Source organism: Pinus tabuliformis, chromosome 2_2, assembly GCF_031772625.1.
Source record: "Pinus tabuliformis cultivar Carrire ecotype Pingquan chromosome 2_2, CPIR1, whole genome shotgun sequence".
Lineage (NCBI taxonomy): Eukaryota > Viridiplantae > Streptophyta > Pinopsida > Pinales > Pinaceae > Pinus > Pinus tabuliformis.
Genome location: NC_142300.1, coordinates 71,791,882 through 71,863,970, shown reverse-complemented (window position 1 = coordinate 71,863,970; position 72,089 = coordinate 71,791,882). Strand labels below are relative to the sequence as shown.

At 37.0% G+C, this 72,089-nt stretch overlaps 1 protein-coding gene across 1 annotated transcript; it reads right to left on the bottom strand.

Annotated features, from left to right (window-relative positions):
- Positions 1-25,797: 25,797 nt before the first annotated feature.
- Positions 25,798-35,246, bottom strand: LOC149191502 (ubiquitin-ribosomal protein eS31 fusion protein-like). Its single transcript, XM_089404301.1, has 2 exons — positions 35,081-35,246; positions 25,798-26,491 (listed from the first exon to the last, which is right to left on the bottom strand). The coding sequence occupies exons 1-2, from the start codon at positions 35,100-35,102 to the stop codon at positions 26,043-26,045; spliced, it is 471 nt and encodes a 156-aa protein (XP_089260427.1). The 5' UTR covers positions 35,103-35,246; the 3' UTR covers positions 25,798-26,042.
- Between the last annotated feature and the right edge of the window lie 36,843 nt (positions 35,247-72,089).

Sequence of the window (72,089 nt, the reverse complement as noted above, 5' to 3'; positions counted from 1 at the left end):
GCATCGGCTTCTTCCCCTTATCTTCTTTGTTCTTCATACAGACTTTTGTCTGTGTTTTCTTCCTCGGGGATGTTCTAAGTTTCGCCACAAAGACCTTAGCTGGTCTCTTCTCCTACTTCTTTTGTGGTTGTGGTTATGTGGGTACCTTCTTTCTCGATGACCTCTGGCATCTTGGGGACATGGGTACCTTCGCTCCTTGTGCCTCCATAATACCCGCTAATCCTTTCTTTGAAAATATTCCAACAAGTTCTTCAAAACTCCTCTCAGACATATAGTAGCTCTCTTCTATGCAATTTCTCAATTTCTCCAGACATCAAAGTGTCAAATGTGGCATGGGATGTGGTTTTTATAACAAATTTGAATTCCATCCTCATGATTGCTTCAAGATTTTCTCATTTAATGCAGGTATGGGGCTAGATACAGCTAGTTGTGCTTCATAAATGCTCTTTTCCCGCGTCCCTTAACAGAAATTTCCTTTTAACGGTAGCTTTTTCCTTCCAATGGTCATATTTCCAGCCAACTTCGACGAACCCTTCTTCATGTCACAGTCACCTTTTCTTTGTCGCAGCTCCTTCAAACATCGTCATATTCCTGATTATCACACAGTAATCTTCCTGTGAAGTTCCTTTCTACAAAGTAATTTATAGTCCCATCCCCACTTTCCACTTAAGTTTTTCTTCCTTTCAATTTTCAGTGTGAATCTCCAGGGTCAGAGTCATCCCTATATATCCTCAATCTACTACCATTCACTTGTTCCAGAATCAACTGGTCATTCAACTTCGTGAGCTGAACGGCACCAACATTAGAGATGTTCTTGATGATATATGGTCCTAGCCAATGTGTTTTAATTTTTCCTGGGAACTCGTGAATTTTTTGTCATATAATAATACCAGATCTCCTTTCTTGAATATCTTTTTCTTGATATCTCTGTCATGCTAGGATTTCTCCCTTGCTTTTTGTACTTGCTAATGGAACCTTGCTACGAACCTGTCTTCTTCTAGAGCTAGTATCTGCGACATTATTTCCTTCATAGTGTCATGGTATGCCATATCTGTGACAGTTGCAATTCTCAATCTTGGCACAATGTATTCCATAGGCATAACTATCTCTTGTCCATATACCAACCTAAACTATTTTTGCCTTGTTAATTTCTTGCATGTTGTTCTATATACCCACAACACCATTGGAATTCTCAAGTCCCAGTCATCTATGTTCACATTGCAGACTTGGTCAATGAATTCTCCATAATATTATTGAAATCTTTCACTGTTCCATTTGTCTGAGGATGATAAGGAGTGTTCCTCTGGTGATAAACCTGGAATTCTTCAATTAGTGCTTCAATAGTCTTATTCAAGAAATGTGTGCCTTGGTCACTCATCAAGATCTTCGGATAGCCAAACCTGGATAGTATATATTCAAAGATGAAATTCGCAGAAGTTTTTGCGCTGCAATCCTTCAATGGTTTTTCCTTGGCCCATCTTGTCAAATAATAAATTGCAGTGATTATATACCTCACACCAGTCTTCTTTCCTGGCGGACTGATATGTCCAACAAAGTCAATCGCCCATTTGTCAAAATCTTGTAGAGTTACCTTATGGCACTAGTGGTGTTTCGTCTCTTCTAGATGGTTTTCTTGTTCTTTGACATACATCCCATGCTTGACATAATTCTTTTGCGTCCTTATGTATTATGGGCCACCATAATCCAACTCTCAAGATTTTTTGCAGTGGCTTTTCCTGCATAGTGCCCTCCTACGACTCCTCCATGAGCTTCTGTCAGAATATTTTGTCATTCATGTTCAGGGGCATATTTGTGCAGTACTTCATCCGTTCCATTTTGTACAAGTGTCCAGCAATTAATGAGAAATCAACTGCTTGAACGACCAACTCCTCCTTTTTCTTCGTAGTGTACTCCACAAGCGCCATTCTTGTGGTCAAAAACTAAATAATATCCGCAAAGTGATCATCTGCGACTCTAATTACGAATAGTTGTGCATCAAGAAGGTTATCTTCGATATTTGTGGGTTCTTCTCTTGTCTCTATTCTTGATAGATGATCAGGTCCAACATTCAATTTCCCTAGCTTTACTATAACTTCGAAGTCATACTCCTAGAATAATAACAACCATCGACAGATATTTCCTCCTAAAACAGGCTTATTCACCAAATATTTCAGCACGGAGTGATTAGTGAACATTTTGAAATGCGCCCCCAACAAGTAGTGCCTAAACTTTTGTAATGCATACACCATAGCTAATCCCTCTCTTTCTGTCGTGCTATAGTTATTTTTTGCATTGGACAGTTTCCTGCTTGCAAATGTTATGGGATGATCAATTTCCCCTGCTCCTGGTTGTGCTAGCACTACACCCAATGTTATGCAAGATGCATCAACATGTACATGGAACTCCTTCTTCCAGTCCGGGAAAACTAGAATAGGCGCAATTACCATCTTCTCTTTCAGTACATCCAAGCTCTTCTGGCACTCTTCGCTCCATTGAAAAGTCACGTCTTTCTTCAGCAATTTCTTCATCAGCGCAGTTATCAGCACATACCTCTTTAGAAATGTCCTATAGTAGCCAGTATGTCCCAATTTCATGCGCAGTTGTCCTACTGTTTTTTGTGCTAGCAGGTTCACAATAACTGGTATCTTTGCGGGATCCACCATTAATCCCTATTTACAAACTACATGTCCCAACAGTATACCAAATGGTGCACAAAAGATGCACTTCTTCAAGTCTAATGAGATCTGGTGTTGCCTACATGTATCCAGCATCAAGCTTAAGCTTTCCACATGCTTCTTTAAGAGACCAAATATTGTCCAATCGTCGAAGTATACTTCCATAAACTTGTGTATATATTCCTTGAAGGCCACAATTACAACTCTAGAAAATATAGCAGGTGCATTCTTTAGTCCAAAAGGCATCATCATGTATTGATAAGAGCCTCATTATGTCACAAAAGTCATTTTATGTCTATCCTCTGGCGCAATTCTGATCTGATAGTACCCTGAAAAGCCATCTGTGAAAGAATACACCTCCTATCCTCCTACATTGTCCAATACTTTATCTATAAATGGTGTAGAGAAGGGCTCATGTAGGAATGCATCATTCAATTTCCTTAAGTCAACATAGATTCTGATTTCACCTTTTGTCTTATTTTCCTAAACCACCATGGGACTTACCCACTCAGACTCTTCGAAGGTTCAATTATCCCAGTTGTTAACATTTTATCTAATTCTTCTTTCACCTTCTCCTTATATTTTGGATTCATTCTATAAGGTCTCTGCTTGATAGGCTTCGCATCCAGCTTCAGAGAAATCCTCATGACTCTGAAATCTCCTAATATGCCATTCATATCTGAAAACTTAGTAGGGAAAACTCCTTATATTTATGCAAGAGATATGTTATCTTGATGATTGTGTCTTCATCCCAGTAATCTCCTATTGTTGCATACTGACACAGGAAAACCCTGCTTTTACCGACAGTATGCATATTGAAATGCATAAACCATTTTGCCCCAGGAATTAATATGACCTACCAGGTCAAATCTTCATTAGATAATGGTTAAGGCCCCTTTTATTAAACCTCTGCGGAAACAATTCTATAAACTAACCATGGTTAAACCCTTAATCAATCCTTTCATCATAGGGACTTAATGACTCTTATAATCCTTTAAGGTCTTTATGCTAGCACATGTTGACCAACCCCACTCTACAACTATGGTTATATACAGACTTAAACCACAAACCTTCTATCGGCGCTATTTCTATTATAATTCCTTTATAATAGAAATCCACATAACACATATATAAACCATACCTTTTTCCGCGTTTCTTCAGCCTAGCACATTTATCAAAGCATGCCTTTGGTGCTATCGCAATCTTGCTAACATGCCTCCTAAGACTCCTTTCACATCCGGAATATGATAATGCAACATGACTTCAATATAATATAAACCGCATTCATACCTTATCGGGTCCGCTCTATATCGCATATCGTAAATCCTCTCGCCCGATTAGTACCGCTCATCACAATGTCGCATATGACAAGGGTTAAGGTTCATGGCACATCTACTATGGAATACTTGCGATGCGATCAAATCTCTGATCGCATCGGAAATCACAATCGCCCATGGAATTTCGCATGTTGCAAGACTTGAGGCCCAAGGTTAAGTCCTTCCTTTGGAATATTGCAATGTGAGATTTACCAACGATTCTCCACCATTGATCTGAACGTCCAATCCAACGGTTAACAATAAGATCGCATTTCGCAATCGCAACTCGCTTGCGGCCGGGGTTTACCCAATGCTATAATATGTTTCAATGCGACACAACTTCCTCACTTCACTACCACTTAATCCTGGCCATAGATCTTCCAAATCCGACGGCTCCTATACACTAACACTTCATTTCTTCATTCATCTCTTTATTTGGGTTATACGCCATTCTTCAATGGTTCACTGTGGTTTCGGTTATTACAATGGTTCCCATCCTTCCTTTGTTCCACTACGCAACTCCTCTTGAGCTTAACTCTATGTGTTTCTTTGATCAAGATCGCTCCAAACCATTACTTGGGTTCTTCGAATGGATTCAACGGTCCATTATGTTCCTCTGCGTTATTCTTCTCTTCTATGTATTCACCTGAACTCTGCCTGCATACATATACTGTGCAGAACTCTGATTCTCACATAACTTATCATTAATACGCAAACACACACTTACATAGTTTGGAATTTAAATCTCTGTATATGTATATACAAACCAATGGTTACATAATAAGACTCTTTGTCTATCTTTGGCCTGATCTTCTAATTACAACGGCCTCTAATTTACACGTTGCCCGTAGGTTTACAATCACACTCTAACTGGCTAACCTATCCAACCTCTCTCTGTCTATGCCTTTTTTGGCTTACATTTATACAAAAGGATTCTAAAACAAATTCCTGGTTTAGATCCATAAGCTTCTCAACAAAATCCTAAAATCTCTTCCTTATCCCTAAGGATTCTCTCAAATCCACAAAATCATGAACAAACTCCTAATCTGAATTTTACAATCAATTCTCAAATCCCTGAGTTCTCTTAACTATCCTAAATCTCTCATATTCTCCTACATTCGAGAATATTTACAAATATGCCTCACTATATTCAATTAAATCCTATTTTAGTTTCTCTCATTAAAATCACTCAAAACTCTTAATAGTTACATTAATTCAATACTTAGGAAACCAACTTCCTTGAAACACAAGACCCCCTATGTCTACTAAAATACAATGATAATGTAGAGTTGAATGCTCTTGCATCAAACTCCCCATGTAAAAAAAATTATGACCACCTGGTCATAAGTTTGGATAATTGATTCCTCCTGGATCCTAGACTTTATTTTGTAGTCTATCTTTGCTTGTCAATTGTTCTATTGCTATTGTTGTCTGTTGTTGTTCTCCAGGTCTCCATACCTTATGATGTAATGCTCCACTTTCCATGCTTTCATAGTCTACTGTTGTCTTCCTCTTGTTGCCACTCCTCTCCTTTCTTGTTGTTATCTTCTTCTAAGACACTTTCATCATTAACTTTCTTATCAACTCAATTATTTCTCTAGTATATCCTCTGTCTGTTGATTGTCTTCAAATCTTAATCGTTGAACTCTCATTCTTGCTTCCGCCCTTACATCATTACCCTCTTGTTCACTATTGCCTTGCACCTTTTCAGCTGATGCCATATTGTCTTTTAGCACAATTTTTTGCTTTTGTTTTCTGTACCTGTCAACTTCTTCTTGCCTTTCATTTATGACAACTTTTTTGTCATCCTTTATCAACAATTTATCCTGAACATTTATTCTCTGCTCTTCCAACTTTCTTCTTTGAAAGTCTAATTCTCTATATAACTCAATGATTTTACTTGGAGTAAACTTTGGAAATTTTACACAATCTCCCATTTCTTCATTTTCTATTGGCCCATCATCACATGGTCCTTTTTCCTCTGCTAAATCTTTCTTAACATCCTTAAATAGATGTTCTTCCTCTTCTTCTTTCTTTGGGTTGTCCACCTGTGCCAAATATGTTCTATTTTTTGCAACAAAATATACACTCATAAGACAATTATCAAAATCAAAAATATAAGACCTTTGTACCTCTTCTTCTTCTTCCAGCAACCTTTCAATATGTTGCTCTAATCTCTCCTTTAACTCCTCTATCAGCGCATCAATATGCTAATTCAAACTTAAAGAACTCATGAGACTGTCAGTAAGTCTTGCTCCAACACCATCTATTTTAATGATGCCTCTTTGCACTTGTTTACTGTAGTGAACTGTTTCTTTTCCAGTCTCCTTGTCATATTCTGCTTCAAAACTTTCATTTTCTGGAAGGTATTCTTTCATGTTTTTGACAGCTTTAAAAGACTGCCTATTTTCTTCCAAACCTGCAACCATACACAAATTATTATTTGTAAAATCACAATTCCTTACGGTCTCATTTGATGCTTCAGTCATCAAGTCTTTTGGCTGCTCTGAATCATTCATATGATCCAACTCCGCTGGCTCTTTATCACTTTCAAAAATTAATGGTCCACGTTCTGGTTCACATATCAAAACTTCAACATCTACTTCAACATCTCCCTTTGCTGTAGCTCAACTCTTTCGAACTTCTCTGTCTCCAATTTGGAATCTAAAATATGTTTAAGTTCCCTCAACTCCTTTATTAATTTCATATTCACCTGTTGATTCCTCTTCTCTTGTAGCCTCTGCCACTTCACTTTCTTTCTCATGACATAACCATATTTCTAGTCTGTTTCATTTCCCTACAACATCTACATTAATACTTCAAGTTGAACTGCTATCTCAGCCATTTCTCTATCATATTCTTCATCACTCGTTCTCATGCCATTTTCCTTGGCATCCTTCTCCTTTTGTCTTTTGCTATGATTTCTTTCAGGACCTCTATTATGACTGTCACTAGTCATCATCCTCTCCATTTCTATGAGTTCCTCACTCACTTCACTATGAATTGCACTAAAGCCTCTACAACAGCAAGTCCTCCCTACTACCACTTACCTCACCAAGCTCTCCTCTGTACTTGGTCTTTTGGCAAGAACCTAGTTCTATATCTCTGGAACCTCCTTTGAGCACTTCTCTTTGCTCCTTCTAGGCTTCAACCCATCTGCACCTTCTAAGAACACAATTGTCCTCTTTATCCAATCCCTGTTGGAATTTCTCAAGGTTCTGCCACATTTTGCTTTCACTTAGAAACTCTCACCAACTTCTTTCATCTCTTCGCAGTTCTACCCACATCCTCTATGGAATTGCCTTTGGGAGTTACAACAATACTTTTGCATCAATACAAAGACCAAAACTTTCCAATCTTCAAATCAAATTAAAATAAAAACATTTCATCTCACCTTCAATATCTCTGTCTAATCTTCTCTCCCCATTCACCTGCACTTTGAATGGACTATTCTTTTCACTAGCCTTCAGTTGTATCTTCAAACTCTGTTACTTCAAGAACTTGCAAACATCCCTCTTACAGTTTAACTACTGTAATCTTGCTCTAAAATTTCACTCATTCAATATCTGCTAATCATTAGACAAATTTGCATACCTTCACCTATCTTCAGGATCTCACCATTTCTGCAAATCTGTTTCAACAGATCTTCATGCTTCCACTGCGCAAACTTTCAACATTCAGCTATTGTCAATCAGATTTAGAATCTGGTTCTTTCTTTCAATCTTTCGACTTTATCTTGGCAAAGCTTAACTGTCGATAACAATTTCTCCTTCGTTGAGTTTTCTTCCACTCAAAAATCCTTACCAGTTTCCTTCATTACTGCTTCTTAAGGCTTGATCTTCTTTTGTTAAGATACTTCATTAGTTGCAACTATCAATCTTCAATCTATTTCTTTATCCAGTGAAACTCAAATCAGAGTTAAATAAAACAATACCTGCATGATTTCACAAGTAGTCTCCATCCACTTTTCACATTCGAGTGAATCTCCATTCTTCAAAACATCGTTGTGGATTCTTTATGTTTCTGCAATCTCTTCGTTATTCTTACTCACCTGCCTCTAAGAACTTAATTTTTCTTCTCCAATTTCAATATCAAACATTTCACAATTCCAATTATACAGATTCATTGGCCATAAATCACTTGCTCTACTTTTCTCAAAATCTGAACATTCTATCAAAATGCAGAAATTACAAGATTAGTATTCCTCTTACCAATCTCCAAGTGTTACCTTGGTCGAAATCACCAACTATCAGCAATACTCTGTCCCTTCTTTTTCACGCAGAATCTTCTTCTGCTCTGATACCACTTAAAGCAGGAAAACCCTGCTTTTACCCACAGTATGCATATTGAAATGCATAAACCATTTTGCCCCGGGAATTAATATGACCTACTGGGTCAAATTTTCATTCGATAATGGTTAAGGCCCCTTGTATTAAACCTCTACAGAAACAATTCCATAAACTAACCATGGTTCAACCCTTAATCAATACTTTCATCGTCGGGACTTAATGACTCTTATAATCCTTTAAGGTCTTTATGCCCGCACATGTTGACCAACCCCACTCTAAAACTATGGTTATATACATACTTAAACCACAAACCTTCTATCGGCGTTATTTCTATTATAATTCCTTTATAATAGAAATCCACATAACACATTTATAAACCATACCTTTTTTCCGCGTTTCTTCAGCCTAGCACATTTATCACAGCATGCCTTTGGCGCTATCGCAATCTCGCTAACATGCCTCCTAAGACTCCTTTCGCATCCGAAATATGATAAGACAACCAGACTTCAATATAATATAAACCGAATTCATACCTTATCGGGTCCAATCTATATCGCATATCGCAAATCCTCTCGCCCGATCATTACCGCTCATCGCAATGTCGCATATCACAAGGGTTAAGGTTCATGGCCAATCTACTATGGAATATTTGCGATGCGATCAAATCTTTGATCGCATTGGGAATCACAATCGCCCATCGCATTTCACATGTTGCAAGACTTGAGGCCCAAGGTCAAGTCCTTCCTTTGGAATATTGCGATGTGAGATTTAACAATGATTCTCCACCGTTGATCTGAACGTTCGATCCAACAGTTAACAATAAGATCACATTTCGCAATCGCAACTCGCTTCCGGTCGGGGTTTACCCAATGCTATAATATGTTGTGATGCAACACAACTTCCTCACTTCACTGCAACTTAACCTTGGCCATAGCTCTTCCAGATTCGACAGCCCCTGTACACTAACACTTCATTTCTTCATTCATCTATTTATTTGGGTTATACGCCATTCTTCAATGGTTCACTGTGGTTTCGGTTATTACAATGGTTCTCGTCCTTCCTCTGTGCCACTGCGCGACTCCTCTTGAGCTTAACTCTATGTGTTTCTTTGATCAATATTTCTCCAAACCATTACTTGGGTTCTTCGAATGGATTCAACAACCCATTACGTTCCTTTGTGTTATTCTTTTCTTCTGTGTATTCGCCTGGACTCTACCTGCATACATATACTGTGCAGAACTCTGATTCTCACATAACTTATCATTAACACGCAAACACACACTTAGTTTGGAATTTAAATATTTGTATATGTATATACAAACCAATGGTTACATAATAAGGCTCTCTGCCTATCTTTGGCCTGATCTTCTAATTACAGCAGCCTCTGATTTACAAGCTGCCTGTAGGCTTACAATCACACTCTAACTGGCTAACCTATCCAACCTCTCTCTATCTATGCCTTTTTTGGCTTGCATTTATACAAAAGGATTCTAAAACCAATTCCTGGTTTAGATCCATAAGCTTCTCAACAAAATCCTAAAATCTCTTCCTTATCCTAAGGATTCTCTCAAATCCACAAAATCATGAACTAACTCCTAATCTGAATTTTACAATCAATTCTCAAATCCCTGAGTTCTCTCAACTATCCTAAATCTCTCATATTCTCCTACATTCGAGAATATTTACAAATATGCCTCACTATATTCAATTAAATCCTATTCTAGCTTCTCTCATTAAAATCACTCAAAACTCTTAATAATTACATTAATTCAATACTTAGGAAACCAACTTCCTTGAAACACAAGACCCCCTATGTCTACTAAAATACAATGATAATGTTGAGCTGAATGCTCCTGCATCACGTACTTCAGTTCAGTCTCTGATCCTCTATTCACCTTCCTCGTCTTTAATGGCTTCATTATATCAGTCATCTCTATCTCATGTCCATTTACTTCACGATGACCTTCTGAATATTTAATGTCAATGTTGTGAGGATCTTCATCCTCTTCGGTAGTGAGATTATAGCATTCCATTACATTGTGTATCTGCGCAACCCAATAAAGTTGCCAGATAACTGGAACTTTGTTTTCAAAAAAGAATCTTAACTATATTCAAGGATGCATCTATATCTGGACAGTCATCTTCAAATTTGAATTTCATTATGAATCCATCAACCATCTCTACCCAGCTAGCAGCACCATGTCGAAGCTCGGTTTCTAGATACCAATTCTGAGGAATTGTCTCCAAGGTATGGATGAATCCATGCACCCATTCTTCTCGCGGAATTTCTCCCCAAGCTGCCATACAGAGTTGTATGTGGTCTCTAGGATCATTTTGGCCATCATACTTGTCTACGAGCTCTGTTTCTACTTGACCAAATCTTACCCACATCAACCTTCTACATTTTTGCCAATCTCCTATATTCTTCTTATGAGTACCCCACCATCTAGCAGGAGTAGCCCTCAGTGCTTGATCCAGAGCTAACAGTCTCTAACATTCGGGTACTCATCTTTCATAATCTCTAAAGAAAGTATTTACATCACCTAAACCATCATATAAAGGTAAGTCATGTACCTCATCTATTATACAGCTCACTACTTTAGTGATCTTTACATATCGCCTTGTAGACACTTCATGCAACCTGTTCTACAAGTTTTCCAATTCCTCTTCTGAATCTGAAGTGCAGGAACTATCTTGATCCCAAGTCATTTTTCCATCCACAGTAGGGTTAATCCATTCTTCTTCTTTTGTTGTTATCTGGTAAATGTTATCTATGCCATCCGCGTTGTATTCTTCTCTGACGGGTTCAGTATATCTCGCTCCCTCCGATGGATCTAATGGAACAATAACTCTCATATTATTGCTTTCAAATATCATTTTCCTTTTCTTCAAGTTAATTTTAGTCATGTTATCAAACACCCAATCCAATCGAAGAAACTCAGGGTAGGGATTACTATCATCCAAAATCTCAATCACTTTGAAGTCAAAGGTAGTGCGCACTCCATCAAATTCTACTGTGATACCTGAAAATCTTCCTAGAGAGACGATCTTCTGTTGATTCGCCATCTTCCACTGGATAGTTGACCATTGCAACTTCATCTTACCCATCAATTCTCAAGTTTTCTTCGGCAAGACATTGGCATTAGATCCTAGATCCAAGATAACCTGATCCATGTTGTATTCCTCAATATGCATTGTAAGCCTCATTTCCTTCTCAGTTTGCTTCTTGTGTCTATGCAGATTATTCACTGCGCGCATCTCACTCTGCGGTACTTCTTTAGGAGCACAAGAGTCTATCAATTCCTGTAATCCCTATATGGCCTTCTGATTTCTCAACAACTTCATGCAAGTCTATAGAAAAGACTTTAAAATATTCGGATCCACATCTTGTGTCGCAATTGGTACTATCTCGCAGTTATCCTTTTGAGTCGGTTGCGCAGTAGAGGTCGAGGCTCCATCATCCATAAAGCTTTGCCTCGCCTCCATGAATACTTGCTTTTCCTTTGAGATACCAAATGCAGGAGTTTTTTTAGTATTTTTTCTTACCCATGTGGCTTCAGCTTCCTTTTTCCCATTGGTCTTATCATTTCCAATCACAACTCCACTTCTCATTACAATGTCGATGCGCAATTGATATTCCCTTGGCTCAGTTGAATATTTGTTGCAGGTTGTTGGTTTCTTTTCTCCTGCATCTTCGCAATAAGGACGAGGAATTTTTCTATCACGTGATCAAAAGACTTATAGTAACTGCAAGTTGTCATAGGGTTCTGACAGTCTCTTGCGAAGTGTCCATCTTGTCCACAGTTGTAACAGATAATCTGGTCGTGTCCTCGACCAGCTCCTCCTCCTCCTCCTCCTCCTTGAAATCCTCCTCGACCAATGTGTTGGCCTTTCTCTTTGTGTGCATGTCCTTCATCTTGCAGTCTATAACTATCAGCAGTGCGCTCCATCATTAAGTCATAACTTCGGCAATTTTTCTCATCATGGTCTACTGACCTACAGAAGTTACAAAACAGCTACTTCGAGGTCTGTACATAATTTTGCAACAAGTAGCAGTCTTCAGAGCGATGTTGGTCTCTTGTTCTACAAATCTCGCACCACAGACCTGGGTTTACTAGATTAGGCGCTCCACTTGTAATATAATCTCTGAACACGGGGCATTGATCCTTATAATGACCCTCTGCTTTGCATTTTGTACACCATACTTCTGATCTTGTCTCTTTACCTTTCTTGAGGTCCTGCAATTCCAAGGTCAAATTGGCTAGCTGAATCTGTATTTGATGTACTCCTACATGAGTATCCTCAATCAGCGAATCTTCCAGCGTCATCGCAATCTCCAATGCTTCAACCTGAGTCGTGATCTTCTATTGTGTCAAAGGTAACCTAATATGTGGCAGTAGCGCAGCTATGAACCATTCTTTATGTTGCTTTTGGGGTATATCAAATCTTTCTTGACCCATCAACACATGGAATCGTTGATCCAACTCCCACAAAGATTCAGTCATTGTCTGTTTGATTTCTTTTAGCTTCGTGATGCACTACAATTCTGATTTCGGGTTCTTGAATTTTGATACCAATGCTTTCTTAATTTCATCCAAAGAAGCGATCGGGTTAGTCACAGAGTATTTCATATACCAGGTCAGTGCTCTTTCTCGCAACAATGTGATGAGTTGTGCCTTCTTTACACCATCATTAGTGATTTGTCTTGTTGTCCATACGACATCAACTACAAACCAGGATTGATCAGGACCCTTTGATCCCAATCCTTTAAAATTAGGCAACTTAATGTCGTCGGCCATTCTCCTTCTCTGGGGGAAATCCTTTAAAACCCAATACCCGTTACAAAATAAGGGGCTTTGACCCACCCTAAAGCCCCTAAAACATTGCACAATGAATATAACTTCATCGGCTTTGCGTGCTCTGCTCCTCAAAATGCGAAGTCTTTGACCCAAAACTTGAACCAACTTGGGTTGCCCGCAACACTTCACTCAAAAGGAGCATTGACCATGACCTCTAATCAAGAAATGATGGAAAGCAAGAAGGAAATATAAAACCCATAAAGGAAGCTGAAAACAAGAGTAAAGACATCAAGACCAAGGAGGACCTAGAACACAAAGAAAATGAAGAATATCTCAAGGAAAAACATGTAGCTACCCTAGAAGAGATATGTAGTTTGAAAAGGGAAAATGAAGAGCTCAAGAAGCAAGCACAAGATGGTGACCATGACCTTGACAAAACAAGGAAGGAAGTTGACATTGTTAAGTTTCAAATACAAGAAAGAGATGAGGAGCTCATCAACCTAAAGGAGGAATTGCATCAAAACAAGAAAAGGCATCATGAAGAAGTCATATCCATGACAAATCAATTAGATAAAGTAAAGAAAAGGGAAGAAACTTTGTCAACCCTCTTGAACAAAGACATGAAGACTTGAACAAACATGAAGCGAAAATTGCTCAATACAAGGAAGAGGTCTGCTCCCTTAAATCTCAACTAGAAGAAGCAAAGAAACAAGCATAGGGAGCAGAAAAGGTGATGGAAGCTTTGGCACTCCTAGAAGGACAAGTCGATGAAGCAAAAAACGAAAGAAATGCCATGACATGCCAACTTGAAGAAAAGGATGAAGAGATCTCCAAATTAAAATCAGAAATCGCCTCACTTAAGGCACAATCATGTGAAGCAACAAGAATGAAGGAAGAAATGGAGAACCATCTAGCAAAGAAGGATGAAGAATGCAAGATAATGAAAGAAGAAATTAATCTCCTAAGAAAATAAGTTGATCATATGAACAATAGTCTAAAGAGCTCTCAAACCCTAGATGACATCCTAAGTCATCAAAGATCTCCTCTTGATAAATCAGGTCTTGGTTATGCAGGTGAACCCTCAAACAGAAATGATGCAAACACTAATGCTTCAAACAAGAAGGATGTGGAGAAGCTTTGAAGAAATATTGATGCCCCTAGCACCAGCAAAAGCAAGGAGAAGAGACAATATGACATTGGAAGAAACCTTATTCCAAGAAGATATGCAGATGGTGTCAAGAATGCAAGAGGCAATAAATTTGATCAAAGGATCACAAGACATAATGACTTTAGAAGTACATCAAGGAAATCTCCATCCTCCAGGTACCAAAGTATATTTTTTGGTTATTTCTATTTTTGTACAAATTTTGGGCATATGGCAAAGGATTGTAGGGCATACCACAAGGGCATATATAATGGTCCTCGCCAGTCTCCTAGAAGTAACCTTGCAAGAAGAATTCATGCTTCCTCATTGATGAACAAGATGTAATGCTTCAAACGTCATAACATTGGACATATGGCTTGTGATTGTAACTTGACTTGGGTTCCTAAACAAGCTAAAACCATGACTACCAAGCCAGAAAAGAAAGTTACACAAGTATGGAGAAGGAAGCAAACTGGATCAAAAAACCTCTTGAACACTCAAGTTTTTTATCTAATGAGTACATCTTTGGTAGATATGATATTCCAAGTTTTGATGAAATTCTTCCTAAAAGGAGACCATGCATAGTGTTAGGGGGAGCTTGTGATTCTTTACTAGTCTTGTTGAAGCTATCCATGAAGAGCCCTATGAAACCCTTGATAATTCACACATGGACAATCATCTCTTAATATTTCATCTCTCGGGAGTAATTCCATTGAAGAATTTCATTATATTATGTCTTCACTACACATCCATTGTTGAAAATGTCTTCCATTTGATCACAAGGCAACGATCTTTCTTATCTTGAGCAAAAAGAAGAGTTAAAGTAGTTTATGCAGGCAGAGGGATTTGGTTGATCATCTACCTCATCCATTTCCATGAAGGCATGCAAAGGCTTAAGGGGAGCAAGTCCATTAAATAAAGGCACAATGACAGAGGGAGTTGCAAATAGCAACATAACAAGAAGGAGCACCATGACAGGGGGAGAAACATGTCAAGAAGTAGCTTGATAGGGGGAGTACTTGGGCACCCCATTTTCCATTGATGTCAAATGGGTAGAGAATGTTGAAAGGGGGAGAGTATTGCCATCAATGAAAAAGGGGGAGATTGTTGAATAAAGTTGTCATTGATGGAATCATAGTTGAATTGTTGAAGCAAACCCTAAACTTAGATATTGTGAAAACCCTAGGAGACTTCAACCCTAATTACTTGACTTGACCCTAGGTGCATGTGTATATTAATGAAATTCTAGATGCACTTGCCATAACGAAGCCCTAGCAATATTTTCTTTATGAAATCAAGTTTGCATTGTTGAATCTAGCCATGTTGGTCATCTATGATGGCAAGCCAATAACTAGCCCTTATATGCATTGCCCAATCTTTGTTGGAGATGCCCTAAGAAAGAAGTTACCTTGAATGCCAAAAACATAAAGATAAAATCCTAAAGGCTGCCATGGATGAAATAATGATGACAGTTTCACAAATAATTATATTGATGGTAAAAAGACCCTATTTTAAGATGGAATTGGCATAAGCTCGTAGAAGACAATGAGCTCTTTCCAACAAGCCCTTACTCGCCTGCTGACTCCTCTTATATTGAGAGAATTATTTTTCCAGTTAAAATATAATAATTTTTTTAATGTTGGTCAACATGAGCCTACATGCACAAGTCAGCTCCATGGCCAAGGGACATCTCTTCGTCAAAAAAAGTCAAAACATGTATTAATATAAGACTCGGACTCCTCATTCCAATCATCAATTCAGTGAAGAATTCAGAGAAGGAGCATTGAAGTAGAAAGGAGGTCGAGGAAGATTAAAGTTTGGGAACAATTCTTGTGTTAAGTGTCTTTCAAGCTCAGATCTAAAGTTGTGGAGAGATTACAGTTCGACTTTTTAACATCTGGAAGCCTCAGATAAGTGAGCCTCGGATAAGTGAATAGAGGATTTAGATCTATGGATTAAAAGCTCATATTTGCAAAGGGCCTGAAGGATGAACCTATGATAGCTTGAATAATTGGGCAGTAACAATTGTGAAGGCTCGGAATCATAACTCTCTGATAACTTCTGGAGTTCGGACTTCACATCAGATCAGACCATTGTGAAGAGTCACTCGTAGAGGTGAAATCTGTTACTAATGCAAGAAGCATCGAACCTGTGGTAAACAGTGTAACAAAACACTTGTAAAATCTCGAATTAACAGTAACAATCACCTCTATCTTCGGATCTGTGAGCTTGGATCTATGATTAGAGCCTCAGTACCTCAGACCTGAGGTAGTCTCCTGTAGGAGCTCGAAACTACAGTGACATAGAAGGCTTGACCTGTATATTACAGCTCGGGACAATCATATGTAAGGGCTCGAGGTTGGATTATGTCTCTACCTGTTGAAGAATTATAACACAAGCCTGTGGAGATTACCCAAGGCACCCTTGAAAATCATGATGCACTGTTGAAGGCCCTCATGATGTGACATTGGAGAAATTGTTCGGGTAAAATGAAGAGTTGTGGAGACACCTTCTGAAAAGGGATTGTTGAAGAAGATATTGGGAGCCTTGAGGAACCATTGAATCCATATTGAAGAAATGAAGTTGTGGGTTGGAGCCTTAGAGGATAAGAGTCCTCAAGAAGACCAGGGTGGAGCATGTACCAGTGAGAGGGTTGGTGCCTCATAAAGACAAGGTTGGAGCCTTGGGAAGATAGGGTTGAAGCCCTAGAGGTTGGAGCCTCGTGAAGTCCAAGTCAGTGCTTGGCAAAGTATAGGTTGGAGCCTAGTGGATTGGAGATTGGAGTCTTCATCTAAGGTTGGAGCCCTAAGTAATATTGTACTTAATTTATCGTAAAGAATAGGAATGAAGTCCTTGTTATTTATGATTAAAAAAAACCATTTATTCTAGTGTTGATTTTGTGTTCTGGTTATATGTGATCTAAAAACTGGTAAAATAACAATTGTAAAAGAAATATTGATTCACCCCCCGTCTCAGTGTTCCCAACAATTGGTATCAGAGCGTAGGTCACGAGTTCGATACACGCTTGTCTCGCGTTGTGGGGAAGATTTTTGGACATTGGATAAACCAATGTTCCCCGTGTGTTTCGTGACATAGACTAACCGCCTCTCATGGATACTTATCTCTGGCGATGAGATCGTTGACTAACACCTGGGCGTTTTGGTCTAACGACAATCATGATTCCCAACAATATGTATTCTCTTCTTTCTAATATAAAGTGCCTCTCTTGCTTACCAAAAAAAATATATATATTTAAATTTAATTAATAAGCACATAAAAACTTAATACAACTTACTATATGATAAGATTCTTAACCATGGATATTCACCCGCACTTTACCATGGATAGTATTAACTTCTATATAAGTTTTGTTACAATATCATGGCTTATCAATACCACATGCCCAAAAACCATAACTCATTTCACAATCAAAATAATTCATAAATATTTTAATTTAGTTTAATTTTATAATGTTTTTTTAATTGAATTTAAAAGCGAAAGAGTTATAATTGCTTTTGAGAGATCTAAATAATATTATTAAGAACCAATATAGATGCATCTTAATTATGGATCTACCAATTGATGAGAAGAATCAAATCTCTCGAGGTACAAACCGTTTCATAACTTTCTCACTCAAAAAGAAATTTGCATTGAGTCATTTTATCCTTCTCGACACTTAGTAAATGCACATTTACAGATGGATCTACATTAGTTTATATTTAATAATTCAAATTTAACATCAAAATATCCATCATATCTACCTATCTACCTTTCAAACTTAAATACGGGATTACCCATCACATTTTAGAAATTGTATCTATCTATTTCTAAAGTTGTCATCTCATCGTCAACCACAAAGTTCCATACTAAAAAACATATCATAATTGGTTCTAGCATTAAATTAAATTTCTATCTGTAAGAGTTGTTCACCCAATCCACTATTATTAATGTGGATTCTCCAAGCTTGCTTTTCTACAATCTTTCCAAACAAAATTAAAAACGGATTATGATGAGATTATTAAAAAGTTACAATGTTGATCTCAAATCACACAGTTATTTGTGCCTTACCCAGTGACTAACTTTTGCGAATAATGATCAGATTGATAAAGCTACAACACCAACCCCAAATCTAATTAAATTAACCTGAGCTTCGTCTCATATTCTAGGAAATTTATTTTGTCCCCACACACACCCCTATCTGAGTTCATCTCCTACCGCCAAGGGATTAGCTCAAAGTGATCAAATTCCTATCATCCTTCACATGCACACCTAATTTTGAATAGGCTTAATTGGGGTCATCTTTTGCCCAATGGATTAAGCTTAAATGATTGAATTCTATGCATTGCAAATCAGTTACAAATCTTTTGAGTACTATAGGAGGGTTTTCTTTATATAATTTTAACACCTTTCACATACAGCTCTCATTTTATGATTAACTTACACTGTGTCCAATATTTTGAGTACTATAGGAAGGTTTTCTTTATATAATTTTAACACCTTTCACATACACCTCTCATTTTATGATTATCTTACATTGTGTCTAACTAATTGGAATGGATTAGCTCAAATAGTTAAATTCAAATTGTAATATAAATTAGTTTAAGTCACAATACTATCCACAACATAAATCCATGAAATAATTTTTATACATAATTATAAAATATTATAATAATAATAATAAAATAATCACTCACATTATAACTTTCAATTGCTTCCTCATAATTGATCCATAAATGAGGTAAACAATATCCTTAAATTTAAACGCAGTGATCAATTGATTCAAAGCACATGCAGATAAATGCTTTTGCTAATTTAGATAACATGTCCTCACTTGAAGTAAACGCTGAGACTGCATATCAATGTTTTTGCTAATTTTTATGTTAGCCTATTTCTCTATCCACTCAAAATAACAACCCTGATTAACGTTAAAAATTGTTGGGATTATAAAATATAGAATACTTATATTGTATAATTTTGTTGCATTAGAGGTCTTTTATAATAAATTTAAATATAATTTCATTCACAAGTTTCATATTAAGTGTCTATGTTTCGAGTTACAAACTAAACCCATCGTCAAGACAAGCTTGTCGAGAAAAGAAAAGGAATAATAAGTTAACAGATCTTCTCTCAATTTTAGTCTTGGTCCTTTCAAGTAACTGAAAGTCTTTCCAAGTATCCATTTTGTTGTCTGGAGACTTCTATGGTTGAGTTTTATCCACCCGCTGGTGTCATATTTAAAAGTCTATGGACTCATCATTAAGACGGGCTTGTCAAGAGAAGAAAAGACAGAAGAATATTGTGAATTTGAAAAATAATAAATCAACAAGTCTTCTCTCAATTTTAATCTAGGTCCTTTCGAGTAAACTAAATTGTTTCCATGTATCCCTTCCGTGCATGGTTACTATTGCTGGTTGGAGACTCGTGGTTATTGCTGGTTGGAGACTCATGTGGTTGATTTCTGAAGAGTGATGTTCCGGAAATAAATCCGCATGTGCTATATTTAAAAGTTTATGTTTGAGTCACAAACTGGATTCATTATCAAGACATGCTTGTGTAGAGAAGAAAAAGGAAAAAAAATAATGTGAATTTGAGAAATAATAAGTCAATAGAGTCTCTCAATTTTAATTTTGGTCCTTTAGAGTAAACAAAACTCTTTCTAGGCATCCCCTTCTATGGTTGATTTCTAAAGAGTGATGTTTCGAAAATGAATCCACATGTGCTATATTTAAAAGTCTATGTTTCAAGTCACAAACTGGACTAATCATCCGGACAAACTTGTCGAGAGAAGAAAGGACGAAAGAATAATGTGAATTTGAGAAATAACAAGTCAGCAGATCTTCTCTCAATTTTAATCTTGGTCCTTTCAAGTAATTGAAATTGTTTCCAGGTTTCCATGCAGGGTTACTATTGTTGTTTGGAGAATTTTGTGGGTGAACTCTGAAGAGTGATGTTCTGGAAATGGATCCACAAGTGTCATATTTAAAAGTCTACGTTTCGAGTCACACACTGGACTAATCATCAAGACAGGCTTGTCGAGAGAAGAAAAGGATGGAAGAATAATGTGAATTCGGGAAATAATAAGTCAACATAGCTTCTCTCAATTTTAATCTTGGTCCTTTCGAGTAAACAAAACTCTTTCTAGGCATCCCTTCCATGCAAGGTTACTATTGTTGTTTGGGGACTTTTGTGGTTGAGTTCTAAAGGGTGATGTTCCGAAAATGAATCCACAAGTGACATATTTAAAAGTCGACATTTCAAGTCACAAATTGGACTTATCATTAAGACGGGCTTGTCAAGAGAAGAAATGGACAGAAGAATAATGTGAATTTGAGATATATTAAGTCAATTGATCTTCTCTCAATTTTAATCTTGGTCCTTTCAAGTAAACGAAACTCTTTCTAAGTATCCCTTTTGTGCAAGGTTACTATTGTTGTTTGGAGACTTATGTGGTTTTCTGAAGGGTGATGTTTCGGAAATGAATCCGTAGGTGCCATATTTAAAAGTCTATGTTTCAAGTAACAAATTGGACTCATCATCAAGAGAAGCTTATCGAGAGAAGAAAAGGACAGAAGAATAATGTGAATTTGAGAACTAATAACTCAACAGATCTTCTCTCTCAATTTTAATATTGGTCCTTTTGAGTAAACAAAACTCTTTCTAGGTATCCCTTTCATGTAGGGTTACTATTGTTGTCTGAAGATTTTTGCGGTTGAGTTTTGAAGAGTGATGTTATGGAAATGAATCCACATGTGCCATATTTAAAAGTTTAAGTTTCGAGTCACAAATTGGGCTCATCAACAAGACAAGCTTATCGAGAGAAGAAAAGGACATAAGAATAATGTGAATTTGAGAAACAATAAGTAAACAAATCTTCTCTCAATTTTAATCTTGGTCTTTCCAGGTATCCCTTTCGTGTAGGGTTACTATCATAGTATTCAAAACTAGTCGATTCGAACCGTAAAATGGTCAAACCGGTTGGTTCATTAGCCTAGGCCATCAAACCGTTTGAAAAACCTGATATTTTTAGCAAACCCGCCGATTTTTTCGTCTAGCCCAACCATAAACCGGTCGGTTTATGAAGGAACCGGCCAATTTTCCCATAAACCGGTCGGTTTATTGCCAGGCCAGCGACAGACCCCACAAAATGTAATTTTGTGAGTTTTGAAGTCCATTTTGAAAGAATTTGGGGTTGTTTTCCTTCAAAAACATGTCCAAGAAAAGCATGTCTCCCCTATCCTTTGCCTCACACATCTCAACCCTGGCAACGCAATCAATGGTAATGTTAAATTCTTAAAGTAAAAGTGACATTTTATTTAATTTTCATTTTCATCATTTTATTTATATTTTTAACATTACCATAAAATGACTCTCGATATTTGAGAGTGGTTTCAACCTTCATTGGATTTCATATGGAGAAACTAGAAGTTTAGAGTTCACTCAAAATTCAGCAAACTTAATGGTTTTCAGGATTTCATGGTTTGGGGGTTCGCAATGTTTCCATTTGATTCTATCATGCATAAGGGTGTGAGATTGACATTTGATCAAAAGCATGAATCCCTTTAAGAACCTTGATATTGGTCGCATTGATTGTTGAACTCTGTTGATGTTGGTAGTATTGATTGTTGAACTCCTCTACCATGGCCTTAACAAGAATGTACCCTTCACTCAAGGAAAATAATTGGTTAGGCATGCTAAGCTTTTTCTACCACATTATAAGGTTGAGGAGATGAACCCTTCACTCAAACCAAAATCACTGGTTATGCTTGTTAAACTTTTTCAATTTCTATCATATTATAAAGTTGAGCAATCCAAGTCTAGAGACTTTGAGCTATATGATGTTTATGTATCTCTTGTTTATGAATATGATCCAATTTCTAGTATCATTGAATCAATGATGAGTTTCATGAGTGATCATGTTGATCAATTATTTGTAATTTTGATGTCTATTTTTACTACCACTACTACTAAGGTTGCAAAGGTGTTTTAGGAATCGTTTTAGGAATCGTTAAACTCTGAGCTTGCTTATTTATGTAGCTCATGTTTATGATCCCCTGTCCATTAGTGGTGATGAGTTTGATCATGATGAGTGATCATATTGATCACTAATATGTAGACTTGTAGTAAGTCAATGGTCTCATAGCTTCCAGCATTGTTTTTGGACTCCAAAGGTGATTTAGAGCCTCATTGATTATGTATTTTGTTGACGATACGTATTGCACTCAATGCCAATTTTATATATTCACCTTTATTACATGGTTTATAAACGAGCAAACTTTGCATATTTTGTCTCTCTTGGTTTGGAATCATGGTTTTAAATCTTTAAAATAGTTTTTTTCATTAGAAACTAAATATTTTATGTATTTTTTAAAGACCACTTCATTGAGATCTGACCAATCCCGGTTTGACCAATCTCATTTTGAAACCTAGTTTGGTACGTGGACCGGTCCAGCCACCAATTCTGGTTTTGAATATTATGGGTACTCTTCTTGTTTGGAGACTTTTGTGATTTAGTTTTGAAGAGTGATGTTCAACAAATGAATCCACATGTGCCATATTTAAAAGTCAATGTTTCGAGTCACAAAATGGATTCAATATCATGACAAGCTTGTGCATTCAATATCATGACAAGCTTGTCAACAAAAGAAAAGGACAACAATAGTAACCTTGCACAGAAGTGATATGTGGAAAGAGTTTTGTTTACTTGAAAGGATCAAGATTTAGATTGAAAGATCTGTTGACTTTCACATTATTCTTCTATCCTTTTCTTCTCTCGGCAACCATGTTCTCATGATGAATCAAGTTTGTGACTCGAAACATAGGACTCTTAAATATGGCAGCTGTGGATTCATTTTCGGAACATCACTCTTCATAACTCAACCACAAAAGTCTCCAAACAATAATAGTAACCCTCCATGGAAGGAAAACTTGGAAAGAGTTTCATTTAGTCGAAACGACCAAGATTAAAATTGAGAGAAGATCTATTGACTTATTATTTTTCAAATTCACATTATTCTTCTGTGACCCAAGGAAAATTTGAAGGATAGAAATTTATCTCAAGTTTAAAACCCTCGGCAAATCTTACTAATATGCAAATTGTAAAACCTTTCGTTATATTTTTGTAGAAATATTTATATTTATAATGATTTTATATTAATCTATATGAAATATTGGCAATTTTTAAGGTGAAACAACTTTGTAATATAAAACTTGGGCAAATAATTTTTAGAAAAAATGAAAATCAACGGATTTTATTTTTGGAAAAAGCATAGAAAATTAACCCACCTACAAATATTAACCCCTAAAGTTTTCCCTTTTCTTCTCTCGACAATCCTATCCTAATGATGAGTCCAATATGTGACTCAAAATATAGACTCTTAAATATGGCACATGTGGATTCATTTCTTCTCAAATTCACATTATTCTTCTGTCCTTTTCTTCTCTAGACAACCCTCTCCTAATGATGAGTCCAATTTTCGACTTAAAAATTGCATTGTTAAATATGGCACTTGTGGATTCATTTCAAAAACATAATTCTTCATAACTCAACCACAAAAGTCTCTAAACAACAATGTAACCCTACACAAAAGGGATACCTAAAAAGAGTTTTGTTTACTCGAAAGGACCAAGATTAAAATTGAGATAAGATTTGCTATTATTTCTCAAATTCACATTGTTTTTCTCTCATATTTTCTATTCTCAAAAAGCTTGTCTTGATTATGAGTCTTGTTTGTGACTCAAAATGTAATCAATATGGCACTTGTGAATTTCATTTTTGGAACATCATTCTTCAAAACTTAACCACAGAAGTCTCCAAACACCTATAGTAGGCCTGCACATAAGGGATACCTAGAAAGAGTTTCATTTACTCGAAAGGACCAACATTAAAATTGAAAGATCTGTTGACTTATTATTTCTCAAATACACATTATTCATCTGTTCTTTTCTTTTCTTCGCTCGGCAAGCTTGTCCTGATGACGAGTCCAATTTGTGACTCAAAATGTAGACTTTTAAATATGGCACCTATGGATTCATTTTCAGAACATCACTCTTCAAAACCCAACCACAAAAGTCTCCGGATAATTTTATTATTATTATTATTATATATAGAATAATTAACAATAAAAATATAATTTTTATTCTTATTTATTATTAAAAGTTTGGTTAGACAAAAAACTAAAAGAAATCGAGTAGTCTTCAAGTATGAGTTTTTGAAAAGTTTCTTTGTCCGACAGGGATTCATTGAAATCACAAGTTTGATGGGTGAACTCTTCACAATTAAAGTGTCTCAAGGGTTTTTGGAGGTGCTGAATCCATATGTAGTCAAAACCCCAATTTAAACAACACAAATCAATATTTGACCACAATTTTTTCCCACCGGATTTTGAACAAAAATGCATCATAAACTCCAAAAAATCACACTTAAAGACTACTCCAAAAAAAATAAGCCGTCCTAAATCATCACCAACATACCCACATAACATAAATCATGAACTTTTTTTTATGGAGCAGCCCAACAGAATCCATCCATCGGAAGTGCAAAACTCATTCAACTACTAGATGATACACATCTATTCTTTTATTGTAACATTGGGTTGGCATCAAATAATTTTGTGTAATTGTTTGCTCTTAAACTTTTCCAATTGGCTGAATTTCTTCAAATCACTGAAATTAATATATATGTGCAGACTCAATGATTGATCAACTGGATGACTGGGAAGACTAAATTAAAAAATCTCTTCAAGAATTTCTCATATTTCTTTCTTTCTTTCTCACGTGTATATCATATTTCTTTTCTTTCTCACGTGTATACATATTTCTTTCATATTTCTCATATTTCTTTCTTTCTTTCTCACGTGTATATCATATTTCTTTTCTTTCTCACGTGTATACAGGGGAAAAAAACGAATAAGTGGATTAGAATTTTTCTCATATTTCTTTCTTTCTTTCTCACGTGTATACAGGGGAAAAAAACGAATAAGTGGATTAACTTTCAAAAAGAGGATTGACATTGGCTCAAGGTTAGTGGAAAATCCAAGAAAACAATGAATACATGCTCAGCTTTCTCCAGTTATGCCCCTGCCCGTAATTAAAAACTATCCATCTATATATTTCACTATATCTTTTTTGCTCTTGGATAAGCATGTTAGATCCTATTTTGGTTGGTGTTTTCCAATTTTGCGTGCGGATAGGGGATCCCCTCGAGGAAATGCAGAGACATAGTAGTCATACACTGATTTCCTTATGCTGTTTTAAGGAATACTACGTTTTCAGGTGAACCAACTACAGGTGACACATTTGGGTCTTTTCAGAACAACGAAAATATTGTCACCATACAGCACAGAAAAATTCATGACGAGGGATCAATGGGCAGAAGATTTGATTTCCAAGCAAATATGTGAACCTTCACATTGGACAAGTTATTCCTATCCTAGTGAAAGCAAATACATTCACCTGTAGAATGGTTAACATCATTTAAAAATTGAAGTTATATAGGATTTTAAATTACAACAGGAAAGTGACAATAATATAAGCTCATTTGAAAGGACGACTAAGATAGCGTTCAAATAACAGTAGTAGAAACAAAACTAATAACCAAAAACCTTTTATAATGTTCCGTATCAGTGGTTGAAATAAACAGAAACACTTAGCTTCAACAGAGTTGATATAATTTCCAATACTTATGCCAATAAAGGAAATTGAATGTTCCTAGTCTCAAACTAATTTAAACCAACGCCAAAAACATTTAGACCTGTCACATCTTAAAAAGAAAATCTAACGACCAATACGCCATCGGTGGCAGCAGAATCAAAAAGGATAAATCACTCTTCACCAGCCGTCTTGTAGAGGTAAGTCAGACCACACTTTCCACAATAATGACGGTCAAAATGGTTCGCCATAAATGTACCAGCTCCGCACTCCTGGTTCGGGCATTCCTTTCGCAATCTTTTCACTTTACCAGAGTCATCAACCTTGTAGTACTGCAGAACAGCCAATTTTACCTTCTTCTTCTTGTGCTTGAGCTTCTTAGGCTTAGTGTAAGTCTTCTTCTTTCTCTTCTTGGCACCACCTCTCAGACGAAGAACCAGGTGTAGAGTTGACTCTTTCTGAATATTGTAATCAGCGAGAGTTCTCCCATCCTCCAACTGCTTGCCAGCAAAAATCAAACGTTGCTGGTCAGGAGGAATGCCCTCCTTATCTTGAATCTTAGTCTTCACATTATCGATTGTATCTGAAGACTCTACCTCAAGGGTAATAGTCTTACCAGTCACTGAAAAAAGCAGCATGAAATCAGTACAATGAGATAAATAACCCACTAAAATACCAAATAACAAAATTAGGTATCCAGAAGGATACAACGGTACCAACATTTGGTAATTCGATTAATCGAACTAGGCAAATAAATAAAATGCCTAGATGAGGTATATACTCTAGTTCAGGTACTACGATAGGTTTTCCTACTGCAGAAAAATAAAAGATAAAAAATAAAAATAAAAACCTCTAGTTCAGGTACGTTTCCATATCATTAGTTATTTTTATCAAAAGAATATCTGCACATCTCAATGAGAGTACTTAACATCGGTTTCTCAAAAATGATAAATCTAATAGCGTTGTGTTCATTTTAGAATCAGTCTTTACAATCACTTCAAATATACAAGGGGTGTTCAGTTATAGTTATCAAAACCTCCAATCATCATAAAATGTCTAAAAAACACAAGCATACACACATATCCATGAACAGACAGCCCTTACAGACTCGCACCCAAGGAGGATCAAGTCAGATTAAATTTTAATGGTGTAGCAAAGAAGTAACCCCAGCCCAGCAAGAGGACAGGCTCTAAAAAAATAATGAAGGATTCCTAATTATAGACCCCAACTTCATTAACAGGGCATCTAATAATGAACAGAGCTTAAAGCCCTAGATGTGGTTTGCAATCTGTAATTCATGGGGCTTTCATAACAGCAAGATAGAAGAGGATTATAAGCTCCTCACAGACATGCTCAAAAATGTCAGGTGTAGCAACTGACCATTCAAGCACAGGACATTTGATAAATCAAGTGGCTGAAGAAATGAGCGTATCTTTCTGCCATGCTTAAGAGTAGTATAAGCTCCTTACAGACATACTCAATAGAAATGTCAGGTTTAGCAATTGACTTTTCAAATGGATAAATCAGGCAGCTAGAAAAATGAGCATATCTTTCTCACATACTGGGAGAGTGGACAACGGAGTGGCCAATTGGTTAGTAGACAAATTAGAGCCCCTGCTGTATCTTTCTCTCCCCGCCCGCACACCCCCCCCCCCCCCCGCATTAATTTGTAATCTTCCTCGGATTGACATTATCACCTCCAATGACATGCAAAAGGATGGATACCGATACAGCCAATCCCCATGTGTAGAAGTGAAAGAGGCACGCAAGGCAGGTATAAGCTCCTGAGGTTTATTACAGAGCAGTATGAATATTAACAGAAGAAAACAAGATGGCCATGTGCAAAGTAGTGTCATGGTTAGAGAGAGAAAGTGAGAGGGTAATGTTAGGATGAGGTTGGATAAATATCGGAAAAAGTGGCTTCAAGCATTTATGGTACTCTAGAATGGGAATTGGCTTAAAAGTTTATGGTACTCTAAAATATTAAAATAAATGGAGGTGCCGGGAACCTTGTGAAGGTGAATAGGACACTTCATCATTTGGTCCTGGATGAGCACATTAGCAATTCAAATATAAGGCAGATTCAAGAAGACATGACCAACAGAAGAACCAGACCATGATTTATGTGAAGATGAAAGGACACTAGGACACTTCATCATTTGGTCCTGGATGAGCACATTAGCAATTCAAATATAAGGCAGGTTCAAGAAGACATGACCAACAGAAGAACCAGACCATGATTTATGTGAAGATGAAGGGACACTGATTCCAAAGTACTGACTTCCAACTGTCAACCTGAACAGAGAGCGTTTATCTAGAAATTCAGGGCACCTCCAATCCAGAGAAGGAATTTTGATAGCATTTAGTTATCAGCTCTGAGAGCCAAATTCTGCTATTTTTGTTATTTTTTGAAATACGGAATTACATATATCAAGAGGGGCCAAACAGTCTTTCTGGCATGAAAGCAGTTTTAATATTTGGCATGCAAGAGCAGTAATAATTGTTAACAGTAATATAATTGTTAACAGGTAAAAAATTCAAAAACCTGACTCAGCTGTATCCTTTTTACATCCACCTGCCCCCTAAATAATTTTCCTGCTTGAATCGTCTCAAATTTCAATCACTTGAATAAAGTCAATTTAAAAGATGCCATATGTTGCACAATACTTATCCATTAGAATCTACTTTCACCCATATCCATTTCATAATTGCCCCCCAAAATGCACTACTGAACAGAAACTGGATAACTTCAAAAACTACAGTTCGTACAGGAAAAAAATTCGACATTTTTATATATTTTATACAATTCTATTTGTTTTGGGAGTGTCCTGTGAATTTTAAATGCCCCATTTATAAACTATTTCTAAACCAATCATAGCCACCAAACAAGACTATTAACAACACTTAAACAATTGATACTTCAGAAGTATTATATATGAGGCAAGTTGATAAGTACAAAACCCCCTCCTTTTCTGGAAGAAATTATCCCCCAAATTGAGTAAGAATTTTGGTGGAAGTCACAGTTCCAGTTGATTGATGGGAAATTTGACTATAGAACAGTCACAGTTCCAGTTGATTGATGGAACTTTTTGACTATGAAACTTCATCCCTGAGATTTTAACCCCTTCCATTTCTGGAAGAAATTATCCACCAAAATCAGTAGGAATTTGGTTGGAAGTAGCAGTTTGGGCTATTTGACTATAGAACTTCATCCCTGAGAATTTGGCCCATTTTAAGACAACACAGATGGCTGGAAATTTAAATATTACAAAGCCAACTGCACCATTTCTAAATAATTTCATTAAAATAATATTTCATAAACACTTCCTGCCCCACCACAGCAAATTACACAATGGAATGCAGATTAAATCACTAAGTGGTGTAATTGCAACACTAAAAATCAAAAACCCCATATTGCAACTAGGACAACCATAGGTCACAAGTTCAAATCCAGTCAAAACACTCAGGCTTACCCACCGCTAATATAACTGAAAGCCACAGCCCATCTAAATATTTCAAGAGTGTAGAATCCTATGAGGATTTCCATGAAAACTCACCGATTGGTGCAAATCCAAGAGAATAAATTGTAGATAGTACAAATATCAGTCATGAAATTTAAATGGTAGCTGACAAGAATATTAACTACAGTACCAAAGCACAATATCCTTATAGTAGCACCCTTGGTGTCAAAAGCCTGCAAATTGGACTTGGAAAGGGGAAGAATAAGCCTCAAGATACTTCTCCTGACCTGATCTCTTTGACATGACTTCACCACTTAAGCATTAGACCAAAGTGCTTATGTACACACTACTCACCATGGCAAACAGCTGACATATATATATATAAAGAAGCCTATAACTGAGAGAGAGGAGCTTATAACTGGACATTTCACAGCCCCCTTATTCCCTGCCATTAATAATAATGAAGGTGCCCAAGTTTTACTTCTATGCTACTGACAACGAAGAGTCCATTTCAGAAAAGGACACCTTATATTTCTCTCCATAACCAAAATGGGTTATAAAGTGGCCTTGATACATCCTAACCCTGCATATGTGCCCTGTGTATATTGAGTATTAGAGTATGAAGAGGGATTTGATCCCAATTGAAAAAAAATTGTAATTCGCAATATTTTTCACCAAGAAAAACATTATGTAAAATACCCAGTACTTCCATGCATGGTCAGCAGTAAACAAGGTAAACCATTAACCTAACTATAGGAAGCGGAGTAAACCATCTATTCTGATTATAGAGCCTAACCCTGTGTGTATAAGAGAGTTGAACACATCACCTCCCCAGCTCCCAGAGCTTCAGGGGAGAGAGAGCACACAAAAGATATCACATGTGTGGCTTATGACTGACCAGTTCCGAAATCAATGCTAAATACTGAACAAGTATATGATTACATAGTATAAATTTTACCAAGTACTAAACTAATATCAATATATTTTTAAAATATCAATAAATAGTATAAATATATTTGAAAAATAGATTTTATAAAATGATATTGTTTTAGTGAATTGACATCGCCATGTATCATATCTGGCTATTGCACAAATTCCACATTATTTTTCTTTTCTTTTTTCAGTTGCATGTTAACAGTGCCCCTGTAATGTTCCCAAGAAATTAATTGCCTAAAAGACGAAGTAGCCTATCGATCCCTGTATGCTATAGTGCTTGCTAAAGGGCAAAACCCCAAAATACCCAATGTTTGGGGACGTTTCGGGGCAGCTGGGCAAAGAAACCCTTAGTTGGGGGTTTTGAGAGAACCTCACTCAATAAATTAAGGAGGAAGATCCCCTCAAAGAAATCTATAAATATAAAAGGATTGGATTCCTTGAACTGGATCATTTATCTTTGTGTTTCTTGAGCCTGAGGCTCTGAGGGTTTTAAGACCCCTTTTCTCCTATCGATTTCAGTGGTGAAAGATTCCACCCAGGTTGATACACTTATTTTCTGTTCTTTTTTTCCTGCCTTGTTCTGGCACAGGGAATTCTTCACCAAGGAAGCAGTAAGTTGAGCTAAGTCTCCTGAGGTTGGATGGTTTTTTCCAAGGCAAATTCATGATTAAGGTTGAAGTACCAGAGGCAGCCTGAAGCTAAACAAAGATTTCCCGAGACTATTCGAATCTGTTCTGAGGCAGAAGAACAAATCATCCTGTTCTGAAATAGTGGCATCCTGAGTCAAGATAAGTCTGTGGCACAGACCAGTGAGGGTCTCCCAAGCATAGCATAGCAGTTCTGGCCTCAGGAAGATTGACAAGTCAACGAATCCCTAGGTTGCACGAAACAGGGAAACGGGTACGAGTTTCCGAAACGGGAAGTGATACGAAACGCGACCTCCCCAAATTTTGGAAACAGGGAAATGCGAATATATATATATATATATATATACTAAGACATTTAAGAAATAGGTGCAATCATAAAGCATATATGATACATTCTAATTTATTACATTATGATAAAATTGTCAATTGTCAATGTATAAACTATAAGTCTCTAAATTTACATCACATTTACTCATGAATGATCACATAATGAAAATAGAAATATCCAAAATCAGCCACGAGAAATTTCTAATTTCTTGTCGCGTGCTTGATTGGGAGTCTCCTCCTACATAGTCGAACGACCTTAGTGCTCTTGATTAAATACAAGTTTCATACCCTAGTACCCTACATGCTCTTCATTATTGGGAGTCTCCCCTGCATAGAGGGCTTGGTTCTCTTGATTAAATACAAGTTCCATACCCTAATACATGATAAAATCCCATGGAAACATTGCAATCCCCCCAATCCTGAAATCCTGAAAAACAGATAAGTGTGCTGGATTTTGAGTGAGATCTAAAATTCTACTTTCTCCATATGAAATCCAATGAGGGCGAAACCACTCTCAAACATCCTGAGTCATTTCATGTTCATGTTAAAAATTTAAGTAAAAGGATGAACTGCATATCAACACTAGGGCAAAAGTTCACTTTTATAACTTTAGACAGGGATCTAGAAGCAACTAGAAGTCACTAGGATAACCTAAAAATAAATTAGAAAACAAATTAATTATTTTTTTTAACACAAGTAAAAAGCTGAAACATGAGTCGTACGGCCTTGAAACGCGTTTCAGACCATACTGGCCACGTTTCAGTTTCGTGAAACTTGGCAGTATGGCCTGAAACGCGTTTCAGGGCCGTACCATACGCATTTCAGCGTTTCGTATGCCCTACATTTCCTGCAACATAGACAAATCCCCTCTAAGGCCGTAACCTCCTAAAGCAAGATATTCCGAAATTTTCCTAAAATCATATGAATTGTTTGGAGGTCAAACTATAGCATATTTCTAGGACAAGTCAGGGTTGAAGACCTTCGAATTTTCCTGTGATAAAAGGAAGAATCTTTCTGAGACAGATCAATTACCAAGGCCAACAAAGATCTGATTCGAGGTTTTTCTGTGACTGTACGAAGGATTCTCTCCATTCGGTGGCCAAGCAAATGTATGAACCAAAGGTTTTTGTGACTGTACAACGGGCCTTTCTGTGACATCTGACATGGTTTATGATAAAGCGAGTTCCCTGAAGTAATCCTGTGACACTTCCAAGTTTTCTAAAGTGTTTCTGTGGGTTATCTGAACCTCTGAGGCTGAGTGAGGTCCTCTGGAATCATTTTGCAGGCAGCATCTAAGGCAGTCTGCTCATACGAAGCATTGCATGAGGCCTCCTAGTTGTGAACAGTTATCTGTTTAGGGTATCCTGTACGTTCAGTCAACTTTAATTGTTTCATACTACATAAACCATATTTGTGTAACTGTGGATTACTACGACATGGATTTTTCTGTTGTGTGGGTTTACTAGTTTTGAGAACCAAAACTATTGTATTGGCTGAATTGAGGTCTTGCTGAACATTCATATTACATTATTTATCGTGTGGAATCTAATTATTACTGCATTATTGAGAAATTGCACTGTCAGATGAAGAGCCATTTATGGTACTAGACTGAGAAGAAATTTCTAAAGCCCTCATGCCCAAAGAAACCCTAGGGCAGTATTACCCTAGCACACTTCAGTGGTATCAGAGCAGAAATCCTGCCAGCCTGGATGGTGTTTGAAGATGGAGCAGCTGGACAAATTTTCTGGCAAGGAGTATGCAAAGTCCTGGAGGAAGCTGGAAGAGCAGCAAACAGAAGCTATAAAACAATTGCAATATTGGAACAGACTGGCTCTTACAGAATTAGAAAAATTTAACAAGGCTGCAGCATCCAAGCAAAATGATGAGGCTCAATCCCTCGAACCTCATGATAAGAGCACACAGCAGAATATAGGTATATGGAATCATTTTTTGGCTAGCTGTAATAAAAACAAGTCGAGTACAAGAAAAACTAAGGCAAAGGCAAAAGCATGGATGTGGCTGTACTCCCCTAAGAAGAAAAACCACGATGTGAATGCAAAGGTTTCAAAGAAGAAACCTCATGATGAAGATGATCAATCTCCTCGAGGGAGCCAAGAAGGCCATAATGAGGAAGCTGATGATAATGATGATTGAGTAGAATAGTAGACTGACACTTCTGTTGAGATTGCTCAGAAAAGGATTAAGGAGCAACTGACTCTGAGCTGCAACCGCCGCTAGAAAGATATGCAAGCACAGTTCACTATTGTGAATGTAATTATTGTTCGGTGGTGTATGAGCTATTTCTTGATTTGTAATTGCCTATCCCGTCTATACAAACATCAAAGAAAGTCTCATTGCCTCAACAAAGAGCCTTGGCAGTTTAAAAAAAAAGCTACAAATGAGTCTTCTCTGCTGGAATGTAGAGTTGCAGATTGACCTGCTTTGAATGAAGATACTGAATGGAATGTATCTGGTCCACAAGAAGATACTGGATAGTTGGACTATCTTGGATCGCCAACTGGATCTGAAGATATGTTATATCAAGGGCAAGTTTCTTTTGAAACATCAGAAAATGTGCAGCAAATTAAGAATCATTGTGTAGAAAATTCCATCCCTGAATCTGATTTAAGTCTGCCTGATGGATCTCAAACAGAGTCTCCTCTTCCCGTGGTTGGGGATTCAGAGGTATTATTACTTCCGTACAAAGAAATGGATTTTGTAGCTGGTAATGAGCTGGAGGTAACATGTAGGTCTCCAGATTTGGCTCAGGTGGACACTGTTGATGGCTTACACGATCAGTTAGATGATTATTTTGATGTGTTTGGACAACTGTTTGATAAGGATGAAACGTCTTTTGTTCAGAAAGAAGAAACAGAAGAAATTGAATCAAAGAATCTTTTATATGATGAAAATGGTGAAGCTTGCGAATCAGTTACTAACGTTTTTGGTGTTGAGGCCCGAGATGTTCAAAACATCACAGAGAAACCTTCAATTTTCCTTGTCGCAACAGACCCCCCTTGCAAGATGACACTGAGTTAGATAATACTCCGATTAATAACGGGTAGATATGTTTGATAAAACTGATGGTAAACAAGAGAAGGAACCTGCAGAAGATAGTTTTGAAGCAATTGAGGGTACTAGTCACAAGGGAAACTCAAGTGATCCCAAAACAAATTATGAAAATCTTAATCTTGTGCAAAAGGTTCCTCATCCAGGGATCAGCATCTTGCCAAAACTGTGAATGAGGACAGTGTTGTTGAAGATGCAGGTGATCCGAACCTCTGAGGCTAAGCGAGGTCCTCTGGAATCCTTTCGCGGGGAGCATCTAAGGTATTTTGTATGTTCAGTGGACTTTGAATGTTTCATACAGTACATAAACTATATTTGCGTGTCTGTGGATCACTAGACGTGGATTTTTCTGTACTGTGGGTTTACTCTTTGTTTTGAGAACCAAATCTATTGTATGGCAAATTGAGGTCATGCAGAACAATCATTACATTATTTATTGTGTGGAATCTAATTATTACTGCATTATTGAGAAGTTACACAGCCAGATGAAGAGCATTTTTATGGTACTGGGACTGAGAAGAAATTTTCGAAGCCCTAATACCCTTAGAAACCCTACAGCATAATTACCCTAGCACAACTTTAGCCCCGAGAAACAGACACACCAGAGGAAAGGAAAAGGAGTTATTGACGCATCTGGGGTTTTCATCAAACACATATACATAAAACATTTTTGTCGAAACCTTAAACCCTCAATGAGCCTTCAAGAAGTTACTTTGGAACCAAAGCAACGGAAAAGGCAAAGTAGGTGCCATGGGAGGTGTGAATACTTACGTGTTTTAACGAAGATCTGCATTATTGCAGTTGTAGACAGAAAACAGCAGCAGCTCTAGACAATTCCTTCGTCGCCGCCACACGTTTGCTCATCCAACCACCATGGGCTTAAGCCGGATTTATACCTTGAAAATTAGGGCAACCTCAAGATCGTGAAACCCGTCCTCTAATCCGACGGTCACAAAAGTAGTGAAATTGCATTTCATCCCATTTAAATTAGTCTAATTAATAAAAAACCATCGAACCCTAACACCTCCATCAAAATATGGGGAGAGTGTGGGCTTTATCTTACTCGTTCAAAATTAAGTAATTTCAAGGACTGGTGAATGGTAATATATAACGTTCAATATATTTTGTTTTATGGGCATATTTCATGAAGAGGTCTTGGTTGATTGCGCGAAATGTGGGTATGTTTGGTTTGTTTAGGAGTAGTTTAACGGGTATGTTGGTATGTTGTTTGTTTAGGAGTAGTTTAACGATGTTACAAATTTGTTGGGAAGATAGTGGAAATTCTAGCATGATTTTTGTTAAAGTCTGGCAGAAATTTTGGCAATTTAGGTTATAGTGTCAAACTTTAGCATTTTGGGTGACCGGGGTTTTTTGATGGTGCGGGATCCATTTCCACCATCAAAAAACCGATTCAAACACTTTTATGATCAGAGTTTTTGAAAGAAAAAAAAAATCACTGGATTTTGGCAAAAAATAACTTTTCGAGGGAATTTGTGGCTTGATAAACAACATCGTTTGTTTATTGTTGCAAGTATTGGCTAATGGTAATATATAAGGTTCAATATATTTTGTTTTATGGGTTAATAGACATATTTCATGAAGAGGCGGTGTTGGTTGATTGTTTGCAGTGAGAGTATGTTTGTTTGCTTATTGTTCCTTTGTAGTAAAAGAGGTAAAAAAAATATAATTATCATTATTTTATAGTACTCATTTCATAATGTTTCTCTATATATTTTATGTGGTTTGGATTGCTTTGACAATGTAGAAACCTTTCTATTTGATATTTGTATAATAGGGTCATTTGTATCCAACTATTATGTCCTTTTATGCTGAAATCAAGGCATGGACACAGGTAGGGTTGGAATTTGATGGGCATTTTGTTCTTTATAGGGCATTTTACCCGTAAAATATTTTTAAAATTTTTAAATGATCGTTCCTAGTGAAGTGTTTTGAAATGTGAAGAACATATTTTTAACAGGTTAATTTTTTTGGAAAACATTATTAATATCCTATCTAGCACCATTCCATTAGTGGAAGTTTCCTTCACTCAAAGCAAATAAGTACTATACTTTCAAGATGGTAATGTTGATCAAGTATAGAATGGTCTTGTGATCCAAGGGATCAAAAAAATGCTCAAAATTGAAAGTGTGCGACAGAGCTCGAAACATGTACGATTCAATAGATCTCGATGACCTGAATCCAACGAAACTCATTTCACTCAAATCCAACATTGGATGCTCCCTATATCATGTTCTCATCGATTTGGGAAACAACTAAAAATCTGAAAAATGGTTTGTAAGGATGCCCAGTCAGCAGTTCGTATACTGACTGGGCCATGATTTGGTAGGATGATTGGGTCCTTCATCGGCCAATGGTTGGTCGACATTTGGCATCAGCTGATTGGTTGAGGCGTGGTTTATTTTCATTGGTTGAATGTTTGTTATGGTGGCCCAATGAGGGAGTGCCACGTGGCCGACCAAAATTTTGTATGGAGGTCAAACAGCCCACGGGGAATCGAACATCGGATCTTGCATAGACCAAGAAAGACCTCCGCCAACTCCGCTACAATGTTACTTGACATAGATAGAAGAGGGGATGTATTTAAAGTTGAACGTTGGCATGGTTGGAGGTAGGGCTGAGACTAAGCCCCAGCCCTGGTCACCATGCCTAAGAGGACCAAGGGGCGGGACCGTGGGCCAAGGCTTAACCCCAGCTCCATGGCCACGACGCCCACCACGAACCATACGTCAGAGCAAACCCCAAAAACCACGAGTGGAGATGTTGGATGGGGGACAGCCTTGAGAGGCCAACCCAAGGCCATATGGAAGTCTATATGACCACCAACGTAAGAGTGAGAGGAGCTAGCAGATAAGCACTTGCAGTGGGGGCTAGCCCCTAGCCATATGGCCACCACGTGACCTCACTACCAGCAGATGGAGTGCGTAATCCTCAGCGTGCAATTTAAGCGCTAAAACCAAGGTTTTATGGAGTGTGATATGACCACGTGTCAAGCGGTTGGGGGCCCTGCCGGTGGGGGCAGGTAGTTAGCCCTGGCCACTAGGCACGTGTCCCCCATGTGGCCCTAATTTTTTGGAACTGGGAGCTTAATGGAAAAGTTATTTGTCCTACAATTTTGCCCCCCGAGCAGGAATGTAGACCAGGTTTGCGCGTTGTTTCCGCATTTGGGGCACTCAAGCCAAGTTTGGGGTGAATTATGGGATCACTAGTCAGAAATTTGGGAAAATGAAGAAACATTCAAAACTTTCTCAATTTTTGGCCAAATGAGGTGCAGAAAGAACCAAAATGGGGATTTTTTACAATGTTGGATCCATTGGAGACATCAGTTCTACTATTTGAGTTGTGTAAAGCATGTAAACACACTTTTGAGCATTTTTAATGAAAGAGGCCCTGCATTGGAAGCTGGACCAGGAGATGTAGCCCAAGAGAGGGGTGAACTCATTTATCATGCTTTTGTGTTATGTGTTTCAGATATGCTTATTTGTCTTTGTTTGACTGTAAAATTTGGTTAAAATTTACTTGTTTATGTGTTTAGTAAACTGATCCTCTACCCAAAACACATATAAATTTAACTTGCAAATTGTTAAAAATCTTCAAGTTTACACATACAAATCATTTTGGTATTAGAGCACAAGGTTTTTGTGAAGATTTGATTTGTTTGCAAGTGTTTTTCTTATGCTTACAAGGTTGAAGCTTAAAAGAGGAGAAGGAGAACTTGTGGAGCCAAGATCTCAAATTGTTTCAAGGAGAACAAACACTCCTCAAGCTTCAATAGTCATGGCACATGAAGAAGGTCCTGAAGAGATGTTTGAAGATGAGAAGACTTTTAGAAAAGCATTCTTTGAGATGTCAGAGATGGTTAAGGTTCTGTATGAGGAGAGGAATTCCAGACTGTATGGAGAGAGCTCAAAGCCTCCAAAAGGATATGGAGGAAAAGGAGACAAGCCTCCAAAAGGGAATGGAGGGAATGGTGACAAACCACCACCTTCACCTCCATCATCATCCTCATCCTCATCTTCATCCTCATCTTCAACTTCTTCTACCCTTTCACAAACACATCCAAATTCCCCAAGGGGTCATGGTAAAACTCCTTTGCTTAAGCTTGATATTAAGTTTGAATTGCCTATGTACAATGGAGAGGTAAATGCAGAGATATTAGATAATTGGATTTGTCAAATTGAAGTGTATTGCAGGATACAAAGAATCAAAGATGATGAAACCAAGATTCAACTTGCTTCTCTTAGATTGGAAGGTGCAGCACTAATTTGGTGGGAAACCAAAACTCAAGAGGACATGAAGAAACATGGTAAGGTTTTATCCTCTTGGAATGATTTTGTTATTGCAATAAGAAGGCAGTTTTATCCATTAGCATACATGCAAAAAGCTATTATGGATTGGCAAAACTTTAGGCAAGCTAAAGGGAAAAATGTGCAATCTTATACTTGAGAATTTAGGAAAAGAGCTTTGCTTTTGGGCATAGATTTGTCTTCACAAGATACTTTTCTCAAATACATTGGAGGATTGCATAGTTATTTGAGACATACCATTCTCATGTTTAACCCTATAAAACTAGATGAAGTTTGTGTTCATGCAACTCATTTAGAGGCAAGAGGGAAAAATGTTTCTGAAGAAACTAGTGAGAGTTCCTTTGAGTCTGGAGAAAAAGGAAAGGGTAAGTTTAAAGGAAAAGGGAAGAAGAATGCTACCATCAAGATGGAGAAAGAAAAACTTACATGTAAACATTGTTCCAAAGAAGGCCATGATGAAGATCATTGTTGGAAACTTCATCCAGAAATGAGACCCAAAAAGTTTAAGGACAAGGAGAAAGAGAAGGCAGTTGCAACTACACAACATGATTTAGGTTCAGATTCTGGATGAAACAAAGATCACAACCATGGGTTTGAAAGGTAAGGACATTGCAAGTACTAGTTCTTCAAATTGTCTCAATGAAACTCAAGATGAAAAAACAAGAATAGAGCTTTTCCACATTAGAGTTATTTCAAAACATACCAAGATAGATACATTGTTTGATAGTGGTTCACAAGAAAATCTTATCTCATAAGACATTGTCAAGAAGTTGAATTTAGAAACCATTCCTCATCCTAAACCTTATCCTTTAGGTTGGATATGTGACAATGCAAAATTGCATGTGACAAAAAGATGTAAATTGAAATTTGCAATCACTGCAAACTTTTTAGATGAGGTAGAGCTTGATGTAATTCCAATTGATATATGTGGTATTGTTTTGGGAAGCCCATATCTATATGATAGGAGAGCTAATTTTCATCACCATGAGAACAAATATCAATTGTTCAAAGATGGGATTGAGTACATTGTTAGAGCACACAACAATAAGTTGAATGCATCTCTTGTAAATATGGGACAAATGAAGAGGATTGTTAATGCTAGTCAGAACTTTGCATTGTTAATGATCAAACATGAAGGTGTTGAGGAATCTAAAGCCTTTCAAGGATATGAATCAAGTTTGAAATCTGATTTCATTGATGTTTCTAATTCATGTGATAAGATGTTTCAGGAGTCTAACATGTTGCCTCCTAAAAGAGGTAAACAAAATGAAGTAAATTTGCAGTAGCATGCATCATTGTTGAACATTGGTGTGAACAAGATGCCAGTGTTAGAGAGTGCAGAGGTCAAAGAGAAAATGCAAAAGCAAATTGACAAAGAGGACATTGGTTCCAAAACTTCTTCTTGTGGGTTTCATAATGTGTTGGCTTTGAAAAGGGATGGTGCATGGCGATGGCGATCACATTTGGTCAAGAGTTGAGCCAAGTACAAGGCTAGACATGGTAAGCATCGTCATGACGACAGTGTTCAAGGTGAGAAGAATTTGAGATTGTTTAAGTTTCCTTTGATTGGAGACTGAGGAGGGAATGTGTTTATTCCTTCAAAGGCAGTTTGTTGTTCTGCATATTCTGGGAAATTGCAGCAAGATGTCATCTATGACAACAAGACAAGGACTCCAAAATCAGGGAAAATGATGTATTTTCATGAAAATTTTAAAATGAACAATTCAGTGGATTGAGACTAGAAGGGTGAGGTAGTTGTACCATCATCTATTTATTGACAGATAAAGAGCTTTTGGAGGTCCAAAAGCTTCCAATGGGGAGGAGTGATCAAAAATCAAAAAAATTCTCAAAATTGAAAGTGTGCAGCAAAGCTTGAAACATGTATGATTGGATATATCTCGACGACCTGAATCCAACACAACTCGTTTCACTCAAATCTGACATCGGATTCTCCTGTTATCGTGTTTTGATCGATTTGGGAAATAACTTAAAATTTGAAAAATGGTTTGCAGGGATGCCCAGTCAGCATTCAGTATGTTGATTGGGCCATGACTTGGCAGGATGACTGGGTCCTTCATCGGCCATTGGTTGGTCGACATTTCACATCAGCTGATTGGTTGAGGCATGGTTTATTTTCATTGGTTGAATGTTTGTTGTGGTGGCCCAATGAGGGAGTGCCACGTGGGCCAACTAGTGGCTTCCACATGGCATCCTCATGGCAAACCAAAATTATGTATGGAGGCCAAATATCCCATGGGGAATCGAACACCAGACCTCGCATAGACCAGGAGAGACCTTTGCCAACTCCGCTACAATGTTACTTGACAATGATAAAAGAGCAGATGTATTTAAAGTTCAATGTTGGCATGGTTGGGGGTAGGGTCGGGCTAAACCCTAGCCCTGGTCACCGTGCCCAAGAGGACCAAGGGGCAGGACCATGGGCGAAGGCTTAGCCCCAACCCCATGGTCATGGCGCCCACCACGAACCATACATTAGAGTAAACCCTAGAAACTGCAGGCAGAGATGTTGGATTGGGGCCAACCAAAGGCCATATGGAAGTCTATACGACCACCGACGGAAGAGCGGGAGGAGCTAGCAGCTAGGCACTTGCAGTAGGGATCAGCCTCGCGCCATATGGCCGCCAAGTGACGTCACCGCTAGCAGATGGAGTGTGTAGTCCTCAGAGCAGAATTTAAGCGCTAAAACCCAGTTTTAATGGAGCGTGATATGATCATGTGTCATGTGGTTGGGGGCTTGGTCGACGGGGGTGGGTAGTTAGCCTTCGCCACTGGGCACATGGCCCCCATGTGGCCCTAATTTTTTAGAACTGGGAGCTTAATGGCAAAGTTATTCGTCCTACAATTTCCCCGTCGAGTGGGAATGTAAGCCAGGTTTGCGCATCGTTTCCGCATTTGGGGCGCTCAAGCCAGGTTTGGGGTGAATTGTAGGATCACTAGTAAAAAATTTGGGAAAATGAAGAAATAGTCAAACTTTTCTCAATTTTTGGCCAAATGAGGTGCAAAAAGAACCAAAATGGGGGTTTTTTACAGTGTTGGATCCATTGGAGACATCAGTTCTGCTATTTGAGTTGTGTAAATCATGTAAACACACTTTTGAGAATTTTTAATGAAAGAGGCCCTACATTGGAAGCTGGACCAAGAGATGTAGCCCAAGAGAGGGGTGAACTCCTTTATCATGTTTTGTGTCATGTGTTTTAGATATGCTTATTTGTCTCCGTTTGGCTATCAAAATTGGTTAAAATTTACTTATTCATGTGTTTAGTAAATTGATCCTCAACCCAAAACACATATAAATTTAACTTGCAAATTGTTAAAAAAATATTCAAGTTTACACATACAGATCATCTTGTCAACAAATAAACATTAATTTCAAATTTTTCCTAGTATGATTTCGAAATCTGAACAGATTTTCTATTACAAAACTCTACAATTTGAACAAATTTGCTAGTGTAATAACACTGAACAAAAAATGAAAATACATGAGAGTCATCATATAAAATTTTCAAGGTTTTGCTTGTGCTAATAAGTGTTATGTACTAATAGGTAAAAGTAACTTGATCCAAAAGCTAAAATTCCTTACTTGATGAATTCCTTTAGAACTTTTTCAATTTCTTGGTATGCATGCATTTACTTATCATTTACCTCTCCATTGTCATGTTTAATTATTCGTTTGGAAAATTATAATAAATGAAAGCCTTGATTATAGATTTGATTCCTGCAAATGTAATTCATTTTTGTATGTCTGGCAGAAATGAGCCACCCGCAATGACTTGTACTATCTTCTAGTAGATTTTTGTGCGTGTACATCTGTTATAGACATATTTGGGCACTGCAACCCCAATCACATATATCCATAAACCAAGGGCCTATAAACCCCTAAAAGTGTTGTTTCATACCCTAAAGGAACAAGGTCAGCTGATTACATCATTTCCCAGAAGTTCTCCCTGAAAAACTACTCAGAACTAGTCAAAACTGGACCATACAGACTGCTCCATGCATAGGGTGCGATGCATCTCACCTATTACACACAGGGGGTGTGAAGCATAGTGGAAAGCCCTTCTGTAGGGTGCGATGCATCTCACCTATTACACACAGGGGGTGTGAAGCATAGTGGAAAGCCCTTCTGTAGGGTGCGATGAGCGAGAGCAGACAAATGGCAGAAGCAGTTTGCTAGGTGGAAACTCAAAGAATCTTCTAGAAACTGCTCATATGACACTTGCCTCTCTGAATTCGCCCAGGGATGAGTAAGAGATCATGAAATCTCCAAGTGGAACCAAGAACTATCAGTGAAATGACACTAATCAAAATCCCAAAAGCTGACTCACTCTCCTGCAAACATTTATATATGGATCCCTCATCCTAGAGATCCAAAAGGCTAGAATTTTGTAATTTGCAAGGAAGTGCTGTTGGTTTCTCGTTGAAGACATTGTTGGGTGATCTTGCTTTGTATGAGGTGAAGAGGGCTTTCATGTTGGGAGGATGATGCTGGATCAGACAGGCTGGTTGTAATCCTCTCTTCTACTACTTCTATCAATAAAGCTATTTGATTTTTCCTCCATATGCTTGTATATCTCTGAATCTTGTATTTGTATATGCATTTGTATGGTTAATGTACATCTGATCCTACATTATTTATGGTTATAGATCTCTATGCTTTGATGGTATTTTGCTGCCTTGACTCTATAGGTGTTCTTTGAAGTGGGACAAGTGAGAAAGGAGTGGCGAAAGCTCTATCAAGGGAGAGAGGAAACGAGCAAGGAGACTAGTGAAAGACTGAGGTTGGTACTCTCTGCTTCTCTCTCATCTATCTCTCATAAAGGAAAACACAAGTGACTTTAGTTTGTTTGTTTCTAAGATAGCTACTCGTCTTAGTGGGACTAGCAGCTCTGAATGGACACTAGTTTTCCCGATAAAAAAATGGCAACTCCACTGGGGAGCAAATAGTTTGTTTGCTTTGTTACTGTTGTTTGCTTTATAAACCACAGACAGAGCCTGAAGTTAAGCCAGCTAGCCTTTGAACTGCTTTTGCTATGCAATTGCAAAGTAGATCAATGTTGCTTCAGTCAATCTCCGGGTTGGTTTATGAACTAAACATCTAGCTTGCAAACATCCTAAGTGCCCTAGTGGTAGCTCAAATAACCTCATTAGATCAGCCCCTATACTTTGTGTTTACTGACAATCATTAGCTCAGCCTAAATCCCTGAACTTAGCTGCAAACTGTGAGTGAAAACCAAACTCAGTCTCATCCTTGGACCATCACACTGTCTCTTCTTGGAAATCTGGATGCATCACACCTCCCATGTGTTGCAGGTGAGATGCATCCATGCTTCCCTGTGCGATGATTGACTAAGACTGTTTCTGCCTCCAGAATTTGGTTTTTTCTTCATTGTCTTCAGCTTTATTCAGTATTTTTATTGTCTATGATTAGTATATCTTTGTTGAAACCATCTTCCTTTGCATTATTCAACCTCCATCAAAAGGAATTGTGAATGTTTTTTTTTTTATGTATTTTTCATCATTTACAGTTCTCCTTTGCAAATAGTAGCTTGATCGAACTGTCGTCTTTTGATTTGAAAGTGTCGCAAGTGTCATTTTCAGTCAAGAAAAAGAGTGTCGCAAAGAATTCCTCTTTTAGATAGTTGATTACACTTTTGCCATTGTATTTGATTTGAATTAATAGTATTTCAAGTGTCGAAAGCAGTTTTAAATTCAAAATCGCAAAGTGTCGTCTTGGTCTTACTTTCGTTTTTTGAAGAAAGAATTGTTAGTACTATCACTTTGAAAGAAGATAGTTCAGATCTATACTTAGTTTTCTTTTTGTCATTCTCACATTAAGGAAACTGAAAAAATAATACATGCATGTGCATTTGCATTAAGACTGCATGCTGAAGTTGATTTAGGGAAAGTGCATCTAGTGTGTGCTCTCTGCTCCTATGTTGAAAGAATTTCATCTCTCTTTCCTTAGTAGCTAGGATTTTCATTGCAAAAAGAAAGTAAATGACTGTTTATAATCTTAGATTGCATATTTAGGAATTGTATATCTACATCACGCGGTGAACCTTAAAGGCAAACTTCTTAAGAAAGATCAACTATAAAATAAACCTCAATGAACATAAAAACGCTTTGGAACCTAACGCAAAACATTTAGAAGTCTAGGTTAGAGACGTATTCCGGTGTCGTAAAGCCTGGTAACTATCGCTTTCATCGTAGGTTGGGTGATTCCTCCTCTTTGAGATGACAAGTGTGAGTACGGACTTGTGCTCCCACGTACCGTCGAGTATATATTGGGAGACCACAATAGGCTACATCCTTTATTCTTAGGAAGCCGTGTCTGTCGCCCTATCGATCACAATGTACTGAACACAACATTCAGGAAGATTGACTGCCATACCATAAAAATTATTCTACAGTTTTGTGATTGGTTTGGTAATCACTTTGTCTAGATTTCCAGAGTAGTCACTTTCGTTCCTTTTCAGACTCCCTAAAAGAAAAGGTCCATCTAAGCACTTGTCACTTCAGGCTCATTAAAAATCGAAGGCGACTAGAGTCATCTTTAGCTTTTTCTCGACTCTTAAAAATTGAAAAAGCAAGTTGTGTCAAAGCGTCATAAAATTTATTTTAATCAAAATAACGTCATTGTTCCCTTGTTGGTCTTAGGTTGAGAAAATGGAGTCTACCAATCAAGGATTTCCTCTTGGGGGGAATCTTAGTCGCTTCTCCTCTTGGGGGGATGTTGGTGCTCCACACATGGCTACATTGTCCCTTCCAGGACTCACAATTGGCCTGCCAGTATGGCTTTTCTCGACCTCTGTCATTCAAAACACCACAATTCCTCAACAATCAAATCAACAATTAGATGACCCTGAAGTTGCTCCCCCACCTTCTACTTCATTTGTTTCTCCCTCTCCTTCTTTCTCTTCACTTGGCGAAGCTAGTAACGCTAAAAACCAAGTAACTGAGAAGAAGAAGAAAGGGAAGGAGAAGAAGAAGAAGAATCCAATGACGAAAGGGGGCAACCATGCATCATCTGGTGAAAATCCACACGTTGCACCTTCCAAACCTAAATCTCCATGTGTCATTTGCAAGGGAGACCACTATCATCGAGATTGTCCCTGCATCCCACAGATCCTGAGGGACTGGTCTCCCTGCTTGCACAATCCGGTGTCTTCAACCTCTGACGATCACGTTGAGAGCACACCATCAACTAGTGAAAACGAAGCCAATGGAAAGAAAGGAAGATCTAAATTTCCTTGTAGATTGTGTGAAGGAGATCATGTCCTCCATCGTTGTCCTTTCCTAGACGAAGCTAAAAGAGTCTTGGATAACCACCCTGCGTCATCACATCGACTTCCTCTTGGATACAAGAAACTCTTGCCGAGTGCATCGCTAGTTGAAAAACCGACTGGCACACCATTGTTGTCGGTTGAAGCACCTATCATTGAAGATAGACCCTCTGAGTCCACACCGGACCAAAGTCAACAGGTCGAGACGACAGTCAACCCAATATTGTCTTCAGAAGGTCCACCTTCAGATGATACTGTCACCAAAGAGAATGAGAATGACACCGTTCATATTCTTTTCGTAAACATAGAATCCGATGAACATGGGGGCAATCTACCCATTCCTCTACCACAAGAAGGAAGTTCATCAGAGATTTACCCGGCAGTTTATTCGGTCCCACCTCCAAGCAATCTAGTCGTTTCCTTCGATTGGAATCTACTAGGCAGACCCCACCTACCATCTAATTTACCATTCCGAATCATAGTACAAGCTTACAGAATGATCATGGTCGGTACTATTATAGATGAAGGGGCTTCTGTGAGTATCCTTTCCTCAACTGCTTGGAAAGCGCTTGGTTCGCCATCACTTCTGCCTGAGATTCAAAATTTGATAGGCTTCAACAAAGGAACCAATCGACCGTTAGGGATCCTTCCAAGTTTGCCTATAACTTTGAGAAGGAAAATTGTTCATCTAAACGTGATGGTAGTCCAAGGACCTCTAGATTACAATCTACTCCTTGGGCGTGACTACATTTATAGCATCGGAGCTATCGTTTCCTCACTCTTTCGAGTGATTTGTTTTCCACACGAAGGCAGAGTGGTCCACCTAGTTGACCAAATTTCATTCCCTGGTTCAAACACAGCTATTAGTCAAATGCCATCCCTAACTGGTCTTTTTGTACAAGGAATGTCTAATCAATTTCCAGTCCGTCCACCTGATGATCGTGAGTGATTCGGTGATTGTGACTGAAACCCAGGAGGCATGTGCTCTGGTCTGCTTCAGCTGAAAACCCCCGGATATAAGGTGGGTTTCCGCGTAGGAATATGACTAGTTTGACAATCCTGTCCATTTAGGAAAATGGATCAGACTGGAAAAGGATTCCCCCGTCAAAGGTTATGTGATTGGCACTAACAACAGTCACCTTTGTCCATTTCGATGGACATCGCCAAGGAAGTGTTTTGTCTACAACGCAGATGGAACAATCTTGCTAATGCGAGAACTTCCATATGGTGACCTGGAAACTCTACTTTATACCTGGGGGCATGCAAACCTTTTTGCATGCAAGTGAAAAGCGACCATTTATTTTCTTAGTTTGTAGGCTCTTAACCCTTTAAACTCGTAGGTTGGTCGTTCCTAGCTTGCATAACGAAAGGCTCAGGAGCAAAGTTGCGCATGGGGCAAGCTCCCTAAAAAATGAACCTATCGATGAGACATCCTTATTATACGACTAACACGAGCAGTTTTATGTGAAGTTCAAGCTTGTTAAAAAATAAACCTAGCCATGAGCAGTTTTACGTTCAAGCTCATTAAAAAATAAACCTAGCAATGAGTAAATGTTCCCCCAAAGTTTAAGCTCATTAAAAAATGAACCCACCTTAAGTAAATAATCTTTGCGATCGCATAATTATCAGCTTTTGAACCTTGGTCGTGTTCTTACCATCACCTCCACTCTTTTTTAGCCGATCATACGCCTCCATTTGATTGTTTACCCTTTTGAGGAACAACTGCGACGAGTGATTCTATTAGCCACCTTCTTTACACTACCGTGATTGAAAAGTTCCAAACCTTACCTGGAACCAGTTGCTATCCAAAAACATCACTAGTTCCTCAAAAAACGAGTCTCCTTTAAGTTCTTTTCATCTAACTCGTAAAATATGAAAAGATCGCCAAGCAATTGGCCTCTCCAGCTCGTTCAAGCGATCGGAAGTGCCATCCCTCCTCTAGATTTTAATCTTTTTGGACCCGAGGGATTATTACACAAAAAGATCGAGCGCTTGTCTTGTTCGTCTCGTTAAAACTATCGAAAAAGTCATCCCTTTCGTATTATTTTATACTTTTTCAAACTTAAGGGATTACGTTATGAAAAAGGACCACAAGAGTTGCCTTTACGTCCCATTTTAGACTCTCTAAAATTGAAAAGGATTGAGTTATCTTTTTCGTTAAACTCGTTAAAGCAATAGCAACAAAGTTGTCCATGTAGACAAGAGCGAGTTTCACTGTCGCTAAGCTCGTTAAAACATAGCGACAGGTTTGCCCGAAGGGAAAATTATAGAACAAGCATATGTTATCCTTCTCAAGCTTGACAAAAATAAAGAGGTACTAGTCAGCAATGATTGGGGAAAAAGGGAAGAAAACTTGAATAGCTTCATTGGTAGCAGGTTGCTCTTGAACATGAAACTTTCACTCCGTCACCACGATTGAGTCGGGTTGGGTTATTCCATTCACCAGTCATATCACCATTGGTCCACCGTACCATCCATTTTGGGGTTAACGCTACCAATCCATTTCAGTGTCGCTGATATGTTCAAGAGAAGTCGCTCAGAGAATTCACCAACCTAGCTAACACCTCATCTGATGCAATACCTTCACTCTCCATTTTTCATGACCGCCACCCTGAACCTTATATCATCATATCGTTTTCACCTCCACAAAATCATTTGCTCCGTTCTGTGTCGTAGATGTGGGATTCATTAAGGCCCTCCTACGACGGGTCACTTCTTGTCGACATCAGCTCATTATCCAAGAAGTTGACTTAGGAACAACCCTTTCAGTACTTTGAAACTTGCATGCCTCAATGGCAAGTTTCTCACTTCCGGCCACAGGTTTACATCAATGGCCTTCGACTGAAAGATTTTGCGTGGTGTTCGACATCAAATCATGTATTCACACCACGTGAATATTACTGTAATACCTTGAGGGTCATTATCATTATCGGTGATTCCTCTCGCACCTGTTAACGGTTTACATCATTGGCTAGTAATCAGGCGATGTCTTTCCATGTTCGACATCAGAACATCTTCTCACATGGATCGAATTGTACATCGGGCGAAGATTGAACGAGTTTGAAGACCCCAAATCTAGTTTCATCCATCCGGGCTGTGATATATTCAGGAAAATAAAGACATCAAATATACATCATTGCTGCACAGATAATCATCCAAACTAAGGGATGATGGCTCTACCAGAATCATCAGTCTGCCACATAGACAATTGTCTGTCTTATGTACATGAAAATGAATTTATAAAGGTGTGCATGGGAATGCCCGCCTCAGCTAGATCATGAAAATATTATGAAGACAATGTATTGTATTTTATCTTATTACAGGTCACCTTCCAGTTCGAAAAACCTCAGATCCTCATTATAAAGCATTTCACCCGACATCAAAAGATTTACGACCTCATGCTTTAGGGGGCAACTGTTATAGACATATTTGGGCACTGCAACCCCAATCACATATGTCCATAAACCAAGGGCTTCTAAACCCCTAAAAGTGTTGTTTCATACCCTAAAGGAACAAGGTCAGCTGATTACATCATCTCCCAGAAGTTCTCCCTGAAAAACTACTCAGAACTGGTCAAAACTGGACCATACAGACTGCTCCATGCATAGGGTGCGATGCATCTCACCTATTACACATGGGGGGTGCGATGCATACTGGAAAGCCCTTCTGTAGGGTGCGATGAGCAAGAGCAGACAAATGGCAGAAGCAGTTTGCTAGGTGGAAACTCAAAGAATCTTCTAGAAACTGCTCATATGACACTTGCCTCTCTGAATTCGCCCAGGGATGAGTAAGAGATCATGAAATCTCCAAGTGGAACCAAGAACTATCAATGAAATGACACTAATAAAAATCCTAGAAGCTGACTCACTCTCCTGGAAACATCTATATATGGATCCCTCATCCTAGAGATCCAAAAGGTTGGAATTTTGTAATTTGCAAGGAAGTGTTGTTGGTTTCTCTTTGAAGACATTGTTGGGTGATCTTGCTTTGTATGAGGTGAAGAGGGCTTTCATGCTGGGAGGATGATGCTGGATCAGACAGCCTGGTTGTAATCTTCTCTTCTACTACTTCTATCAATAAAGCTATTTGAGTTTTCCTCCATATGCTTGTATATCTATGAATCTTGTATTTGTATATGCATTTGTATGGTTAATGTACATCCGATCCTACATTATTTATGGTTATAGATCTCTATGCTTTGATGGTATTTTGTTGCCTTAACTCTACAGGTGTTCTTTGAAGCGGGACAAGTGAGAAAGGAGTGGCGAAAGCTCTATCAAGGGAGAGAGGAAACGAGCAAGGAGACTAGCGAAAGAATGAGGTTGGTACTTTCTTCTTCTCTCTCATCTATCTCTCATAAAGGAAAACACAAGTGACTTTAGTTTGTTTGTTTCTAGGATAGCTACCCATCTTAGTGGGACTAGCAGCTCTGAATGGAAACTAGTTTTCCCGATAACAACATCATGGGTAAGTGGAGAATGAGAGAGAAGTCATTAGGGATTGTGCCAAGAAAACTAGCAACACAGAATAGAAGACAATGAACTGGTTATTTGTGGGGTTGGGACTTGAATTCTCTTTGAAATCCAAATCCATTACAAGCATAGCTCTGAAAATAAATACAAATACACGAGAGTCATTGTGTATGATTATGAAGGCTCTACTTACACCAATGGATTCTTAGTAAAAAAAATTGGGTCAAATTAATATTATTATTGTTGAATTACTTACTCTATTAATTACTTAAGTTCTTTTTAAATTATATTTACTGGTTTGGTTTGCATACATTTACATATAATTAACATGTCCATTGTCATCCTTAATTTGTTTGGAAATTTCCAATTTATGATAGGCTTAGACTATAGATTTAAATTCCTGCAAATGTAATTCATAATTCATATGTTTTTAATGTATGGTAAAAATAAATGAACTGCAATGATTTGTACCTTTTGTCATATTTTTGTTCTTGCACTTTGTGGATAATTGGGGAGTGGAAGAAGAGAGGTAATTGGCCACTGTGTCAAGGAAAATAGCAGCGCGGGAGAGAAGAGAATGAAGTGGTGGTTGTATAGTTGGGATTTGAACTTTCCATGAAACCAAATTTGTTATAGGAGTAGCCCTGAAACCAAATACCAATACAATAGAGGCATCTTGTATGATTCTGAAGGTTCTGCTTACAGGGGTAGGTTCTTTGTACTGACAGGTAAAAAAATCAACCCAAATTAATATCATTATTGTTGACATTGCTTGTTCCATGAATTTGGTTTGTTTGTTTGTTTGTTTGTTTGTTTGTTTTTTTGTTTTGTTTTGTTTTTTTGTTTTGTTTTGCTTTTTTGTTTTTTTGTTTTTGTTTTGTTTTTTTGTTTTGTTTTTTTGTTTTTTTTTTTCCATTCTATTGACTTTCTTGGTTTTGAATGCGTTTATTTATCATTTACCTATCCATTTTCATTGTTGTCCTTAATTATTGGTTTGGAAAATTCCAATCCATGGAATGTTTGGATTATAGATTTGAATTACTACAAATGTAAATCATATATATATATATATATATATTTATGTCTAGTAGAAGGGAACCACCCACAATGACTTGTACCATCTTCCGACATATTTTAGTGCTTGCACTTTGTGGGTAAGTGGGGAGTGAATCCCTCTACAATTGTTGCAAACTCTATTGCTTAATCACCTCACTAATCATGGGATACCCATTGACCTAAATACAATTGTAGAACAACTTTGTTTCAGAAATTTTACTTCGCAAGCCTCATATATATTTCCTCCACATTTATTTTTGTGAGGACAAACCTTGTTCTAGTTCTTAATTTGTGATGGCCCCCATATTCAGGTATATATATATATATCTGAGGATGAACCTTGTTCTAGTCCTTAATTTGTGATGGCCCCAATATTTAGGTACCCATAATTAGTCACATAATTAGTCACAGTAGTTGTTTCATGTTCTGGCAAATTTTTTAGCTTGCACTTTATTGGTAAGTGGAGAGTGAACTCTCTACAATTTTTGCAGACTTTGTTGTTTGACCATCTCACTAATCATGGATACTAATTGCCTTAAATACAATTGTAGGATAACTCTATTTCAAAAATTATACTTTGCAAGCCTTAGATATTCTTCTTCACATTTACTTTTTCAATAGTGAACCTCGTTTCAATTCTTAGTTTATGGTAGGCCACAACATTCAATTACTCATGCTTATATATGGAGAGAGATAGAAATTGTTTTTTTACAATTCAATATTGGTAAAAGAATTAGTCACTATGGTTGGTGAATAATTTAGGTCTCATTCGTCCATCTTATTTTATGTTCTAGAACATTGTGAATAGATTTAATGTTAGCGAATATATCATGAGTTGAATTCAAACTTATTGTAAGTGAATATATCATGAGTTGAATTCAAACTAAAATGGGTGAATGATGCGAAGCCCATTGCATCAATTATCCACCATCCCTCAAACCTTTGTCCCGACTATGAGCCACCCAGTTGTTAATATTGGTTGCCACCTTGAGACCAAAACTATGCACTTTCACTTCCCTATCATTGTGGCATGTTGTTCTCTTACCTTGGTGTTGAAGAACTCACTTATAAACACGATAATAATGTAGATATCTTATCTTGGAAACCTTTTTGACAAAACCATCTAGAAATGGCTATGTTTGGCTTTTTTTGTTCTTTAGGAATTATTACAAATAGAAGTTATAAACTCGTAGATAAAATTTTTGTGTATTATTACTCATAGGCTTCACATTCTTAGTCTTTCTCTATTTGCTTTTGTTCCACTAGTATCAAGAGCTTTAAATTTTTCATGGGTAAATCTATTTAGGCCCCTTTTCACCTTTGATTGGTTCGCTTCCTTGTTGATGCGACTTGGAGAAGCATGTGAGTGGACCCATGCCAATTGAAGGGAGCTCCCTAGTGAATTGTAATGTGAACAAACACATAAGAAAAAAACATATTTTTATTCAAGTAAAAATTAAAATACATCCAATTTGTGTAAAAGCACCTATAGCATAAGGATAGACAACCACAAAAAATGGATTTGAGACGATTCAACAAAGACTATTACCTATTCTCCTTAAATATATGTCCACAAAAATAAGTGATCAATAAGCATCTAGTCTACGAAGACAAAAATAAGTGATCAATAAGCATCTAGTCTACGAAGACTTTATATCAATTAATGTCACACACACACACACACACACATATATGCACACAACACAATAAATTTCGCTTGATTTCAAATGTTTTGTTCATGATGATATCTCGTTAGGTGCTCAATCTAGTATGATTGAATTCCCATAGGTGTCACTTAGACGTTTACTATGTTCACCTTGGGGAGAAAGGAAAAAAAATAGACATATTTCATACTCCTTAGAAGGAATATAGTTCAATAACTCACAATTTGTTCATTTCATTAGGGTAAGTTGGATTAGAATCCATGTCCAAATAGGCCCCTTAAAATCCATTGAATATACATATATCTCTTATGAAAACATTAAAAACCCCATTTGAATGAAACAAACAATCCATCCATGAGTGTGTTAGTGCATCATCGAAGATATATAGTCAAAAGCACAAAACTTCTTTGTCATAATGAATTTGGACCACAATCCTGCTTGTTGACACCCACTCTCCTTGAGTGCATTGGCCACCCACCCTTATTGGATTGTTTAGGCTAAGGGCTTGTGACAGTGTCACCGACTCACCACTCATCTGTGAAAGCTATCTTATGTCACAGTGTCACCTACAGAACAATGAAAGTGTTGTTTCAACTAAAATATGCGCCAAATATCCAGTGTTCAAACAGATCACTTAAAATCTCTAAAAGATCTAGCTCATGAAAAATGACATCTACCGCCATTTATGAAATATTAAAATGTTTTTAATACATCATGATGGCTTGACTACAAGCTCTCTACTGCAGACCCCCACATTGATTCCATGTGATTATGGTTGTGGAGAGGATGCGGAGGATATCCCATCTTACAGTTTTACTTTGTTGGCCATCTTATATGCCCCCTGAAATCGCCTTAGTCATATATCATATATACAAATGTTATGTCATGTTTGGGTCAAGGACATTTGATTTCAGAGTTATGGATATTTTATTGTGAGTGTTCCATGCAATTTCAAACCAAGATTTATGATTCAGTAAGTCATATATGTATTATGGTCATCTTGTTTTTTTTTCTTATGATAAATATGTGAAAATTTTTAACATAATTGTATTATTGAAGGATAATTTTTTAATCAAACCTTTATTGGTGAAGGGTTAATTTATTATCAAAACATCACTCTTGAAGGGAAAATTTTTAAACATAATGTTCCTTGATGGGAAGCATAAAGACCCAAAATGTCAAAACAAAATTGTTTGGCAGGTAAAAAGGGATCCAAATTCCAACCCTAGACATAGGGAAGGCAAGTGTGGGGGTGCTAATCTTTCATCCTAGAGGAATTCTAGAATGTAAGTATGCATGGAAATTATAACAAATAACTTAGCTAAAGCCTATGCACTTCTTTGAAGGTTTATTATTGCTCAGTCCTTTTCTCCTTGCTCACTAATAGTCATTAGAGACTCTCTAACTATAATAAGGCACGTGATCACAAGCCAATGATATTTGCTTAGAAGCAATCTTGGGAAGGATAAGATTTATTCTAAGCAACAATATTCAAGTGGAATAATACCATGTTAAGAAAAAAAAGGGTGTTTTATGTTCAACAACTTGACTTATGATCAACCTATCCCCTAAACAAGAGCTTAAGCCAAGAGTCATGTTATAAAGGAACCACACAAGACATGTGATCATCAACTTACAACATGTTGTATCATCGGAGGACATAAATCCACCACCACTTCTCATGATGGTCATATATGGTGCCACTCTTGATAATCAATTTTCCTGTCATATCCCACGCTACATTTGTGGGATTCTACTGTAGCCAACCATGGGGAAAGGTCATTCAAAATCATTTTTGGAAATGTCCTCCATCACTCAGTGAATTTCATTATTATCTAGAAATAACCTAAGTTAGAATCCTCCTTGTGGCTTGTCTCTTTCATAGGTCCATGGTGGTGTACATGCACCTTTTAGATGAATTCCTAGTTCTATGTCGTTCCCTTCTAGATCTTTTTTGACCAATTTTGTTTCAATTATCAATTATAGTTGTATGGGCTCTACAAATAAACATCGTGATGGAGATATATGGAAATAATTAACTTTTGATTTTGATGCCCTGCTCTACATGTAGATTTTGATATATTCTATTTCTCAAATAGGCATCAATTTCTACATCCTCATATGTTGTTTTTGCATCATTATACCATTGTTTATGTCTCAAAAGTGTCCTTAGGGCATCCTAGAAGTGTCCCCATAATGTCTTATTTTCATATTTATGTGCCTTTGGAGTCTTGTAAGAGCACCAAAAGGTGTAAAATCATCATTTTCCATCATCCCAATTGCATTTTCACAACATCTTTAGAGTACAATTAGTGTCTAACCAAGGATGGTAAATTTCCATATTATGTCTTTATAGCATCCTAGGTAAGTTAAGTTAGGAGGCTCACATGGGCTACATGTGTTGGTGTTCTCAAGGCCAAATGACCTTGTATAATCAATAGTGGTTCTCCTCTATGAAAGGTCTCAATTAGACCTTACACTATTCACAATAGGAAATCTATCTAGTTTATGGTTCGACAATCGTTTTATTGGTTTTAAGAGGTTTCACTAGTTGCAGACTAGTATATCATTTAAATTATATGTGTTTATGATGCAATAAATGAGATGCAATTATTTTGATATGCAAAATAATGGCCAACCTAAACTAACAAAACCAAGGAGGTAAACATAGCACCAAAATTATCATTACGTTATATCTCTAGCAAAAGCCACTAGGAAATAAAAGCTTAAATTTAATAATCATTTGCATAGCATAGAAGTTTGAAATTGAAAATTAATTACAGTGCTATGATCATGGAAAACAATTATGACCTTGACGATAACTCTCCATATTTCTCCTTTTTTAGAGGTTGTAATTGGTGGTTGTCTTTATCCCTCTTTCAAAAAGTGGTGTTATTAGTTACAACCATTTTTTGAAAGTTTAAAAATCACAAAAGCTTGTGACTATGATATAAATGTTGTAAACAAAACTTTGAAATTGACCCTTATACGAAAATGATTGCTACTGATAACACTCCTATTCTTTTTCGAGAAAATTGCAACTCATTTGAAACCATGGCCCTAACAACCAGTATGAAAAAAAGCCTTAGAATCGATCTTCAAATCAAAAAGTGGTGTTGCTAGTGACACCCACTTTTTTATTTCAAGGTTAACATCACAACTTGTTTCATGTAGGGAATTTGACAACTAGTGCTAGTGCAATATATAACGTCAAGATTAACACTCGAATAATAATAAAAAAAGTGATCCCTACAACATCATTTTTTAAGATTTTGACATAAAAATGTAAAAATAGTAAAAAATGATTTTTTTTTTCTTTTGTGGGGTAAATATTGTATTGCCTTTTAAAATTGGAATTTACATGGATATTTTAAAAACACCAAGTCAATCTTTCATGAGGGAAACTAGACCATAGCCAAAAGTGCACTCTTCGCATAGAAGCACAAGAGATCATGCTTAACAAAAGACTAAATACAAAATATATAACTAAAAAATGGGCTAGATTGGACTAGAGAGTGAACTCAATAGTCATAATGCAAAATAGACCTGAGCATAGCAAGGATAAGTTGAGGGATCAGAGTTAGTAGGGGAAACCTAGAGGGTCTTCAGTGTTTCCAGGGGTGCTACTTGATGGGGGAGAAATGTGGAGACACTGCTCAATGTGGCCCAATCATTGATCTATGTCCCTAAGGTGATGTTGAAGGTGCTTTGAAGAGTGTAGGATGTTAGCTCAGTGCTCGAAGAAATCCATCAAAATTCTACCTAGGAGGAACTTCAAATGCCAATACAGATCAATGGTGTACATGTACTGATTAAACAAGCCTTAGGTATGCACGTAGTCAGATTTTTTGAAAAAACAATCACTGGATTCTGGTGAAAAATATCTTTTTGGGCAAATTTGTCGCCTGAATAGACAACGACGTTTATTTAATGTTATAAGGATTGGTGAATGATAATATATAAGGTTCAATATATTTTGTTTTATGGGTTAATGGGTATGTTTCATGAAGAGGTGGTGTTGGTTGATTGCTTGCAATGTGAGTATGTTTGTTTGTTTGTTTTTCCTTTGTAGTAAAAGAGGTAAAAAAATATAATTAGCATTATTTTATAGTACTCATTTCATAATGTTTATCTATATATTTTATGTGGTTTAGTTTGCTTTGACAATGTAGAAACCTTTCTATTTGTTATTAGTATAATAGGGGCATTTGCATCCAACTATTATTTCTTTTTATGTTGAAATTGGGGAATGGACATAGGCAGGGTTGGAATTTGATGGGCATTTTGCTTGTCATAGGGCATTTTACTCGTAAAATATGTTTTAAATTTTTAAATGATTGTTCCTAGTGAAGTGTTTTGAAATGTGAAGAACATATTTTTGACGACTTATTTTGTTTGGAAAACATTATTAATATCCCAGGCACCATTCCACTAGCTCAGTGCTCGAAGCAATCCATCAAAATTCTACCTAGGAGGAACTTCAAATACGAATACAGATCAATGGTGTACATGTACCAATTAAACCAACTTTAGGTATGCCCAACATCTAGCACCTTTGTCAACCAAATCTGCCAAAACTTCTATATCTAAAAGCTACTACCGTCTGGGGGCCTCTTCTTGTTCCATATGAGCTAACTCCTCCTAGATGGGTCTTGGGGTGAGGTCCTGAAACCTGGCTATTGATTTGTAAAGAAAATTATGGACATGTGTATGTCCCCGAGAGGCTTGCTCTTGATAATAGGTAGCCCCTAGATGGGCTTGTGCTTGTTGACGAGGCATGTCAAAGGATTTAGACTTGGATACAAAAAGGGATGGCTGAAAAGTTGAATAGGTAGGTGTTGGACTCAAGGGGTATGCTATGTAAGGAGGGGGGCAGGGGAGCAATAGTAAAGAGTTAAATGGATCCAAAGGTCAATGACAGGGAGAACCACCAACCTCTTGTTATAATACAATGAGGGCACGAGAGTGGACGTGGAAAAATGGCGAGATTACCAAGGAGGTCAGTGGTAGGAGATGACATCCCATGGGATAGGGAGCAGGGGAGGGATACAGGGATGCAGGTATGGACGGAGAGGGCTACAAATCCTCAAGAGCGAACAAGGTAAAAATGATTGTCTGAATATTTCAAATATGAACTATGTAGAAGTTTCCCTGCCCGATGTTTCAGGTGGACACTCCACTCATCATCAAGGACCAGAAAGGAAATAGATGGTAAGCATGAGAGTTGATCTAACCTATAAGTAATGAGAGCAAAAAGACTAGAAAAATGGTCATAAGGATGGAAATATTAAATTAAATTATGAACGGTCATGAGAGATCAAAAAATTATAGTTAAAAGAAAATGTTTAATATAAATGGTCAAAGAAAGACATAACGAGGTAAAAATGGAATTGATAAATTAGCCCAAGGTTAGAATGATATATTTAATTTTTAATTAATATAAATATATTTATTTATTATTAGATGGTTAATAGCTTAGAATTTTGATTTTTGTACATATAAATAAAATTATGAATTATTATTATATGTATAATATTAAGATATTTTAATAAGTAAAATAGTAATACATATATGTGTACAAATACATATTAGTAATATTATTGATAAAAATATTTAAAAAGTTTGAATAATAGGGAAGGTTTTCTTTTAATATTAGATTATTAAAGTGTTTCAACTACACTCATTTTGCGGATAAACTAGGGTCTTAACTCAAATTTGAACTAGTTTGTTGATGTAAGTAATTTTTTTATAAAAAGATTCCTTGGCCTGCACCACTAAGTGGAACAAATTTTTGTTAGATTCCCCCCCCCGGTCGTGCCACAAAAGCCATATGATGGCATTACCAATAGAATGCTTAATGAAAATTGGATCTAATAAGGTGGAGAACTAAAAAATAGGGAGGGATGAGAGTACACATTTTATTAGGATAAGGTTCCCATCAAGGTGCATTCAATGAGGTCCCACTGATTAAACCTAGAGTTAAATTTGTGAGCATTACTTTATTGATGTTCCAACATTCAGGTGGCTTCCAGTGTTATTAATCACTCCTAAAACATAAGTGAAGAGATCTAAAACTACCTTGCATATGGATCCAATTATTAATGAAGCCCCACCTAAAAAAGGGGTATCATCTACAAACTGAGAATGGTTGACTTTTTAAACCCCTTATATGATTAACATGCCAAGAATATTTTTTGTCCTCCCTTCATGCTCAAGTCTTTTGCTTAAAGAATCAACCATTTTGATATATTGAAACAAAGATCGCAGGCATCTTTAGCTTACAACCTTGGATGCATGAAAGAGGGTCATCAGTTGACCATTTACTTAGGGGGAAATCCAAGGAATGTCGATACAAGTGACAACCCAACTAATGAAATTGGAGTCTAACCCAAACTTCCAGAATATGTAAAAGAGAAAGCCATTCCTAATCTGGTTAAAAGAATTAGCCAAATCTATTTCAATTATCATCCCTTTTGACCCTATACTTGGTAAAATGAATTTCTTCTTAAATAAGAATAATATTATCCATTATTTGTTTTCCTCCTACATAGCCATCTTGATTATTTGATATGATTTTGGAAAGAAAGATTTTAATATGTGAACGATGATTTTATAAGATACATTGAATAATGAGATTAGCCTAAAACTCAAAAACAAGGACGGGTTGACCTCTTTTGGGATCAAGACTAGGAAAGTTGAATTAGTTCCTCATCACATCCTTGCAGACTTGTGAACATATTGCAACAAATAAAATAAGATTAAATTTAATTATATGCCAACACCTTTATAAAATTGTGCTAAAAAATCCACCTAGACCAAGAACATTATCTAGGTCATGATGGTTGATGACTACCGAGACTTCTTCTTCTGCACAAAAGTTTTCTTCATCCGTGATTTTGTTACCTTGGAACAAAGAATTTGGTAGTTTTGACAACAATATATGACGCTCCAATTTCTAGGGAAAAATTCAATTTTTGGACAAGATTTTGTGTCGTCGATGGGTATTTCCTGACTCTTTATGTATTTTGGGTGGAGATTTCAACCTCATACGATCCCTGAATGGGAAAAAAGGGGGATTACATAAGCTAGATCATGTATCTACCTCATTTGATGGTCTTATAGAATGATTGAAATTAGTGGGCATTCCCATTATCAATGGTATTTTTACCTGGAACAACAAAAAAGGTGGTCGAAATCAAATATCAAGTCGTTTGGATTGATTTTTTGTCCCAGAGCATGTGATGCACAAAGATATTTCTGTTGAAGAAGTTATTTTGCCTTGCCTTGGGTCTGACCATTAGCTGATTATATTTGAAATAGAATTAAAGGAAGCACCCTAGAGTCACCCATTTCATTTCGAATTTTTTTGGCTACATGAGACTGAATTCATAGACAAGATAAAAGGTTGGTGGGAGGGGATTAAGGTGACAAGGAAGAATAAGATGCATTCCTTTCAATTGAAACTTAAAGCACTAAAATCTCTAAAAAAAGTATGGAATAAACAAGAATCTGGGAATATCATTGAGGAGAAATTGAAACTGGAGGAAAAGATGAAAGAGTTACAACAATGTTTAATTCTTGAAGGAAGAACTCCAAAATTAGTTATTAAGGAAGGTTTGACTTTACATAATCTAGAACAAAGCAGAAAGCGAGAATAAATTCTACGGAGGCAGAAGTCTCATGTACAATGGTTGAAAGAGGGTGAACGTAACTCGAAAATTTTCCATAACTCCATGCTGCGATGACGTCATAACAATGATTTTTTCTTTTCTTTTCTGCTTATAGGGAAAGACTATGCTAGAAAGCTTCTCCATTTGGATATAGAGCACAAATTGGTTTATTATAATCATAACAGTTTATCAGAACCCTCCTTCCATAGATAATCTCAGATAAATAGGATTCTCAAAAGTATCCCTAAACTCATCAGCACAGAGTAGAACTTGCCATTTATGTGGCCTATCTCCTTCCAAGAGGTAGAGTCGGTAATAATGGAAATGCCACAAAACAAATCGTCGAGACCATATAGTTTCACTTCGGATTTTTAGCAAACGTGTTGGCCTTTTCTTGGATAGGAGAGACACGAGCTTGTAGAAGAACCCATACAAACTCAATCGATGTGGGGGGGGGGTTTAATGCTACCTTCATTACCTTAGCACCCAAATCTGGAAATTCCAAAGATCCCAGTGGTTTTCGCCCTATAACATTAGAGTATTCTCTACAAACCTCAATGTTTCTAATTCAATTATATTTTCTCTTGCAATTTCTTCAATTCCCCGTGGTAATTCAATCTATATAGATATTTTAAAAATTAATGAAAATTTTATATTATGAAATATAATTTCAAAGCAAAAATTTTATACTTTAAAAATAAATTAAAAAAAATTACGATCATGGAGAAGAAAGTGGGCAATCTAGACATTTTCATTAAAATAAAAGTTTGAAAAAAACTTTAATACTAAAACCTTAAAAAAATCTCATGTATGCTATCTGCAATCTTATTTACCAATTCAATAAATTTGTTACTAAAAAAAGTTTACTATCTAAAAGCTAGCCCAAAAAAATTCATTATCCGAAAGGTAGATCCAAAAAAGTTTGTCATCCATTTCGCAAATGAAAACCCTATCTTTTGCTTCAACCTTAACAACCCTCAAAGATAAGTCAACAATCATCTCTACTCAACAAAAATCATCAATCCAAACCCTAACTGTATAATCCAGTAGCACTTAACACCTTAGCTATAATACAACAAGTATTAAATCTTGGTTTATGTATATGAACAATATAATCCCTGGCACATCAACCAACTCTACAATCAAATTTGCTTAACGTTTTCAAACTTACTAGTTTCATTAGTAAACCCTTGTGATCGACAACATTAATATCCCTAAATAATCATTTGATCTAGCAATATAATGACACACTAGCACCAACAATACATCCTAAATATTCGTACAACCAAACCCTAAATCGAGAGCTTTGACAAGCTCATCTTAAACCAACAATTCAACATTCTTAATAAGAAACTCAATGAAAGATATGATAAAAAAATTCTTGTAAAGAGATTTGCATATGGAAATATGCTATCCACAATCTTATATATCTATTCAAGAAATTCATTACTGGAAAAAAGTTCACTATTTAAAATCTAGCCCAAAAAAATTTACTGTCCAAAAGGTAGATCCAAAAAAATTCGCTATCCAAATGTTGCATATGGAAAATATGGGATGAGAGTGAGAAAATGACGTTTCGACTGAGTTTATTTATAATTTTTGGCCAAAACAGTCACATCATTTCGTTTGACACGGTCACATCGTGTTATTTTCCCAGCTGACGAAAAAAATGAAAAATATTTTCGGCTGAAAGTACTAGGTTTTCGATCGATTTTTATTTTTATTTTTTATTTATTTTATTTTATTTATTTATTTTATTTATTTATTATTATTATTTTTTTTTTTCTTTTAAATTTAACTTTTGGCTGAAAAAATTATTACTTTCGGCCGAAAACTTGCAACCCTGAAGACAACCCGAGCTGGATCACATCTATTCGCCCTTCTCCAATTTCAAAATGGTTAAACTCCATCAAATATAGTGAATTTACTTTCAGAACCAACACCAGCATTTGCAGAATTGAATCTACTTTCACTAGATATAAATTTTATGGAATTTCATAGATTTTTGCTAATTTTAACTAATTTTTTAGTAAAATGTGTGCAAAAATTTTCTGAAGTTCATTATGATTAAGTGAAATCAAAATTATGTATCTTCCAAAATACATTGAAAAAGATATGTAAAATTTATGGTGCATTACGTTGGTCTGTCCTCTTTAATGGGTAGCTTTTATATTTTTCAATTTTTAACTAATATAATAAGAAACATTTTTATTTTTATTTTTTAAATTAACTTTTGGCCCAAAAATTATTACTTTCGGCTGAAAACCTACAACCCTGTAGACAACCAGAGCTGGATCACATCTGTTCACCCTTCTCCAATTTCAAAATGGTTAAACTCCATCAAATATAGTGAATTTACTTTCGGAACCAACACCAACATTTGCATAATTGAAGCTAATTTCACTAGATATAAATTTTATGGGATTTCATAGATATTTGCTAATTTTAACTATTTTTCTAGTAAAATGTGTGCAAAATTTTTCTGAAGTTCATTACGATTCAATGAAATCAAAATTATGTATCTTCCAAAATACACTGCGAAAAAAATATGGAAATTTTATGGTGCATTACACTAGTCCATCCTCTTTAATGGGTAGTTTTTATATTTTTTTAAATATAATGAGAAACATGTTGTTGTTGTTGTTGTTTTTTTTTCTTAAGCTTGGCAGGATTACATCTTCATCATGTCTAATATATCACACCAATTGGGCTGGGAATTGAACCGGTGACTTCACATCAAGGAGTGCCTTAACAAAGCACCCGATCATCGTCTATCTAAGACCCCGTGGATGAGAAACATGGTGTTTTGTTAAACGTCTTCAAAATCTGCAATTTTTTCATATTGGTTCAATTCAAAAAATTCTAGTAATTATAATAGGTTTATGTTGGCTTCGTAAATATAGCCATGCTGAAGTAGAGTTTGTCTAGATTGTTGTAGCATAATTTTTTTCAAAAACACAAGGTTAACAAGAAATACATTAAGGCAAAAAAACATGACTTTTTATCGATCCCTTGATTTATAAAGAACACAGAGTCAAACAATTGCTAAGTTGACATATCAGATTGTGAATAAAAAATTCTAAAAAATAAGAAATAGAAAGCCAATAAAATTTCTGACAAGTTTTCCTTTTACTATAAAATGAAATTCTAAAAAAAAAAAAAAAATTGCTCATCGAAAATTGAAAAACTTCTAAAAATGTTTTTTTCTAAAAAAGGGCCAATTGTGTAACCCAACTTCACATATCCATTGTTATTGTTGAGCATTTGAAACCTCTCCTCTCTATGCTTATTTCACTAGAGCAGATTGGCTTTGTGGAAGGGTGATAAATTTCTAATGGTATCTTTGCAGTTGAGGAAATCATCCTTTCTTTGAAAACACTAAAAAAACCAGGTATGTTGATTAAGTTAGATATGTCAAAATCTTATGATAGACTCAGCTGGGACTATCTATTACAGGTGTTGGATGCTTTTGGGTTTTCTTGGTAATGGATCCCTTGGATTTTATCCCTTATTTCCTCCCATTTTTTTCTCAATCCTAGTAAATGGTTCTCTATCCTCTACATTTAAATTGTCTCAAGGATTAAGACAGGAAGATCTTAGAATGGATGTATTTGTAAAAATTATGGTGTAGATTTGTAACTTCTCATGAAGTTTTACTCAAAATCACAAGACACAAACCTACTCTACTACTTTGCAAAAGTTAATTCACAATTTAGAACAAAAATTTCATACATGCAATAAGAAATAACACACATGCACACAATATTTTTCCTAGAGAAAGCAATCTTGTAAAAAACCCAATGCTTGATTGCATTAATTTGATGAATAGAGATGTCTTACAATTGCTTTGCTCAACTGAACACAACCTGCAAGTGAATAACCTATCTCTCTGCTCTCCGAGAAGCACTGAACTAGACTTAGTCAATTTCTACCTCTGCTTGAGCCCTTATTTCCTTGTACAATTCCTTGAGAAATTATGCCCCTATTATTTAGGAATTTCCTCCAAAATTCTTGCGCAATTCCTTAGGGTTGATCACATGACCAAACAATGAATTATACACTCAATCTAGTATATAATTAATTGTACACTTCCTTGGAATCTTCACCACAATTGGGAACTCGAATTCTCTGCATGCACTAGCTATTTTGGGTTGATTGATTAGTTAACTGGATGATCATTGAGTTAGACTGAAGTCCCACCGCACAATTGATCTTCCACTAGTTCCTCCAACATTTAGAACTAGTTTAACTGAAAACAACTTTAAATAACTGACCTTGATTGCTACAAATTAGCAATCACACATGCTTAACTGAACTTTGACTCCTCTAACTCGAATTTACTGAGTAAATTGGGTGACACAAGCCATGTCACACAAGTTAACTGCATCGAAGTTGTGTGTTGATGTGGAAATTTGAATTTTCTTAATTTAATCAAGGCAAAATCAAATTGAGACTTTCTTGCTACATTTTTCAACACTCCATCTCAGCAAGAAAGGGATTATCAACCACCCCTATCCTGCACCTGTGGAACTCAAAATTCCCTCTTGACAAGCCCTTTGTCAAGATCTCAACATCTTGTTCCTCTGTCGAAATGTATTATAACAACATTATCTCCCTCTCCACACAATCCCGTAAATGGTGATACCAGATATCTATATGCTTGGATCAATCATGAAATACATGATTCTCAGTGAGCTTAATGCAACTTTGATTATCACAGTAGATCACAAATGTATCCATCATCTGACCAAACAGTCCCACAAGTATCTTTCTCATCCAAATCACCTCACATGTTGCTTGATTTGCAGCCATGCATTTTGCTTCTGCCGAGTTGGGTGCCACAGATCTTTGCTTCCTTTTGTACCAGGAAACAACTCCGGACCCAACACTGAAAATTCCACTTGACGTACTCTTTCAGTCTGAAAAAGGTGTCTCCATGGGTTTGCAACTCTCCATGAAGAATCTCCATAGTATCTCATTTGCATACTTGCCTTGAGAGAGAAGCAATTACCTCTCACCTTGCCATACTTCCAACCTGAGGAAGTAGTGCATGAGACCCATGTCCTTCATTTCAAATTCCCTTGCAAGGTCCTCCTTACAAGATTTGATCAGCTGCTCATCACTAGTTAAAATCAAATCATCAACATATAAGACAATAATAAGCAATTTACCTTCTACCAAGATGTGATAGAGGTTTTCATTCGCTTCACTTTTGGTGAAGCCCAAACCAGTGAGATAACTATCGATCTTGGTGTACCAAGCACAAGGTGCTTGTTTGAGACTGTATAATCCTTGCCTTAGTCTGCACACATGAATATCTCGATCAAATGTCTCAAAACCTTCTGGTTGCTCGATGTACACCTCCTTCTCAATAACCCCATTGAGAATGTTGTTTTTACATCCATATAGTGGATCATCCACCCCATCTGCGCAACCATTGCAAGAATTAATCTAATGGATGAGTACCTTTGTACATGAGCAAAGGTCTCCTGATAGTCAATTCCCTCAACTTGAGAGTACCCTTTGGCCACAAATCTGGACTTATAATTCTCTATGATTCTATTTGCTGCTTAATTCACCTTGAAGATCCATCTCAAGCCCACTACTGATTTATCTGCTGGTCTTGGGACCACTTCCCAAACACTGTTATTTACAATGGATTCGTATTCCTCCACCATTACATCAACCCATACATGTTTCTCTATTGCTTCCTTGAAAGAGAATGGATCAGTCTCTATAAGCTCAGTTATTAGAGCCATGTAGCCAGTGTATTGATAAAGTGACCTTCTCTACCTGCGCTGATTTGAAGGAGCACCCAAATTCTCCCTCGAATTTTGCACAAGTCTCTCAGCTTCCCTGGTTCTTTTCTTGCCTTCTTTGGCTGGTTATGCTTGAGTGGATGTCTCCACTCTCTGTTCCTCAATTTGTGGCTGCTTCACAACTTCCTGAGACTCCTCCTTTGGAGCTAAAAGCCCCTCTTCTGGTGGGATCTGAAGCTCCCTCTCAAGAGAGTACCTCATCGCTTTGTCCTCATCGAACTTTACATCCCTTTGCACAACTGTCATTCTGAGGGATGGAAAGTAAACATGACTGTTGTGGGGAGTTTATGTGTAACCCACAAATACCCCCAATTTTGTTGTCGGCTAAATCTTCTTCCTTGATTCTTCAGATACATGGCAGTGAACAGAGGCTCCAAAAATCATGAAGTGCGACCCATCCGACTTTCTCCCTGAGAAAGGATCCTCTGGTGTAATCATGCCAAGAATCCGATGAGGACTCTGGTTATGCAAATATATTGTTGTGTTGCATGCTTCAACCCACAAATGCAAAGGTAGGCCTTGGTCATGCAACATTGCCCTCGCTACTGCCACAATGCTATGGTTCTTTCTCTTTGTCACCCCATTCTGTTTTGGGTTGTGGGGTGCTGTCAACTCTTGTCAAATTCCTTCTTTCACACATAAATTTTTAAATTCATTCGATACGTACTCACTTCCATTATCGCTCTTTAGAGCCTTCACCTTCTTGTCTGTTTCTTTCTCAACCAGTGCCTTGAATTCTACGAACTTGGAGACTGTCTCATCTTTCTTCTGCATGAAGAAGATCCAACACTTCCGTGATAAGTCATCAATAAAAATGACAAAATATTTGTGCCTGGCAGTGGAGGCTGTTGAGAAAGGTCCACATACATCAGAGTGGATCCTTTCCAACGCTGCACATGCTTTATTGTCCCGATCATGGAATGTGGATTTTGCGTACTTCCCCAAGGTACATCCTTTGCATACATCCTGCTGCTCAAGTGAACCTTTGGGGAGGCCATTGGTTATTTGTTTCATAATATTCAAGGCGCCATGATGCAAATGGCCAAGTCTTATGGGCCAAAGTTCACCGATATCGCAACCTTGCACTTTCTCTGCCTTGGTGCTTAATGCAACACATTCTTCCACATCTAGATTATATAGGTTCTTCACACAAACCTTGATATGCTTCACCTGTCCTGTGGCTATGTGTCTCAGGAATTCCTTTCCTTTGCCAAATATCACAAGATAACCATGGTCTTCCAAAACTACAAAAAAGAGGAGATTTTTCTTTAGGCCCCGGAACGAACATGATATCCTTGAGCTTGAGAGGGGATCCCGACTCCCTCTAAATGGTGATTGTACCAATCCCAGTCATGCTATATCTTTTGTCGTTCCCCAACTCAATGTGCATATGGAAATATTTCTCCTCCGAGTCACTGAAAAAGTCCCTACACCTTGTAATGTGGAACGAAGCACCTGATTCCAAGTACCACATGCTCCCCATCATTGTGCTAGCCACGCATGTCATAAGGGTAAAATCAAGCTCGAATTGTGAAGCCAAGGTTTCACCTGCTGCTCCTCCTAAGGTCTTCTTGTATTTTTGTGTGGACACTTCGTGACATAGCACCTGAATTCATGACAATGGAAGCATTTAATTTTGGACAAATATTTCTTCTTTCCCCCTTGGCTGGACTTTGGTTTGGATTGAGATTTCTTCCCTTTTCCCTTCTTTCCCTTTCCAACCAATGCAAAGTTTTCTTCATCAATCTTACATATATAGGATTCTTGAAACCAAGGAGGTAAACGGAGCACCAAAATTATCACTAAGTTATATCTCTAGCAAAAGTCACTAGGAAATAAAAGCATAAATTTAATAATCAGTTTCTTAGCATAGAAGCTTGAAAATGACAATTAATTACAGTGCTACGATCAAGGAAGACAATTATGACCTTGACGAGAACTCTCAATAATTTTCCTTTTTTAGAGCTTGCAGTTAGTGGTTGTTTTTATCCCTCTTTCAAAAAGTGGTGTTATTAGTTGCAACCATTTTTTGAAAGTTTAAAAATCACAAAAGCATGTGTTTATGATATAAATATTGTAAACAAAACTTTTAAATTGACCAAAACGAAAATGATTCCTACTGATAACACTCCCATTCTTTTTCAGGAAAATTGCAACTCATTTAAAACCATGGCCCTAACAACCTGTATGAACAAAATCCTTAGAATCGATCTTCAAATCAAAAAGTGGTGTTGCTAGTAGCACCCACTTTTTTATTTAAAGCTTAACATCACAACTTGTTTCATTTAGCGACTTTGACAACTAGTGCTAGTGCAATATATAACATCAAGATTAACACTCAAATCAGAATATCGTGATCCCTAAACATCGTTTTTTAAGCTTTTGACATAAAATTGTAAAAATAGTAAAAAAATGATTTTTCCTTTTGTGGGGTAAACACTGTATTGCCTTTTAAAATTAGAATTTTCATGGATATGCTAGAAACACTAAGTTGATCTTTCACGAGGGAAACTAGACCATAGTCAAAAGTGCACTCTTCACAGAGAAGCATAAGAGATCATGCTTAAAAAAAGACTAAATAGAAAATATATATACTAAAAAATGGGTCAGATTGGCCTAGAGAGTGAACTCAATAGTCACAATGCAAAATAGAACTGTAGTATACCTAGGGGATAGTATGGGCTACAGAGGGAGGTACCCAAGGGAATAATGTAATAATGGGATGGACCATAGTAATAAATAAGGTGGTTGACTCGTATCATGTAAGGAACTACAAGTAGTTAGCAATAATGTAATAATCCCATGGTATTAGATAGATGGTATTGAGGGAACCATGGTAATGACCCATGGTATTGTATGTATGAGGCCTATATAGAGGCTAGAGACTCCCCATTGAGATATGTCAAGGAATATTGTATGAACAGGTATATGGCTTGTGGAGTGTTCTCCTTCCTTAAGGAGTGAATGTATGGTGTTGCCCTACCTTAAGGGTTTGATTAATAAAGAAGCATTTCTATCTTATTATTTTTGGGAATATTTGTATTCTCATATATTTTTAGGTCAGATCTATAACAAGTGGTATCAGAGCACTTTCTTGGGCAAAGTAGAGATTTTTTTTTTTTTTTTTAGGAACTTTTTGGGGCAGCGAGTTTGCATATCAGATCTGTACATTTTGCTGAAAAAATTGTAGAATATAATTGCAGATCTAGGTTGTTGGTGAAAAAATACCCAATTTGAAAAAAAAAATCGCTGAATAGGAGTCCGGATGAGGGAGATATCACTGATTTAAAAATCAGCTGTGTTGGAGATATTTTTCGGGGTGGCGAGTTTGCAGATCAGATCTGTACGTTCTGTGGCAACATTTGTAGAATCTAATTGCAGATCTGGGTTCTTTTCAAAAAAAAATACCCAATTAAAAAAAAAAAAACAATCGAATTAGAGTTCGGATGAGGGAGATCTCACTGATTTAAAATCAGCTCATTTTTCAGAAATTTTTGTGATGGTAGGATAGTTGAAGCGCGAATCTGAAATTCCAATGCCTAGATCAGAATTTGATGAAGATATACAAATTTGATGGCTCTGATCCGGCAATATGGGTAGCACAAATGGAACAATATTTCACTCTGAATCACATCATAGATGATGAAACTAAACTACGTGTGGGAGACCTTTACTTGGGCCAAGAAATATGGCAATGGTGGCAGGGGCATTCTAAATGCTATCCAAGGACAATTACTTGGCAGATGTTCGAAAAATCCATTTGTGACCGTTTGATCATGAATCTAATTTTTTGGGTCATCTTACTAAGCTCAGACACACAGGCACAAAACCTAGCAAAGATTTTATTTTTACAGGGAAGAAGGAAACCGAGAAACCTAAAGGGTTATTTTCTGCTAGTATATCCTTATTACAGGTTCATGGATTGATTCAGAAGGAGAATATCATTGTGTCTATAAATCCTAGTTGCAAGCATAATTTTATCAATGTTAATTTGGCAAAAAAATTACAAGTTCCAGCAAAACACATTGAAAACACACAAGTTGATAATGAGGATGTTCAAGTTTATAAAGATTTGAAGCTTTCTATGGATAAGTATGTGTTGCATTGTGATTTTTATACTTCAGATATGGATAACATGGATGTTGTTTTGGGATATCCTTGGATGGAATCTGTGGGTACTATCAATATTAATGTGCAGAAGAAATTCATGAAACTCTGGTATAAAAAGAAGAAAATTACATTGCAGGATATTTCTATTAAGACCCAAGCAGAGACTATGGAGGCAGAAGCACAAAGCTCTAATGACATTAACACATCAGATGATGAGCCTTTAATGGTCGACAACCAAACACAAACATCGAACCAGGTACCAGAAAAACAGGGAGAATCCAAGGAGGCTAAAGCAGAAAATGTTGCAGGTACTAATACATCAGATGAGGACTCGGTGGTTGAAGTAATATTGGAAGATAAGAAACAACACCAGGCACCACAACATGTACCAGATACCAATCAACCTCCATTAGGTGGTGAATTAAAGAAAGATACACTGTTGGTTAACACTTCAGCGTATCACCACCCACATCACCCCGCAAGAAAACAACCAACAAGATGGCAATGAATTAGCCACAAGGACAACAACCCCCGCATGACAGATAGAGAGAGGCACCGATCCACCTACTACACATCAACACAGAAGAGATGCTAGGATCAAATTCCATCTCAAGGGAGTGAGGCACCAGCTAGATCGAGGGTTCACCTTTCTCTTGGATGGCTAAATGCTCGTGCATAGTACTAGCGGACTACTCTTTTGAGTATATCTTATTATTTGTGTTCTTCTTATGTTTCGGGGACGAAACGTGTTTAAGGGGGGTGGAATGTAGTATACCTAGAGGGGATAGTGTGGAGTACAGAGGGAGGTACCCAAGGGAATAATGTAATATGGGATGAGCCATAGTAATAAATAAGGTGGTTAACCCGTATCATGTAAGGGACCACAAGTAGTTAGCAATAATGTAATAATCCCATGGTATTAGATAGATGGTATTGAGGGAGCCATGGTAATGACCCATGTTATTGTATGTATGAGGCCTATATAGAGGCTAAAGACTCCCCATTGAGAGATGTCAAGGAATATTGTATGAATAGGCATATGGCTTGTGGAGTGTTCTCCTTCCTTAAGGAGTGAATGTATGGTATTGCTACCTTAAGGGTTTGATTAATAAAGAGAAGCATTTATCTATATTCATATCTTGTTATTTCTTGGGTTTATTTCTATTATCATATATTTTTAGATCAGATCTATAACAAGATCTAAGCTTAGGAATCAGAGTTAGTAGTGGCAACCTAAAGAGGGTCTTCAGTGTTGCCAAGGGTGCTACTAGCTAGGGGGATATATGCGTAGACACTGCTCAATGTGGCCCAATCATTGATCTATGTCCCTTAGGTGATGTTGAAGGTGCTATGAAGAGTG

Coding starts and splice junctions, on each gene's coding strand:
- LOC149191502 (XM_089404301.1), bottom strand. CDS start 35,102: ATGCAGATCTTCGTTAAAACAC. Junction 26,492..35,080: donor GCAGATCTTCGTTAAAACAC/GTAAGTATTCAC, acceptor TGCTTTTTTCAG/TGACTGGTAAGACTATTACC.